The sequence below is a fragment of the Barbus barbus genome (assembly GCF_936440315.1).
Source record: "Barbus barbus genome assembly, chromosome: 44".
NCBI classification, from domain to species: domain Eukaryota; kingdom Metazoa; phylum Chordata; class Actinopteri; order Cypriniformes; family Cyprinidae; genus Barbus; species Barbus barbus.
This window is the reverse complement of record NC_136722.1, coordinates 17,107,701-17,179,789: the sequence shown is the minus strand read 5'-3', so window position 1 is coordinate 17,179,789 and position 72,089 is coordinate 17,107,701. Positions and strand designations below refer to the sequence as shown.

The 72,089-nt window shown below is 36.5% G+C and overlaps 4 protein-coding genes across 12 annotated transcripts; 2 read left to right on the top strand and 2 right to left on the bottom strand.

The window, feature by feature from the left end:
• Window positions 1-5,342: 5,342 nt before the first annotated feature.
• LOC306863064 (dnaJ homolog subfamily C member 5-like) lies at window positions 5,343-12,868 on the bottom strand. Of its 2 annotated transcripts, XM_079406225.1 has the most exons (5): window positions 12,511-12,868; window positions 11,543-11,665; window positions 8,330-8,543; window positions 7,256-7,430; window positions 5,344-5,627 (listed from the first exon to the last, which is right to left on the bottom strand). In XM_079406225.1, the coding sequence occupies exons 2-5, from the start codon at window positions 11,647-11,649 to the stop codon at window positions 5,542-5,544; spliced, it is 582 nt and encodes a 193-aa protein (XP_079262351.1). In that variant the 5' UTR covers window positions 11,650-11,665; window positions 12,511-12,868; the 3' UTR covers window positions 5,344-5,541. The 2 variants fall into 2 exon arrangements, with proteins under 2 accessions (XP_079262352.1, XP_079262351.1); XM_079406226.1 differs by lacking the exon at window positions 12,511-12,868 and having other exon boundaries at window positions 5,343-5,627; window positions 11,543-12,025.
• A 3,911-nt stretch (window positions 12,869-16,779) lies between these two features.
• On the top strand, window positions 16,780-46,303 carry pde7a (phosphodiesterase 7A). Of its 8 annotated transcripts, XM_079406646.1 has the most exons (15): window positions 16,780-17,736; window positions 36,206-36,266; window positions 37,922-37,966; window positions 38,431-38,463; window positions 38,999-39,088; window positions 40,338-40,489; window positions 40,627-40,690; window positions 40,913-41,008; window positions 42,066-42,166; window positions 42,255-42,386; window positions 42,519-42,610; window positions 43,080-43,224; window positions 43,466-43,562; window positions 43,658-43,738; window positions 44,571-46,303. In XM_079406646.1, exons 1-15 carry the CDS (start codon window positions 17,599-17,601, stop codon window positions 44,792-44,794), a joined length of 1,551 nt encoding a protein of 516 aa, XP_079262772.1. In that variant the 5' UTR covers window positions 16,780-17,598; the 3' UTR covers window positions 44,795-46,303. The 8 variants fall into 8 exon arrangements, with proteins under 8 accessions (XP_079262772.1, XP_079262774.1, XP_079262773.1 ...); XM_079406648.1 differs by lacking the exon at window positions 38,431-38,463 and having other exon boundaries at window positions 39,002-39,088; XM_079406647.1 differs by lacking the exon at window positions 38,431-38,463.
• A 101-nt stretch (window positions 46,304-46,404) lies between these two features.
• On the bottom strand, window positions 46,405-52,250 carry mtfr1 (mitochondrial fission regulator 1). Its single transcript, XM_079406654.1, has 8 exons — window positions 52,166-52,250; window positions 51,607-51,699; window positions 51,417-51,518; window positions 50,419-50,534; window positions 50,120-50,346; window positions 47,832-48,093; window positions 47,586-47,754; window positions 46,405-47,504 (listed from the first exon to the last, which is right to left on the bottom strand). Exons 2-8 carry the CDS (start codon window positions 51,640-51,642, stop codon window positions 47,457-47,459), a joined length of 960 nt encoding a protein of 319 aa, XP_079262780.1. The 5' UTR covers window positions 51,643-51,699; window positions 52,166-52,250; the 3' UTR covers window positions 46,405-47,456.
• A 976-nt stretch (window positions 52,251-53,226) lies between these two features.
• Window positions 53,227-69,317, top strand: LOC306863477 (armadillo repeat-containing protein 1-like). Its single transcript, XM_079406821.1, has 7 exons — window positions 53,227-53,454; window positions 59,205-59,413; window positions 60,786-60,877; window positions 63,577-63,766; window positions 63,873-63,989; window positions 64,845-64,919; window positions 66,326-69,317. Exons 2-7 carry the CDS (start codon window positions 59,252-59,254, stop codon window positions 66,515-66,517), a joined length of 828 nt encoding a protein of 275 aa, XP_079262947.1. The 5' UTR covers window positions 53,227-53,454; window positions 59,205-59,251; the 3' UTR covers window positions 66,518-69,317.
• Window positions 69,318-72,089: the final 2,772 nt, after the last annotated feature.

Below are 72,089 nucleotides of genomic sequence, written 5' to 3'. Positions count from 1 at the left end.
GCTACAGGTGTGCCCGTGGCTCTACATCCATGGAATCATTCCACCTCCACCTGAACCGTTTTATTCCAGGTATTGCATACATATGAATTGTATGGTATTAATGTAAAAAAATATAAGCACTGTAACTGCTTCCATTACTTTAAAGTAATGTCACATTAATAAATGCAGTTTATAAATTACAGTTATTTTACAGTAGTAGCTCTGATTATAATGACAATAATTTTTCATGTAACTACATTACTCTATTACATGTAACAAGTTACTTCATAGCACCTCATGTGTAGTACATATCTTGAACATATGTGACATATAAAAGCCTTTTTTGTTTATTTAACTTTTAGGAACCAGTACCAGTGATGCGCATTTTCAGGCCTATCTCCTTGAGGGCTTGATGCGTTGGAATGATGATCGGATGGAAGACGCCATAAAAGGAACGCTCTCCATGTGGTCATATGGCAGTGCCAGTCTTTAGGAAGCCCTGGGATGAGCGCTATCGCCCTCCTGGAGCATATACAGGCAAGAAATTCATTTGTTCTTTTGTAATATTCTACTAAGTTATGTATTTAGCCTTTAACCTGTTTAATCCCATTTTTTTCCAGACATAAAAATATCCAGATGATGTGTCATTAGTAACCCTTTGAAATAATCAATAATAATTTTTATTATTTTAAATTTTTTTGGGGAAAAGTGTGTGAAAAATTGTGTTTTATGGTCAGTCACAAGTAGCCCAGCTATTTTAAACTCTGTTTCATCACATTCTAGGGTTACTATTATGCATATTAACCGTTACACTTTATTTTGATAGTCTACTTTAGACATTCTACTAACTATAAGTAACTTTGTAACTACATGTCAACTAATTCTCATTAATTTCAAACTACATGTCTACTAACTCTCAGTAGGGTAGGTTTAGGGTTAGTAGAATAAGTTGACATATACTTGCAAAGTTTCTCATAGTCAGTATGTTGTATGTTGTGGACCCATCTAAATAAAGTGTTAGAAGATATTAAGCAGCCAGTCTACTAATACTCTAATGACTGCTAACTGACATGTAGTTGCAAAGTTACTTACTGTTAGTAGAATGTGTAAAGTGGACTATTGAAATAAAGTGTTACCATAAAAACCCTTGTACAACACTGATAGGAATACTGAGTTAAAATACAAAAAAAAAAATACAACCTTCAACGTATTTCAAATTTGTTACTTTTATTATATATATATATATAATATATATCATAAAATTGTTATATTAGTGCTACCCGTATTACAACATCAATATTGAAACTTATTTGTGACATTTGAACTTTTAATTTAGTGCAATATTTAGTAATTTTAGACATTTTAGTGCAGCTTTCACTAACAACTGCAATTGGATTTATATGTGTACCTAAATTCACTGTTATCCCACCGGAATGTTCTTTGACCACACTCAACAAAACTGACTAATTGTGAATTAATATATTAATACTAGACACCTTAAAGATAATGTGGACCAAAAACCTTTGTCGTATGTTAACACACTTTAACTGGTGTGTTTAGCTGGTGCACTTTTGTTTTGGAGCTTTGATGCAGTCATCATCTTCTCAAGGTGAAAACAGGAAATAAACTGCTCTGGTCATGTGACAATTTGCAGTAACCATGTGAAACTGCACATATTTAATTGAGACCCTTTATTTTTTCCATATTTGCAGGAAATGCACTAAAACTTCAGTCAGTAAGGTTTTTAGAGCTTTATAAGTGAAAACCTTTTTTACGTTCACTATTGTGACCGGTGGGATTAAATGTCTTAATGTACTAGACAAAATATTAAGAACACTTTCTTTTTTCCCCCCATTTTATTGTTGTAGGTGAATTGCTGGGAATGGAGTACCTTTACAGCCAGACTGGCAAAACACTGACTCCAGTGCTCCAGAACCCAGAGGAGGAAGACAGGCTGGTGGAGGAAGTTGATGACCAGGACCTGCAAAATGAGGGGTTTGAGGAAGAGATCATGGAGGACATCACAGTTCCAGTGCTGTATGAGGATGACCCCTGCTGTAGTCTCGAAAACAGCCCCTCATCTTTGCCTCTGCCTCAGTCCTCAGCGTCACTGGCTGAACCGTCCACATCATCTGGTGGAGAAGGACAGCATCTTGCCCCTGCCCCTTCAGTGCTGTCACAGCCATCCGACACTGGAAGCAGTCTCTCCAGGTAAGACATTTTAAGGGCTTTATTTAATTCCAATCTGATTTTATTCCACATATATTAACATTAATCTGCATTTACTAGGGAGCAGTCATTGGACCTGATGGCATCACTGGGTGGGACAAGGTCCAGGATCTGGCTGGTTACCTGGTGGGTCTTCCTTACCTCACTGACCTGCAGGTGACCGAGGCCATCCAGCTGTGGACAGCTCTCAATGAAACTGACAAACAGCGGGTCATCTATCCGCCTCGACATCAGCCTCAGCTCACACATGTGTAATTACATTATTGACACACTATTTTCCTTTTTTGATATTGTGCAGTTGCTTTGACACAATTTACATAGTTAAAAGCGCTATATAAATAAAGGTGACTTGACTTGACATGGGCGCTTTAAAGCACCGAAGCGGTCCGGAGTCACACCGGGTGTAGAAACAGTGTCTGATTGGACATCCTGGGGGTCCAGCGCAGTGGCCCAGCACCAGCCGCTTGGTTGAGGCCATTTGTATCCAGCTTTGTGCTTTACACAAGTCGCCGACCAAGAAGGCTGGAGTTTGCACCCCCAGGTGGTTTAAAATCCTCTCAGATTACCACCACATCCGGCTGTTTGAGCTAAACCAGAAGACACTCATTCAGTGGTAAGCAAGGCACATTATTTGCTTCAAACTGACTGAATACTTCTAAACATATATATATATAATACAAGTAATTTATTTTTCAGGTTTCAACGGTGGCAGAAGAATCAGGAAATGAGTGTCCTCGCTCGTCAGGAGGAGTTTGGCCTCGAAGACCTGGAGGACCACCATGGAGTGAAGCACCGAGGCCGCTTGTCCAGCCAACGAATTGCTGTGGCCGATATGCAGCTTCCTCCACCGAGGGAAAAATTGGATGAAGCGCCATCGACATCAAGCCCAAAACATCCATTTGTCCTTCCGCCAAATCGAGAAGGACAGGCTCCAATTCTGTGACCATGTCGACGGCCCGCTGCCACCACGGAGTGCCCCATTGCACCTGCCCCCACAGCACCAAGAGCTATGCAGCACATTTCAGCACCTGGGTCATTGTTAGGCACACTAGTCCTTAACCTGGACATGACTGTGTCAATGGTGATTCCCTCTTCTGCTGCTTCGACATCCGGTGCAGGCCCAGCTCCACCTGCTCCTGCGTCTGATGCTCCTGTGTCCCGTTACACCCAGAGGAACAGGCGCCGGCGGGCTCTGGAGGAGGAAAGCGGAGTCCATAAGAGGAAGTATGTGCGAGGGGTTATTTACACGTGCAGCAAATGTGGGCAGCCTAAAACGAAAGAGTTTGGCCATAGCCGATATGCTAATGCAACATTTTGCTCGCTTGCCTCAGATGGCAAATCTTTAGATGACTGGTTGGCAGAACAGCGGCAGCAAAATAAAGGCCAAACTCCACCACCTCAATAAATAATATCATTCCTGTATACATTTTGTATATATTACATGGGCCCACTCTTTCATTTGTCCTGTATCCTCCTCAATAACTAATTTATTTCCTGTATATATGTTGTATATATTACGTGTATTCGTTTTAATAAAACATTTTACATTTGAACATTTGAAGTGTCTTTTGATCAGATAAATTAAATCTGATAAATCATATCAAATTATATCCCACACACGAAAAACATCTTTGAAGAAACATTTTAATTCATTTTATTTAACCATAAACATAAACCTGTAATATGCTTTTTATATAATAATATACACAAAATAATAAATATCAATCAGCTACTGAAACATTTTTATTAATTTTATTTAACCCTAAACATAAGCATGTCATATACATTTTTTTAAATAATATACACAAAATAATAAATATAAATAAATATAAAGTGCAGGGCGTGATTAGTGGAAAAAGCAGGTGGGGATGGGGGGGGGATGTTTTTAATGCGACGCAAACTCAACGTGATGATTCTGACACTGTTTCGAAGCGCTCCAATCGGATCGCGAATCATTTGATTCAGAACGGGACTTCAAAAACGACTCAGTCGCGCAGACCCACGGGTTCGAATCCGGCCCGCGGAGGGTGACTTGTTTCATATTTAACTAAAACATATATATATATATATATATATATATATATTAACATATATATAAATACCTCAAGATCGATTATAAGAATATGGGTTCCTTCGATAGCTCAGTTGGTAGAGCGGAGGACTGTAGAGGACACACTGTAATCCTTAGGTCGCTGGTTCGAATCCGGCTCGAAGGAAACTTGTTTTTTGTTTCTTTACAGTAGCAATCTATTGTTTGTGTTTTATACTAACATTTAGTGGCGTTCAAGCATGAAATGTTCATTCAATTGCAAACAAAAAGTCTGAAAACCGCCCAAATGGCTGACTCTGTGCACTTTATGTTGCATTAAGATTTTGTGAAACAATGAATATCCCATCTATATTCATGTAGAGTACTGTCACAAAGCAAATAAAATGTGTTATTTAAATGATTTGGAGATCTACAGTTAAATACACAACATAAGATTGGCCCCTCTATATTAATTGTGGCCCCTTTTGTGCCCCCCAGTTGAAAAAATCCTAAAATCGCCTCTAGTTATTTAAAACCACCGTTAAATGTACAGAAATATCTGAATTTATATTTTGAAAACCTGTAAGATATGCACTCAAAAAATGGGCCTAAATTTAGAATTTATGATTTTGACTTGCACACAACACAACACACTTTTAACACAGACAAACTAATATACCTATTGTGTTACATATTTGTCAGTCATACATAAATGGAACCGGTAAGATTTCTGTAATAGTACTAATAAATGTTAATACTAGTAGATTTTAACTCTTTAGACTGTTTTAAATACGAACAGACCTATTTATAATCAATAAATCAAATTTCTTTCCATCTCATACATTTTAACTAATTGCAGTTAATTGAATATTCCACAGGTATATCTGAACCATGTTCATACTTTTTTACTGAATAAATCTAATTGTTTTCACAATGAATGACTGACTGACAAATATGTGTCACATTACATTTATTAGTTTATGTTAAAATGTCCAAATGGATGAAAATTTTATATGGAAAATTTAAACAAAAATCTTACATTTAGGCCCTGATATTTTTGGAGTGTACATAATATTATTTAAAGGAGAATCATTCATCAGTTTTTATCACATTATCAGTTTTAATTCCATATGAAGCATAAGAATAATATAATATCTGTTATTTACAGACAGCATGGCTAAACAAAGCTTAAGAAGTTGAGTATTTTTAGCTTTCTCAGTCCTAACATAAACAGTATATTGTAAAAGACACCAATATATTCAGAAAGAATTTTAAAATGAATATCTATCGTCACATTTTTTCATTTAGGTATATGTTCTGTGTCCATCACCGATCAGCTGGGTCTTCTCACTAGCATTGGTTGGCTGCATCACAATCGGAGTGTCGCCATCTGGAAAACCAAAATCACAGGTAAAAGAGGTCACATATGTTCAATATGGGATATACAAGAGGTTACAGCATCTAATGCCATGCCATTTCACACTCCTAATTGAACTTCCTGCTGAAATGAAAAGTGTTTTGTACGCTCCAAGGACGTCCCAGCAATCTGCCGTTAGCCTGCCCCTGCTGGCTGCGCTTTTCTGACCTCATTGAGCTGGCTCAGTATCACTGATTTGAAGGGCAGCCTACTGTCCACTGGCTTACCTAATGCTGAGAGTTTTCTGATTCTAAGACCACAGGGGTGGATTTTTAGAGACTTCAGCAGGATATGACTTTAAAAGGAGTCTATGAAACATTTTATTGATTTTTATGGATGCTACACTAATATAAATGCTATCAAACAGACAAAATACGCTGTAAAATATATTTTCAGGTAACCAAAAAAATAATCTAAATTAGCTGCAAAAGTATTATTTAATGACTAATAACATTATTTTTACAGAGAGTAGAGTAATATACAATTTAATATTACTTAATGTGTTATGTGGTGCTAGACTAATATAAATGCTTTGAAAGACAATAAAATACACAGTTAAAAAAGTATAACCTTAAAAAAAAAAACACCTATATTAGCTCAAATAAAATTTTAAATGACTAATACAATTATTTTATATGGTAGACTAATAATATAAATAATATTGTTCAATGTAGGGCATGACTTGGGTATCAGAAAATTTTATTTTAAATTTTTTCTCGTCCTACACAAATATAAATGCTATAAAACAGGTGCTTGCTATACTTCACTAGTATAAAAAAGCAGGATCTTGTGTGCTTTGTGTTCTCAGCTTGTCTAGGTGAATAGAAGTCAACTGAAATGGAAGCGCAAGTCAACTTTGATTTTGCCAGTGTATTTTTTACATAGCTTGAATCTAATAGAAGACAAAATAAGGCATTTTTATTTTTTGTCTGTACCATCTTGCATGCTGACTTTCAAATGCAGGGAAAGAAAACATTGTTTATTTTTATTGTGAGAATGCTATAAAAAACTAGTATGCAAACACACTTTGAGAAATGACTCAGAGTGTAATTATCACTTTTGTGAGGGACTGCAGCACAAGATGTAAAAAACCTCCTACAGCTCACTGGCAGAACAACAGCGTATTATATCCAAACATCTGGCTCAGAAGTAACTATTTATTTTTGTAAGTAGGATGAGTTATTACGTTAGTTGAACCTTCTTAAAAACACTTCCCTCAACTGATAAGCCATGATCCGCTACATCAAAGCTTGTTGGTCTTTTTAAGTATTTAATACATGCTTTTAATTAGAAAATTATCATATAAAGCTATTTCGAAATTAATTTTAGAACGATTCCGTTGCACAATATGTAATATTTAAGTCTTTATAAAGTCTTTCCGTTTTCCATAGAACAATCTGTTTTGAAGATTAACATTTAAGACATTTAGAAGATGCTGTTATCGAGAACAAAATGTGATGCAGTCATTTTGGGATGTGCTTCTTTTAACCATTTTCATCCATTTTTTTCTGGCTGTAGAGTGACTGAGGTGTGTTCTGTGCTCATATGCTATTTCAAAACTGAGTGTGACCACCTATAGAACCGTCAGCATGTCCTTTTACCTCTCTCGGTGTCCGTACGGATCTGCTCCTCCAGGTCTTCAGGAGACACATAGACCTCCGGGTCCTCTTCTCCAGGTGTGTGTGGTTTGCACTTCCCACAACAGCAGTTGAAACAGCAGCACAGACAACAACAGAAATAGCAACCTGTCAGCAAGCCACAGATGGCAAACAGACCCTATAAATGAGAATGAAAATCAGACACAGTGTCAGGGTTTAGTTTAGATAAAAATGCATTCAAAATATCGACATTACAGCATCTGTATTATATAATATTACATTAGAAAATTTACTTAGATATATTAAGTTCATGCATAATAATATAACGTAATTTATTATAACAGCAAAAACAATATTAGCAAAAGAAATAGCTAATTAAATAAATGTAGTTTAGTAGTATTACTCACATAAATACACTGTAACACAAATACTATAATGTAAATAGAAAATATGACTATTTAGTGAGTAGATGCATTTATATAAAATTAGTATAAAGCTTTATTGACTTGTTCATTTTGCAATAATATTCTATGATTTATCTTTAATATTACAATATTCAGTCTCATTCTGTCTTTTTTATACACATTTTTGGATAACATTTTACAATTAGGTTCCATTAGTTAATGCATTAACTGAAAATGAGCAATACATTTGTTATAGTATTTAATATTCTTTCTTAACATGACATTGTAATTGTTCACTGTTAGCTAAGGTTCATTAAAAATTATGAACAGATACAACTTTTCAAATTAATAATGTATAAGTGAATGTTGAATTGTTTTTAACAAAGATTAATAAAGGCTTTAGAAGTATTTTTTGTTATAATATAATAATATTTAAATATTTAAACAGTTTCAAGTACATGGGGAAAAATATCCAATAATTAGCTGCAAAAATATTATTTAAAATGACCAATAAAATTAGTTTTTAAATGGTAGACTAATATATAATGTCATTAATATTATTTAATGTGTAGGTTACACCAACCGGAGTGGATTTCAAGGGTCAGGTCAGGCAAAAATTGTTCCATAAAGTGCTAATTTTTAATGTAAACAACAAAAAAGGATGATACCGCACCTTTGCCCACCAGCTGGAGAGCATAAAGTATGTGTTCACATTCTCTTCCCCAAACTGCTGCGACACATACAGACCCAGGGAGCCGTACTTGTCATAAATGTTCCTCTTAGTGACGTCAGACAGCACCACATGAGCATTGTTGAGCTCTTTAAATTTGTCAGTGGCATCGGGGTTCTCTGGGTTCTTGTCAGGATGATATTTCAAAGCGAGCTTCCTAAAAAAACAAACAAACACGTGAAGACATTTAAAAATGAAAAATTTCTTCAAAAAACTGACTGCTAAGAGCTGCACCGATCTGAGGATCATATAGAAGTCTTAAGAATGAAAATGTAAAGAACAGAAGTTGTTGAAAGACCCTAAGATCAATATAAATGTCAGGAAGTATATTTAAATGACCTTAGAAATACCGAATCTTGGCGAGAATGCTCACTTTGACTTTTTTCTTTGTATTCCCCTAATGAGAGTGACATAAAACAACCATTAGCTTAAAAAAGGAAACACAAATACTTCTGGACTCGCGCACAGTAAGAGGAGACTCATTAACATGTGCCAGTTTAAAATGCTGTCTGTCTGTTTGATGATCTCAGCAGGGTGTGATCTTTTGTGGCTAGCTGTCTTGTGCGCACGCTGCTTGACCTGTCTATGTGTCGGCAAGACCGCAGACCCCATTAGTGCCTCCAAAAGCTCCTCGGCACATGAGGGGTGGTGAAGAGAGGAACGTCACCAAGTCTGACATTTTTCCCATTAGAACCAGCAGTGCATTGCAAATGTCTCTGTCTCTGACTCAGTTCAGGTCTGCTCTGAATGAATGTCAGCATGTTCAAACTCTGGGCAAACACTGCAGCAATAAAGAAGAGTTTGACATTTTATAATGCTGTGAAATGTAATATCCTTAAGCTCAAAATGGTTGTGGATGATCAGATAGCAAACCATCAATATTTATGATATTTGTAAAAGGCGTGGAGTAGTATAAATATATTAATACCAAAAAAAACAGCCAAGCATTTTAAACTTAAAATCGTTACATGAAAATAATCTCTATTTTTTATTTTTGCTTAACCAAAAAAAAAAAAAAAAAAAAAAAAAAACCATCTATAATTTATTATGCTCCGAGCACGCTTGCTTGTTAATTTTTGATTAAGCCAATGGCGTCTGCAAGAGTTGTGATGATTATATATTCATTAACAGCAAACAAGTGCTGTTAAAATGCTAACCATATAAATGCCTGCTTGAGCAACGTGTAAATTAGAACAATTAGACACTATAATTGTTGGAACATCAGTATGGTGTTAGAAATGAAGTTGTCTAATGAAGCTCTCTGACATCTTCGTGTTTTAGCATACAAGGCACAGAAACAGCACAGGTTGTGCATAAATTGCAGCCTTGGAAAATGTTATGCATGTATGCATGCATGCATGTATATATATATATATATATATATATATATATATATATATATATATATATATATATATATATATATATATATACACACACACTCACTGGCCACTTTTGCCTTCAGAACTGCCTTAATTCTTCGTGGCATGGATTCAACAAGATGTTGGAAACATTCCTCAGAGATTTTGGTCCATATTGACCTGATAGCATCAAGCAGTTGCTGCAGATTTGTTGGCTGCACATCCATGATGCTAATCTCCCGTTCCACCACATCCCAAAGGTGCTCTATTGGATTGAGATCTGGTGACTGTGGAGGCCATTTGAGTAAAGTGAACTCATTGTCATGTTCAAGAAACCAGTCTGAGATGATTTGAGCTTTGTGACATGGCTACTTCATATAATGCAGGATAATGCAACATCAGAAGATGGGTACACTGTAGTCATAAAGGGATGGACATAGTCAGCAACAATACTCAGGTAGGCTGTGGGGTTTAAACGATGCTCAATTGGTACTAAGGCGCCCAAAGTGTGCCAAGAAAATATCCTCCACAGCATTACACCACCACCACCAGCCTGAACCGTTGAGACAAGGCAGGATGGATCCATGCTTTCATGTTCTTTACGCTAAATTCTGACCCTGCCATCCGAATGTCGCAGCATAAATCGAGACTCATCAGACCAGGCAACGTTTTTCCAATCTTCTATTGTCCAGTTTTGGTGAGCCTGTGCGAATCGTAGCCTCCGTTTCCTGTTCTTATCTGACAGGAGCGGCACCCAGTGTGGTCTTCTGCTGCTGTAGCCCATCTGCTTCAGGGTTCGACGTGTTGTGCATTCAGAGATGGTATTCTGCATACCTTGATTGTAACAAGTGGTTATTTGAGTTACTGTTGCCTTTCTATCATCTCTAACCAGTCTGGCCATTCTCTTCTGACCTCTGACATCAACAAGGCATTTTCGTCCACACAACTACCGCTCACTGGATATTTTCTCTTTTTGGACCATTCTCTGTAAACCCTAGAGATGGTTGTGTGTGAAAATCCCAGTAGATCAGCAGTTTTTGAAATACTCAGACCAGCCCGTCTGGCACCAACAACCATTCCACGTTCAAAGTCACTTAAATCCCCTTTCTTCCCCATTCTGATGCTCGGTTTGAACTTCAGCAAGTCGTCTTCACCACATCTAGATGCCTAAATGCATTGAGTTGCTGCCATGTGATTGGCTGATTAGCAATTTGTGTTACCAAGCAATTGAACAGGTGTACCTAATAAAGTATATATATATATATATATAAATAAAGCATCCACAGAAAAGAAAAACTATTTACTGTCTTACATATACATTCTCCTATGTGCATGACAAAGAATGATGCTATGAATATTTTTCTCCAGGTCTTCCCAGGTTGCCCTGCTCTGCTGCAGCATAACGTTTTGTTAAACCAACTGACATGTGAAAACAACACGTTATGGTATAAGCGTCAAGATATTACCACCAAAGGCAAGGTTGGGACATTTCCATGGAGCTATGTAAATTATAGTGCAGAATCATTCATGCACACGTCGTGCACCAATGAACATGCTCTTGTATCTAAGATTCCTTCATCATTCCTGATCCCAGTAAAATAAGGGATGCCATCTGTTCAGCATAATGAATATTTTAGTTTTGTGGAAGTCATATTATATTCATGCAGCTCCACTGCAACTGAAGGCTGAGATTATAGAGGAACGAGTCGCAGTTTGGCACTTTCTCTATCCTTTGCTCCCTCGTTCACCCCAAGTAGAATCCAAACTTCATACAGTAAATGCAAGTAAATCTTACCTGTAGGACCTCTTGATGTCATCATGAGTGCAGTTCTTGTCAAGGCCAAGAACCTGGTACAGAGCCTCTCCCGATGTGGACAGGGCCCGTTGCCTTTGTTCAGCCATGATCTTAAACCATTTCCTGAACATCAAAAGAACAAAGCCACCGTTAATATATTGGATAAGACGGTAGATTAGGTACAGTTCTCCTGGGTGGTGAAGAAGATACAACCTATAGCTAGCAGTTATTGGTTCCCAGAATATTTTGTGAATGCTATAACAAAATAAAAATGGTATAAAAATTTAAAATATATATTTTTAAGACATAAAACCTAAAAGTAACTCTTTGTGATGTTCTGTGTAGGTTCTCAAGGTTGTCACAAAACAAAAAACTCCCTGCAACATTCGGGGAAGGTTAGCTCTTGGTTAAAAAAATAAAACCTAAAAATAACCATTAGGGAATGTTCTGTGTAGGTCCCCTTCAAGTTGTCACAAAAGGTGCAAGAAAAAAACAAAAGAAAACTGCCTACAATGTTCTGGGAAGGTTAGCTTTTGATTAAGAAGAAACAACAAAACATTCACAGAACATTCTTATTTTGTTCCCAAAAGGAAAACAAATGGGGAACATTCTGTGTTGGTTTGAGACTTACAACGTCACTCTTTCCACATCAACCCAGACCTGGCTGAATTTTTGTTTACATAAGTTCACAAGCAATCTCTCTGTTTATAAGAAAGGACATCCATTGGAAGGTTATTGCAGAGAATATATATAAATACCTGATTCTGTGATAACCTCCAACCCCCACCCCTGAATAATTCCATCTTTTGTAATGAGCCTTCATAGAATATTAACTAGTTCTAAAAATTATACAGCCTTCATATCTCTATTGAGCTTTACAATGGCTGACTGCAGAAGTAAGGAGCAAAAAATTGCTTCACTAGTGCAATACTGCACCAAATCCCACAGAGGATAATTCGTTTTCTTACCTGTTAACAGACTCCAAACTTAAGTCCTTCTCCAGGGCAGGTAAGACAGGCTAATGGAGTCAGATTCCTTCTCTGAAGGTGAGTAGATTACTGAGGAGATGAATTATACATGGAACTAGTCGTGAGCTCAGGTAACTTCAGGCCAGTTTAACATGGTTACCAACAAGGTTCATTAGGTTTCAGTGCCTGGTGCTTGAGCAGAGAGTGGAAGCTTTTGATGGAAGATGTTTGGTGGATGAAGGATAAACCCATGTTATCTGCTAAAACTGACTTTTAAACCTGCACGATGAGGACTGGAGAGGATAAAAGGTTAGCTCTTATGTCTATACAACTTTTTAGCTAGAGTCTTACATTGTGTGCCTTCATTTGATGCATTTTCTTTCTGATGCAAGATCGCCATCTTGTGGTGTTTTTCTGCACATGCTGTTTTCAATTCCATTGCGTGACAAACGTCTAAATGCATTTTCAACAAAACTACATTGCTTGTGCAAAAACGGCAAAATATAAAAGTCTTAAAATGAGTCGGATCTAAAATAATAAAAATGAATGTTTAAAATGAACAGCGTGACCTCCACAGTAATTCACTTCAGAGAATGTTGTCAGCAATATATTTCATTATGCTAATATGAACGATGCTATTCGTATTTTGCTACCGTATTTTGCAATAAACTAAAAACTGATACATTTTTCAAGATATTTGTGAACAAACTGAAGTGTTTGTGAACTAAACAAACGATAATTATTTTTGATGCCTTACTACATTTTAAATAAATACAAGACATTGCATAAAGTTAGAATACTAGTACAAAATTGGTACTAAAGTTATGTTTTTAACATTAATTATTTTGTAACTCTTAAGGGGTGCAATAGTAATGTAAATAGTAAGATGAAAAAGTGAAGAGACCAGAGATGCTGTCAAAAGTAATTTATTCAGTTAGCTACATAATGTTATCCACACATTTTTGTTTGTTTGTTTTCTCACAAATATATGTTCCAATTTAAATAATAGGTTTTCAATCTATTTGTTAGATGCCACAGACCACCATTTTATCATGTTTGTGCAAGTGACCCCCATCCTACAGTTTATAAGGCAGCTATATATTGTCTTTTTTAAACACCCAATTTATACTTTTAAAAAAATATTATAAATTTGTGTGAAATAAATTTGGAAAATAAATTTTCTACTCACAGTAGTACCTTTAGATGTAGTATTTATTAATTTAAGGCAAACGTATATTATTTTTATTTTAAAAAATATTCTTTTATTTTTATTTATTTTTTACTTTTCCCCAGACCCCACTTTAAAAACCCTTGATCTAAAAGCAGGGTAAAAAAACAAAAACAACCTAGCACTTACCTTGCATCACCACAAGATGGCAACTGAGCACAAATTTTATTCTACAAGCATTTAATGGAAAAACTTGCATACTTGTTCTATAGATAGTGTTTTAATCTACAACACTCTTTTCACTCACCATTTTTAAAATGTCAGTCAAGTGTAAAAAAAAGGAATATTTCTACATCTATTTAAATTATTCATAGAAATTGTATGGAAAAAAGACAGAACTGTCACATATTTTCTTCTTTTTTTTTCAAAACCACATGCAGCAGTCAAAACAACTGGGAAGTCACCAGTGGGCCGGTTGACGTCATGCAGCAGTATCAATTATGCCGGCGCTCCCCTTGTTTATGGTCTCCTGATGACTGCTGCATAGCACAGGATCGCATTGCAAGTGGATACATGGAGTCTCAAAGGGAATTAGCAGGTGTGCTGCTCGCCACCCCTCATCATTGTCTCCTCAGGAGGCTGTTCCTGCAAAGCACGTCTGCCTGGGGAATGGCATTTGTGGCAAACTAAGCCTCAGAAACAAGCCATTAATGAAATGATTGCCCCTCAGTCTGGAAATGTGAGACTCCCAAATGAGCAGCACGCATGGGCCAATGGTAGTGGACGGGAAGCAGTCCTTGACACTGATTAAACGGTATTGTAAAAGTAAATGAATAAATAGATCTGTTAATAACTACACCGGCAGATATAGGCATGATGCCAGACGTTTTATCTTTTTAAGTGTGTTGTGTTTGCTTTCTCTGTTTAGTCCCAGTGTTTAAGTCACACTAAAACTAGTAATATATTAACATAGATCAACAATGCATGTAAAAAATAATCTCAAAGCTTTTGTATAATATTTCCAAGAAGTTCTGGTGTGCACTGGGTAAAGCACTCTAGTAATCTGTGTAATTTGGCAGTGTATATTCAGGATGCCTAGAAACGGATTAGGATTGCATGGTCTGGGGTTTGGTTGTGCAGAATTGTATTGTGAGCAGTGGGGAGGGGGTGGGATGGAGCAATTATACTCACCACTGGCATATGGCCTCTGTTGCCATGGCACAGTTCACTATTGTCCCCTGGTCTCCAGCAACTCAAGTTAAAACATTTGCTAACATTGCAAAGCTTTACGACTTAAACCGACGAATTGAAATGACCCAAAGAGTGGGTCGAACTTGATTATTTTGCTTCTAGGTAAATGTCTGCTTAAGTGATTGCAAAAGAAAGGATAATGGTAAGAAAATGGCTCTATGCTTTTAAAAATTAAGGTTCCAAAAGGTTTTTTTTTTGCAGCAATGCCATAGATTAACCATTCTGGCTCCTCAAAGAACATTTCAGTGAAAAGTTAAAGAACTTTCTTTTTCTCAATGTGAAGAACATATAATAATCTGAAGAACATTTTCCACTATAAAGAACCTTTTGTGCAATAAAAAGGTTGTACAATCTTAAAAATAAAGGTTCTTTATTGGGATTGATGGATCCGTGAAGAATCTTTAATATCCATGGAACCTTTCCATTGCACAAAAGGTTCTTTATAGTGGAAAAAAGTCCAAAATTATTCAAATGCTCTTCAAACTATAAAAATGGTTCTTTTAAGAACTGTTCATTTAAATGTTATTTGGTGAACCCAAAAATGGTTCTCGATGTGAAAGGTTATTTATGGAGCCATAGAGAACTAATAAAGAACTTTTATTTTTAACAGTGTTAACTATTATTTGGCTTACACAATTACCTTGAGGATGAATTTCAGTTAGTAAACCTAAGTGTGTATTTTTTCACATTAATATTTTTGTTGAAACTGTAACAGACCATAAGCCTTAGTTCATGATTATGACTTGCGTTTCCATGCAAATTGTACCTCAGCACACAATGTGATACTTAGAGACTGCTATTGACTGTGTTGTCATGCAATTATCTGGTAATGCCTGACTACATGCTTATTGTTTAAACTTACAAAGTTCTCTGTGGTACGTTTACGTCTTAAGCAAACAAACACTCTAAAGGCAAAACTGGAAGAAAGAAACGAGCTTATGTGTATGTGTAATCACACACACAAAAGAAGAAAAAAAACATTTATTTTGAGCATTTCTCCTCTTAAACCTGGCATTTTATATTAAGAACATTGTTGCCTTTTTGACAAATTGCTTCTGTTCTTCTTTGAAAGTCTCTTTGTATAAAAGCGTCTGCTAAATGTTAATGTAAATCACACGGATCTGCCACGGGCCTACCACATACGATAACATGAACATTACATTTCACTGGATTATATATACATTTGATTGCCAGGTTTCTTTATACCCTGCTAAAAAAATCAGCTTAAACCAGTGTATGATGGTTTGGTGGTCTTTAGATGGTCTCTCAGCATGGTTTTAGAAGGGTTTAGGAAACCTAAGTCGGTAGGTCTGGTCAAACAGCTAACCAGATGAACAATTTAAGCGAGCTGAAGGTATGTTTTTCTGCAGGGTCCTTAAAAAATGAGAAAGGAAGAAACTATGAAGAGTGAAATGTTCTTTTTCAAAAATAAAAAAACACGTTTACTCATAGGTTTTATTATTGAGAGAAGTTAACAGTGGCCCACTGCTCACGAATAACTGGATGACTCATACTGAGAAAAGGTAATCACTGGCAATGATGTAGACCGGCTGCAAGGCAAACCCTGTTGTAGTGGAATACCCTTGTTGAGGTCCGTACAGTCAGTGAACGAGTGCATAAATCAGTCTTGAAAGCAGCGTCAATGAGATTCGCTGTTTCAAAATCGCTGTACGATGTAATCCAATGGGAATGGGCGTTGCATGAACTGCTGCGCGCCTATTGGCTCAGAGAGACGAGGACGTTTTGCGAACGCTTTCTGTACAACCCCATCTCTTTCGCAGGTGGTGCATGTTCGGAAACAGCTTGCAATGTTCAGGACTAACTGAGACTGTCGTACGTAATAAGCGTAATTTATTTCCCGTTTTGCGTTTTGTTTTTTGACACTGACCGAACAGCATGTGCCAACAACACACGCACGGCGTGGTCGCGGGGCGTGTTTTTATTTCACCAAGGCCACTTTCTTCTGGTTAATATACAGTGCTGCATTGAGTGTGTGCTATCTGTGTGTCTGCATTGAAAAAAATGAGAGAGGGAGAATAAATGTTCATGCAGCGCGGAGCTTGAATGAAATCCGTCGCTAAACGGAAACAAGTTCACGTATATTTCTTTATATATTCGCCGGATCTCTCCTCCAAGCATCGGGGTATGAAGTAGTCATGCCTTTTGTTTTAATTTGGGAGACGAGACTGCGGAGCCATTTGCAGGATGATGATGATTCACGACTGGACGGAGTTTAAAAAATGAGGAAGCATTTTTTTCTAAAGATACTAAAAAGATAGAGGAGAGGCCTCGTCGTCCCGCAGACCGTGGTCTTTGCATGGGAAAAGGGAGAAGAAAGGAAGAAAAACGAGCCTGATGAATAAAAATCGAGTGAAATGGAGCACGAGACACGCGCGTGGGGAAATATGGACCATATCAATAATGACGGCGGTGTGCGCGAGAACCAGATCGATCCGAACAAAATGAAGCACTTCGCCTCTTGAGCATTTAAACTGATATATTTTTATTTATTTGCAATTTAAAAAAGGCGATTCCCGTGCTTTTTGAGAGTTGCAAACAGCGCTCAAGTTCCATGCAAGTTCTCCTCTCCGCCTGCTTTTGATTCCTTTGATTATTTTATTATTTTTTGAATTATTTTTGATCCGGATCCATAGCGTTGATTTTATTCAATGGAATTATGTTATCAGTTACCGGTTTTGCCTCTAGACAGGCCGGTTCCCAAACATGTTCTCAGCCGGAGGGGAGCCATTAGTTTCAGCTCCAGTTCCTCTTTATTCGGAGCCCCCGACCCGAGGCAGCTGTCACAGGTAAAGAACAAAACATCCTGGCTGTGTGTCAAAACCTCTCGAGCTGCCTACCTAGAGAATCAGACGCGCGGTTCGAATCATGTCGGAGCATCTGAACTATTCGAATGTTCGGAACGCTCGAATGTTACGTTACTCTAAAATGTTGCCTGCTGTAGAAATGGAACAGTTTTGGTTCCGATTTACTAGGAGGATTTATCAATCTAGACTGTTCTATAGATTTAGTAGGCCTACTTTTGAAGAAATAGTTGGAGAAAGGAAATGTAGCCTAATTCAAGTTGCTTTTACTGCTGTTATAAAATGACTTTTTAATGAATGATAGCACATTTCATTCATTTGTTTATTTATTTTAAAGAACACCGCAACAAAATTCCTGATGTGTATGTTTAACTATTAGTTGCAAGTGATTAGCGAGTCTGTTTAATTCAGCAGCCATTCAGACTGATTAGTGCTTTTGGTTCACTAAAACGAACCGGATCGTAAGAGTCATTTTTTGGGGAATCGGATTACTGTATGTTTCTTAATGTAGATTCAGACTGTTTTAGCGAAGTATAACTACACATTCGTGAAACCGAACCTCTTACAATCTTCTAGTTCCGGTATCTTTTATTAATGAAACCGATTCTTTGTTCTCAGCCCTACTAGGTAGGCAGCTCACAAGGCTTTGAGACGAGGCCCAATTTCTGTTCATGCTCAATTATTCTTGTGCTTGTTCAGGGTCTTGATTTATTTACTCAGAAGTCCCCAAGTGTCAGGGCTTGACAAGAGACAGCGTTATTTTCCCTAATTGTCTGTTGTCGCTGTCATACTGTGGTGTTGGCAACACAAAATATGTTTTGTTGTCCCTTTGGGTCACATGCTGACAGTCTTTTCAGGCTGAAAGTGTGTCACTCTCCCCCCACACACACGATGTTTGAATTTGTTGGGGATTCTCTTGGACAGCCCTCTTGCAACTTGTTACTCAGTGTCCTTTGGGGAGATTTTAGGTGTTTCTGTGCTACTCTAACGAGCTGAATGATTCATCTGGTGCTTTTAACACTGTAAGCACTGTGAAATAGTAGTCAGAAAAGAATATACGTTTATTGAAGTTTGTATATGTGTATGTTTTGTATTACATTTGATGCATCAGGCTTTCATGGCTCATATAGTGAGAATATGGAGCTCACATTTGTGAAAGAAAAATACCTCAGAGATCCAAACTGAACAAAATTATGCAATTTGGTGCAGATGCTATTTATATGGACAAAAATAATGCATATAAATATGTCACTAGTTTTATGATTGAAACTCAAAACATATAATGCAGTGCAATACAATGATGATACAATGAAGTTCCTGAAATTAACGTTCCTGAAATGCCTGTTGTATCATGTTTCAACAACACATTTTAACATGATTTGTCAAAAAAAATGGATGGTCAAGTAAATATACTAAGTGATATGTAAGAAATGTGCATCTTTAAATAGTACTAACAATATTACGAAAGCTGTATGTTTACTTTAAAAATCATTAAAGATTTCACAACAAAAAAACATGACCTAAAGGGGGATAGTTTTAGAATTATACTAAAAGGTCTTTTACTTGCTAAGAAATTAATTCAGAAAATGTAGATGTGTGGGCAACAGGTTTTTCAGCAAAGTTTTGATCATGTTCATAATTGATAGGCTTTAGTAGTTCATATATGATATAGAAGGGGTTAAGTAGCATTGCATCTTTTTCAACCATGTTGAAATGGATATAAAGTGTTGCATGCTTTTTAAAATAAATATAAAGTGATGACGCAGTAAAACAGTTGCTTGCACTTTGATTAATATGCTTTCATGTGCTAGATATCGAGTATAAAGGCGGTGCATACGCTTTTAAGATGAACTGTAATCTATTGTCGGCCTGTACTGAACCTTTAATGAGAGATAACGCATATCTCCAGGTTAAAGGATTGTCACTCACTGTACTTGATAAAGCACATGATAAATTTACTAGTCTTGCAGCAAGCTCACACAGTGAGAGATAACATGCTTAGCTAGTGAAAGAAGCCCTGCAGGGCTTCGAGGCCCAGAATTTAAGATGTAGTCAGTCAATAATAAGGGTCATGTCACCAAGCAACCGCTTGTATTGGGAGTTAGATTAGATAACCCTTCTGTCCAGTGTATTGCCTCAACTGCCCCTGGTGCTCTCAGTCTACCAGATGCTATCAGCATCTCTTAAGTCATTCATATGCAAATGTATTTGGCAACTGCTTTTCTAGTCAAACTAGTGATTGCTGATTGGTTGGAATTGTTATAAATAACAACAATAACCGCATTAGCATTGCATCATAGGTTTTTTTTTGACTCGCTCTCCATCCTAACAGGTGTTCTGCCAGTGGAATAATAGTTTCCCTTGGTTTTTAATACAATTTTGAGGTCCATTGGGAGTTTGACCCAGAATGCATTGAGACCTATTTGCCTCTCTTAATGGCATTGCTTTGGCAAGCTTTGTGCAAAAAGCATTTGTCTCTTATCTCTGTCTGTTATGTTGCATGCATGAAAGCCCAGCAGCTACAACCGCCTTCTCTAAAAACACAATGCCTGACTAAGTGCCTCCCAGAGAGCTTGCTCTGAAACCAACCAAAGCTCTGCCTGGATTTTCGCTGGAATTTCATCTGTGGGTGGAATGTGGGATAGACCCAGAGCGGCTCTTCTTGGCCCTCGGTCGTCTTGACAAGTCCGGGCCTTTGTGCTCCCTCCGTATGGAAGGGCTGTGTATTTGGGATTTCTGTAGTTACGAATAAACTGTTCCCAGCCCAGCTTGCAGTGCAGCCACTATCTATGTAAAGATGAGATCAGCCAGGTCTTGGATTTGTATCTGTAGCCCAGCTTTCCACCAAGTTAAGGTCACTGTTTCTAGTCATGTCATATGTATATTCAGTTTAAATGATTCGATACCTTGTTAAATTACTTGAAATCTCAAGTGTAATTTCCTGCGTTGATGTAGGCTTTAGTAACGTCACATTCATAAACCATGCAAATTGCTATTCCTAGTTGTTGGCAGTTTGGTTTATTTGATTTGATAGTAGTGCAAGATGAGTCATCAATATTTTTGCTCTGCTCATCTGAAAGTGTTATAATTATATGTTATGTATAATAAATATTTATTAGCAGTAGAAGTAGGAGTAGAAGCATACATTTTATGCAATAAAAAATAATTATAATATAATCAATATGAATATTATATTAATGGAATATTTGCATACACATTTTATACACATTTAAATAAATACAAATATTTGTGTGTATATAATGTAAAAATATATATTTATATCTACAGCTATAATAAATGTTAATATTATAATTGTAAATCGACATATGTACATACTTAAAATATGTATTTTATGTATTATTATTGTATTTTAAAGGTGTATACAATTATACCATTTGCTGTGATAATATTAACATTTATAATAATACCACTGATGCCATTTACTATGATAACATTAACATATTGTTATTATTATTCCTATTAGAAATAGGATTTTTTATTATATTATTATTAGTAGTATATGCTTCATGCAAATAATAATATATACAATATTAATATTAACATTGTAAATGTATTTATGTACACATAATATATATTTAGTGTATTACTATTAATATTTTATGCAAACAACAGTAATACATTTTAATACTAATTGTAAATGTATTTAGTGTGTCCACATTTGTGCGTGTGTATGTATGTGTGTATGTATGTGTGTATATATATATATATATATATATATATAAAAAAAAAAAAAAAAAAAAAAAAAATATATATATATATATATATATATATATATATATATATACATATATATATGTATGTCTGCTAGAAGTTCTTTTTATAGAAGAATACCAGCATATAAATGGCTTCAGAGCCAACAGGCATAGACTAAAAGCTAGACAATTTTAGTCTCTAGGCAGTTTGCTATGTCGTGCCATTCAAACAGAATAACTTTGAACCACAGTTTTTACAGTTTTTGCTAAAATTAAGAATGGTTTCTGCACAGTTAGTGATAAGAGAAAGTGTTTTAACATCTCCATGCATCAGCTATAAAGCACACCATTCAACAGATTGCTGTATGTCACAAACAGCTCCTCAGAGTTGGAGCAGTAGCGTTTAGACGGTTATACACACACTTTGCAGGCTCATAGAGGCAGGGCAATTATCTTTTTGTAAACACTGAATTTTTGTGTTTGTGCAGTCATAAAACATAAGTGACTGTTTCAACGCTTGTGTGTAGGTGCCCCTCGCTGCTGTGTTTGTTTGGCTACCATTGCAGAGGGAGGTAGTTAAGCATGTGCCTGGACTCTGGGGGCAGTGGTTTGGGCTGCAGCCAACATCACAGATGGCCAGGATCTCTCGCTCTCTATCGTCATACTTCTCTTCACTCTTTTTCCCCTCTCAACTTCTCCCACACTTGTTTTTCTCAAACATGCTTTTTGTAAACCAACGAATGGCTTCCCAAAAACAAGGGTGTTGCGATATCTGTCACAGTCTATGATTTTAGCAGCGTTACACATACATGCGGACCAAACACACTTGAAAAAACAAAGACCAGGGAATGGAAAAACGCCACTTGCATTGTGTTTAGTAATTGCAGTGTGTTTTCAAGAATCCCAGTAACATGTCAGATTATGCCGTGCTTTCTAGCAGGTTAAGGCAGTTGCCGTGTCTCTGATGTGCCTGTGCTCGTGATTCACACACTTATTCATGTGCTGCATTACTTTACTGCGTCAATGACTTATCAGCAGCTCGACAGCATGTTTTTGCCATTTAGGCAGAGCAGCCCGTTCCCGAGCGGCATGTGAAGCATTGCGGTCCTCCGGTGTGTCCGCCATATCTGTGGGCTCTCACTGACACCGTTGGCAGCTAGTTTGCAAGTGGAGAGCCAAAGGTATATCACATCATTGTGTGTGTGTGTGTGTGTGGATGGAAGGCCAGCATGCTTGCTTGAATTGCATTTGTTGGAGGTCATATCAGCCGTGTTTGGTGGTGCAGACAGGGCGAGGAGGAGTTTGTTTATCTCACTCATGCGATAAAGTTTTTTTTGTGCTGTGCTGTTAGACTGACGTAGTTTCAGGATGTGGTAAGAATGTAGAGGGAGCTGTTCGGTTTTCAGTATTTCACAACCTGCTGCTGATGTGTGTAAATGTGTGAGTAACCCTTGCACTGCCAAGACTGCTTTCACATTCAGCATTAACTTTCAGTTGAGTTTGCTGTGTTGATTGTTTCTGGGGTTTTTTTGTTGTTCAGGTCAATCTTGTGCATTAAAGTTTTGCGTTCGTTTGGAAATGACGCAAATCTCCACCCTTGTTGACAGGCATTCAGTATCTCGCTTGAAAGATTTTCTTGCTCCATCCTGATGTCATTTTCCTTACATATGGGCCTCTGAGATATTTTGTTTGCGTGGCATTTTTGCACATTAAACACATTGTAGCCTACTTTTTTGTGTAATTCTTATTCATGATGCTACTCCAAAAATATGTAGTGATTTTTATTTTTTTATTTTTTTTGTCTAGATATACTTTGATTTTATCATTTAAATTTAAGTTTGTTTATATCTGTATAAAGTATTTAAATTACATGAATAATACATAGAATTACATACAATAAGGTTGATATTAATTGATTAATTTATAAAAAAAAATATTATTTGATTTGGGTGGATGTTCGGGTGGCATTTCTGTAAAAACAATCCCTTGCATTGAGCTCTCTTTGGCTTGTCGACTCTGTTGTTGGCTCAGCGAAGTGACCATTGAATGTTAATCCTTGTTGCACTACAAAACGGCCATCAGCAAATTGTTTTGCCGTCTCGCAGTAAGGCCACCTCATTTGCCATTGAGAACGCTGTGTTGTTACACAATGTGTTGAGAAGTTGAACAGTAGGAGCAACCACAGCTTTGACACAGTTTACTGGTATTGCTTAATAGTTCATGCAAAAATGTCAGCATTGACTCACCTTCGTGTTTTTCCAAACCTCTATGACTAGAGTCAAACAGGTTTGGAACAATCTCAAGAAATTGAATATAGTGCAGTGTACTTAATAAGTTGCACACAAGAAGATATCTTGAACAATGTTTTAGCTGTTTTTGTCTACACAATGAATGTCATTGGGTCCAAAACAACTTTTGATCCCATAGACATTCATTGTATGCACAAAAAATAAATAAATGAGGAAGAAAGTCATACAGGTTTGGAACCACATGAAGAAAGAAAAGAAAGTGCAGGTGTACTTAACTAATAAGTTAGTTTATATTGCGACCTGACCGACTCTATAACCTGTGCAGTAAAAACAGCGTTTATGGCTTGGCACTTACAGGAATGTGCACTACCGTTATCCAGCATCTCACAGCATGGTGCTATAACTCATGAGGACGCTTTGAATTTATGAGCCGTCTCCGAGGCCTGTTCCTTTAATCTGAGTGAGTTTAAAAGCACAGCGTTGGATAAGGTTTAATGGGAATCTGTCTGGCTTCCTCTTTTGTTTGCTTGTTCTGTCATGAACCCACTCCCTTTTTTTTCTTGCCTGCAATTAGACAAGAGGAATAAATAAGTTGGAGCTTGACTATAAACTGACCGTTATCGCTTTCAAGCAAAAAAAAAATGCAGATACGTGCTTAGAGGAATGAATGCTGCAACCCTGTGGCACACCCGACCTGAGATGACCTTATTGTGCTGGCCTTTGTTGCATTTGATACTAAGTCAAGTTGGATCAATATGAAATAAAACGCCTAATTTTTAAACATATATCAGCAAGAAAAAAAGGATTCCATAAGACTTTTAGGGACTCCTTTTAGGGAACTTGGAAATGCTTTATGGCCAAAACATTGACTAAAGTATAAATCAAATGTGACCCTGGACCACAAAACCAATCTGAAGTCGCTGGGGTATATTTGTAGCGATAGCCAAAAAAACATAGTATGGGACAAAATTATAGATTTTTCTTTTATGCCAAAAATCATTAGGATATTAAGTAAAGATCATGTTCCATGAAGATATTTAGTACATTTCTTACTGTAAATATATCAACTTCATTTTTGAGTAGTAATATGCATTGGTAAGAACTTCATTTGGACAACTTTAAAGGCGATTATCTCAATATTTTGACTTTTTTTGCACCCTCAGATTCCAGTTTTTCAAATATTGTAACTCGGCCAAATATTGTCCTATCCTAACAAACCATACATCAATGAAAAATGTACACTTAAGACTTAAGGTTTTGTGGTCCAGGGTCACAAATATTTATAGATGCAAAAAAATAATTGTATCAGCTTAGGGGTGTGCGATATGTCGATTTTTGATCATGGTCGATACAAATGTCTCCACGATCTGCTTTTGAAGAAATATCGTAGTATCGTGCTATAGCGCACATTCTATCAGCTGCAGTTCTGGTGCCTCCGTCTCAATACACTGTACGCCACATACATTCACATCAGTGTTAACTCAGCCATAGAGTTACACTCATGAGACACTGAACTTATTCGCAGTCATAAAAGTACATTATTTGCATGTGCTTTAAAGCCTTGCCGGTTAAATATTGAAGCACACGCACTAAAAAGCCTGTCAAACAGCACCTGATTACTGAACTAAGTTATCTTTTGCGCTAATACTGTCAAAACGCACAAGGTTTACATATGGACTATTGATGATGTCTAGAATGAAAGTAAACAGTTAAGAGAAAAACAGCCTGTATATTAGATGCGTTCAGGTCTTAAAGGGATAGTACTAAACATTCTGCCGACTGTTATTAAAGGGATAGTTCACCCAAAGATTTTATTTCTGTCATTATTTACTCACATGTTGTCCCAAACCTGTATTAATTTCTTCTTGTCCTGAACACAAAAGAAGATATTTTGAAGAACGTGGGAAACCAAACAGTTGCTGGTCCACATTAAATTTGGTAGTAGGAAAAATACTATGGAAGTCACTGTGGACCAGCAACTGTTTGGTTTCCCACGTTCTTCAAAATAGCATTTATGTTCAGCAGAAAAAAGAAACTTGTTCAGGTTTAAAACAACTTTTGAGTGAATAAATGGTGGTATAAAAAATAAACACTGACAGAATTGACAGATAGATGACAGAATTTTTATTTTTGAGTGAACTATTCCTTGAACGATAATAAAACAACAAAGCGCAAAGAGAAAAATCACTTACTATTCTTGACTGAAGAACTATATAGTGTTTTATTTTTATATTTGTTCATTCAATTTCTTGAATGGTCCTGCTAAATACACCTATTGTACACCTATATGTGACCCTGGATCTCAAAACCATTCTTAAGTTGCACGGGTATATTTGTAGCAATAGCCAAAAAAACATAGTATGGGACAAAATTATAGATTTTTCTTTTATGACAAAAATCATTAGGATATTAAGCAAAGATCATGTTCCATGAAGATATTTTGTAAATTTCCTACCGTAAATATATCAAAACTTAATTTTTGATTGGTAATATGCAATTGCTAAGGACTTAATTTGGACCATTTTAAAGGTGATTTTCTAAATATTTCGATATTTATTTGCACCCTCAGATTCCATATATTGAAATAGTTGTATCTCGGCCAAATATTGTCCTATCCTAACAAACAATACATCAATGGAAAGCTTTATTTAATTAAATTAATTTTTTTTTATAATATTATTTTTCTTATTTTTTTATAACAAAGATAAATTACAAAGATTTTTTAATGTAAAATATATATTTTTTCTTACAAAAAAAAAAGTGACTCAGGCAATATTTTGAGATTCATTCTATGCGATTTCACAAATTGGCCACCCAAAAAGCTTCTCAGACTGCAAAGTTGTAAATGTGGTGCTGATAAGAGCTGATTCTGGTTTTTGGTCCAAACCCTAATCTGTAACCACTGTAATCAGTTTTAATGTTGGCAGACCTTGGACTAGTATCAAACAGATCACTCAGAAATGTTGAATGTGTTTTTTCTGTCCGAACAGGCTATATTACATTCACGAAATGAGGCTACGAGAGCACGGGGTCAGGAACAGGAGCCTCATGAGGACCACGTCATGCTCTCCATCATTACACTTCCTGTGTTTGACTCAGGAATCCACAGCTGTGATGGCCCCTCTCTCAGCCGTTAAGCTCTCGACTGCAAATACGCAGATCGTCAGCTGTGCTGTTTATTAGACATGTGACCTAGCGTGCAACTCCCATGTCATTGATCTCACATTTACATGAGTGCCAGTAAGTCTGTACTGGGAGAAACATTTAAAGCAGAGAGGATGTTGGGTTTTGGACGTAGCGGTGGGGTTTTCCCGGACTGTAAGCGAAGATGTTTAAATAGGAATGATATGTGATTGTGACGCTCATTCCACACATGCTATTGGCAGGTTCGAATGTGGCTCGCTTCTGCGAAACGGGGCCGTTAGTGTCTTTGAGTTGTGATAAAAGTCTGTTTTCTGTGACTGTGGTTTGCGGGGGTTCGGCTCATCCAACTTGCCGTTCTGCTATTTATGGAAATGCTTCTCCACAGATAGATGCGGTGATGTCACTGCAAAGACAGGCCAACTTTGGTCTGAGAGAGGGAGCTTGTTACACCTGTTCCTAAAATGAGTCCAAGCCACGCTTAAAACCTGAAAACAAATCATTATGTTTTTGGCTTGTGCTGAACAATAGATTCACTTCATTTTGTTGAAAAGTTTACTATTTTTTATTAAAGTCCAAATGAAATGGTGTTTGCAACATTTTATTTGTGTAAAGTGAATATTGTGCTAAAAAAGTTGGTTTTGCATTTTTATTTTTGAGGCAAGGGGTTGAAAAATAGACCTGAAAAATCATTTTAGAGTTGGAGCATGTTCGTTTATTTTGATGAAAGATTTTTTTAGAATAATTTGTTTGTAATTATTCTTATTAAACCATGAACATTTGTTAAAGTTATGATTTAATGCTAATTTTAATCATTACAGTTAATTAAATTAATGCAAAAATAAATGTACGCATAACAATGCAGCCTGTTATTTGATGCACTGTGACTTAATATTGTGTAAAATAGCAAGTTTGCATTGTCATAGTGGTGAATATGATCAAGTATTATAAAATATACATATTTATAATATATAAAGATATTCATCATAATAGTTTTAATTTTATACAGTGATAAATATTTTAACACATTTATAGACTGTATATGGAGTTTATATATTGACTGAATATGTAAAAAAAAAAAAAAAAAGTAAAAAATAAATCTTGCTCCAAATAGATCCTTGAACCAGATTCTTATGAGAAGTGAGTCCTTGAGGTCACAAAAACACAAATGAAAAATAAATATGCTCCATGATAGCAAGCACACATCTTTGATTACAAGGCGGCAGAGAAGCTGACAGTGTTTTATTCAGAAAATAAAGCATACAGTCTGCTTTCTGCACTGCTGATGAGGAGACTCTAACATGCTCTCCTCCTGCCAACCCCTCCCATCATGTGCGTCAGTGGCACTGCTGGTCTGGTTGGCTGTTGCTAGGTGGCTGTGTGTGAGTGTGTATGAGAGAGAGAGAAAGAGAGAGAGACATTTAGGTCTAACACGGGCAGCTCGTTTAAGTGTGTGCGTTTGTGTGTACAACTAAGACAGCTGCACTAAGCTCAGCACGCATTCTGTCTGGGCCTTGAGCTGGTCTCCGGCCATCTACAGTCGCGCACACACGCAAACCCACGTACGGAAATCCATACACCCACATACTGACATACACTGTAACACCTGCACACAAACTGACACAGAGACTATGATCCACAGTTTTCACAAGGTCAAATGGGAATAGCTCTGATTTGGTCTATAATCATGATTCTTGTCAGATGGATTTTTTCTAAGGTAGGTTTCGGTGGATTTCCTAGTTGGCTCGGCGTTTATTACGCGATAACCCTTAACAACTGTTCTCCGTATGTTTTGGAGCGAAAACTAACTCTGTTAATAGGCCGAATGCTTTGTTTTGTGGATCTAGATCAGATACAGATCGTGACTTACAGATAACTTCACTTGGAAAGTTGCTCGCATGGGGTTTGCTAATCAAGTAGAGATTATGAGTCAGTGAGGAAACCCCACCGAACCGCATACAGACCCGCTCGCCATGGCTCCAACCATAGCAGTCACCTTGGAAGAGTGAACGAATTTTCCATTCGGTTATGTTCAGTATTTGAGTTGTAAAACGTGTTACACTTGCTTTCATCTTTGTGAACATCTGGCATGGACTAATCAAACAGTTTATGGTTTAATTCTGATATGGTAAAATGCATTATTTTGTTTCAGAGATAAACACAGAAGAGACCATATACATTTTATATAGATTTATTAAAGTTATAAACTTTAATGTTGTGATGCAACCGAAGTACCGACAGATCTTTTCTTCTGTATTGTGATTTATTAATGAAACAGATTATCGGAAAAGAGAAAAAAATGTGGTTTTGTATGTCGGTTTTTGAGTGGATGGAGGCAGACCTGAATGCAAGATTGGGGTTTGTTGTTTTGACTTTGGGATAAAATGATTGCTTGAGTAATTGGATTAAATTCGCCATTAAACGGAAGTTGCGACAGATCTTTTTTCCTATATTGTGGTCCAACTTTAACAGATTATTGAAAAAGAAAAAACTGTAGGATGGGGGCTCAGTTTTATCCATTGATTGCAGATTGATTTATTCTGTTAAAAAAATTAATCAAACGCATTAATCATTTAAAATAAGATCAATAGCCACCCCCCCCACCCCTCCAATAAATTTACCAAATAAATTCCTTGATGTACACCAAAAAAGTCTTGAGACTTTGCCTCAACGAACCATGAGATTGGATAATGGAATTAAGCAGTGAACCGATCTCATCACACGCCATCTCAAATGTTATTTTTATTTTATTTATTTATTTTTTAAGATTTATTTTTGGCTGATTTTTGACTTTATTACGACAGGACAGTATGTAGACAGGAAGTGAAGTGGGAGAGAGAGAGCGAGAGCGAAATGGCCACAAGCCAGGACTCGAACTTGGGACACCCAAAGCGCAACAACGCTATATGTCGCTACGCTGCCCACGAGGCTATTGGCGCCATCCTCAAATGTTATTTTGAATGATTTTTTGTTATTTTGAAATGCCTCGGCCAAGGTCTGTTTTCAAAAAGATTTGGTAAAATCTCCTTCCATGTTTTGCATGTTTGCGCACCCAAACCTCAAATCGTCTGAAAGCAAGATAATATGACAGCGTTTGTTATTGAGCTTCATCTGTACGCTCTGAGGTACAAGTCATTTGTTATGTAGGAAAAAAATATACTTGCTTTCCTGATTGCAGCAACTTCTATTGTAGTATTGATACTTTGGGCCAGTTTTCCAGGAAGTGACGATTTTATCCTTGAACATATGGGTTGGAAACAGTGCTTTATTTGCAGATGATGAATGAATTTGAACCTCTTTCAGTTTTTGCAGTCAAGTCTCATGTAGTTACATCTCAATTTATAGACATTCACCAATGTTGTTCTGGTCCCAATGATTATCCAAATAAATAATTTTTTTTTATCTTGAAATGTTGTTTTTGTCAGGCAGTCCATGTGGTAAACGAAGAGGAACAAAGTGCTGAATAATTTTCCAACTGCCTTTTCCTGGATTAGTTTAAAGGAAGTGGTGATGGTGTTTTCTCCTGTTTGAAGGCCTCAGTCGAACCTCCAGCAGGAGACGGCGGTGTGGAATGGAGTCCGCTGTGGTTGTGGCGTGTTACTGTGAAGTCTTTTGGTGAATTGATTGGGCTCCGTCCCTCTTCACACAAGCCCTTAACTTGTTTCGCATCCAAACGCTGTGTCAATAATTGGCTTGTAGGCCTGCTAACCTGTTCAAATAGACCCCTCAAAGCATTGCTAAAATTCCTCAAGAGCTTCATAAAAGGTGGTAATCATGCCTTTTACCACCATCAAAGCAGTTATGTTTGCTGTAGCAAGAAATGCATACATTTAATCAGCATTTGGACATATTGAGTTGATAAATTGTGGTAATCAGTTGGAGTCAGTGGCATGAAGGTTGTATGAAAACTTCCAAGGAATAGGAATCACTAAACTTGTCTTGGTTATCATAGTTCCTCTGAGCAAGGCACTTTACATCAGGTTTTCCCAGTGGAGCTGTTCCTGAAGTTGGTGTACTGTGCAGGTAGGCTTTGGGATTGAACCTTGAGGATTTGGGATTCTCCTTGAGTAATTTGACTGAAGTCACGATTAAATAGAAGTTGCAACAGATCCTTTCTTCTGTATTTTGATGTACATCTGAGTTTAAAGGGGTTATTGAGAAATTTTATCCATTGGTTGTTGATTGGATTTTGAGATGTTTGTGTAGCACTCTAAAATGAATGAGAGGTTGCAGATGATATAAAAAATAGGGGTGGGTTTTAAACAGCCTAATGAAAATATGGCATAAATCACCAGAAAGAAGTCTGATGTTTCACCAGAAATCAAAAGAAAGTCAATACTATAAAGTTGATTTATAATATAAATGTTTAATTCATTATATTTATTTATGATTATCTAATTATATTGATATCTATTAAATTACATATATTATTAGCTAATACCAATAAATTAAAAAATGTCTGATAACTGATACGGTCCATTATAAATCTTCACAGTGACAGTGAGTCAAACAATGCTGAAAGTGTAGATGGAGCGCCCCTAAAAAATGGCATATGTCAAACATTTGACCGCTACATATTAAAACTACGTAAATGGTGACCGCAGTTGTTGTCCACATTGTGAAACCTAACGTATCACAATGGTCCATCTTGTAAACAGAGTTAACACGCCTAGGATTCATTCTAGAGATAAAATATGGAATGTTTTGCATTTATGTCATTGTAGATAGATGTTCTCACATTTAATTTTTTTGACTGCTTGTCCAGTCACGAGCATGTGCTGTTTTATTATGATACGATGAAGCAATTAATTTGCATTGCAAATGCCTGGTATCATGGTGAAGTAGGCGTGACTACATGCATTTTTGAGATGTTGATCGTCTAAATACTTTAGTTGAATGCTAGGTCTCAATGAGGCATTTAACAAACATCAGTGAACGACACATAAAAGAATGAATTGTTGAACAAACTAGCTGGATGGGTTTGAGTTTCAGGTTCACCTGAGGCTTTGAGTCAGACAGACGCAACAGTGTTTAGACAACTAAGAAACTTTTGACCAACTTTTGACATTATCTGGTTAGATTTTTGTGGCTAAAACGTGTTCTTAAATACATATTTTAGAGAAACTGTACAAATAAACAGTAACTGTAATAGTAACCTGCTACTTCTACTATCTGTAGTGCTTTGGATTGTTCAATTTGACTTATACATTTTTTTAGCACATTCTTTAAATTTCTACTTTAAACTAAGTCTAGCACTTTCTGCTCCATTTAACGCCATTTAAAAAAAAATTCCACTGTATTTCGAAGCAAAAGTTAGTCTGGGTTTGGTTTGGCTTGGTGACAAGGATGAGTCGAAACTTTTTCAGTTTATTTTAAGTGTCATGTAGTTAAAGTAAGTCTTGAATAATACACATCCACCCATGTTGGTCTGGTCTTACTACTTGTACTACTAGACCTTGTACCTTTTAACCCTTTACAGAGGAATAAAATGTAGACCTATGGTATTTTTATGCTTCTTCGCAGTTAATTGTCAAAAATACTTGTTTTCGAGTATATATTTTTGCCCGAAAATCAAGACTGAGGTACACTGTAAGCTGCAATATCTACACCTGAATATTATTAATAAGGTATACTTAAACTTTTTAATGCACTCATTTTTGCTAAGTATTTAGAACCATTTTATTAGCTTTTATTTAGTTTTATCTAATTATCCCGTTTTCATTGTTTATTATTTGTCATTATTTATTAATGATGGTATACTTTACAATTATTCTGGTATTCTGATGTAACTGTTATTTTAAATGTGGTGGTGGTGGATTTTTTTTCTTCTATTTTTTTAAACTGAGTTAGTTATTAAACTGCTCTCAAAAAATTATTTGCAGTTTGTTGTGGATAAAAGTTTCCATGAAAGGCTGAGTAAAGACTGATGTTTGTTTTTGTCTGTTGCGAGCTCAATTCAGGGAACTGTTTTGCTATAAATTTAAAATCCGCTTACTTTAAATATTTTTTGATCATTTCTGCTGAACTCCCAATTTATAATTATTATTTTTTGTTTGGGCCTCTAGCCACCTCTCTGAAAGTCAGCAAAACAGCACAGACCGTCACGCCTCGCTGGCGCAAAGCGACGTTGGTCTCTCCAAGAAATTAAACTCCTCCGTTCATGCTCCATGTCCGGCTGTGCTGATGCCGCTCGTGTGCTGAGCCCATATGGGCACGGCTGGGTGGTTTGTCATGCCCCGCTCAGCCCCCTGGTAGAAATTACTCACACGCAAAAACACCAAGCAATGTGTGTAAACACTGAGTTTGCTGATAATAAAATACTGCCGCAGCAATAGCGGATGACTCGTCTCATTTTTCACCGGCTTGATGGTAGTTATTACAGATAGGGGATGTCAAAATGTCATATGAGGGTTACTGCAAGGCGCAGTTGTTTTTGTAGCCTGTATATTCACTTCTGTTCCACTGGTTAATAACTTAACACAAAGCACTGCCATCAGTTAAGACCTGTTTACAAGGCCTGTTCTCAAACTGCAGACTGGCCTATAATGACCGAATAATGACCACCTGCAGATTACCAAACCCTCTGTCTTTCATTTTTAATGAATGCACTTGCCACAGGATTACATGAGCGACGAGCGTATTGTACAGAAATCATCTTTGTAGTTGTTTCTCACAGTCGTGTTTAGGGATTTTAATAGTAATGGCTAGATGAAATTGGTGTGATTTGGTTACTATTTATTATAATATTTAACTTTTGAAATGCAGTCAAATGTCCATTAGCATATCATTTTTTGCTGTGGTGATGGATAGATAGATAGTGTGAAATGACATGAAGAAACTCATTGCAGGTAGGTTTTTTGAAGCATCTTCGAGATGTTGCCACAGTTCTTCTGGATTTAGTCTGTCTCAGTTTGTTCTGTTTCTTCATGTCATTTCAGAGACAGACAGATATAAATTCAGATGTAAATTAAATAAATATTGTATAGAGATGTATTGATTTTTTGGGTATTTTTATATATATATATATATATATATATATATATATATATATATATATATATATATATATATATATATATATATATATATTTAAAAATAAAAAATAAAGTGTTTTTATAAAATACTTGCATTAAATATGGCAACAGTTTCTGTATGAAATAGTTGGACCGAAAACCAGAACGTAAATGCAGAGATATTGTCACAAGGCTGAGATGTTCTTTGGCTATTATTACCCATCTTTAGTGACAGCCTTAGTTTTGTGCATTTGCAGTTTTATTGGGCAGAGGCTCGAGAGGGCTGTTAATGGATAAAAATCAAGTATGCAAATTGGTTCAGTCCATTGACGTCAGAGACTGAATTGTATGCCATCTGGGGACACCCTGACCAGCCATCTAAAAGCTGCGCTCAAGTGCTTCTCTTTGTCTGTGTATACACAGGTTCTTTTTGGGTATATGACGGCACAAGACGTGCCAGGTCTTGTGTATTCACACCAAACCTTTCTCCGCATCATCTTCTCCAAAGGATCCCCTTGTGATTTTAAGTTCACATGGATGAGTACTTGCCAGAAACAAAGAAAGGTGGATGTTCATCAAGTCCTATTACAAAGCAGCCTTTATGCTGTCATCTAGTTGAGTTTTGTGCTAGCAGTTTCTGTAACATCTTAAAAAATAAGCCTGTGCTACCTTTAAGAAACAATGAGTACGGAAACTACGTGTTTGGCACACAAAGGCCTCTTTCGAGTGCTGTGGTCATAGAAAGCTCCGCCCACTGTTCTGGGACAGCCAGTCACACTTGCATCTGCATAATGAGCAGCGGTGCGAGTGTCTATTCTTGAATTAATCTCTGAATGGCCCAGTGTGGAAGCGTAATGGACAGGAGAGCAGATTACACTGGACAAATGATGCAGGTTTAATTCAGTGAAGCAGGCTTCTGCTCCAGCTTCCTCCTGCTGCTGGGAATTGTTTCTCTCACGTGATTATAGTAAGATTGAGTTTTTAAGTCACGGATTGACCAGTCACTCAAATAAGTGGCGTTTGGAGATATAGGACAACTTGCACACTCTTTTCATTGCATGACTACTTGAATAGTTAAATAAACTTGAAAAGGAGGCCTAATGATCTGATATTTGTATCAATATTTTTTATATATTTTCAAAAAAAATCAAATGTTTAAATAAAGGAGTGTGTTTAGGGATGCATTGTTTATGTATTAGATAATTAGTTGTGCATGATCATTTACCATATTTATACAGTGATATTATCTTTGCTGTCATCTAACATTTCTTAAAAGTTCATCTTTGAAAAAACTGTTAAATGTAAATATGAGCAAATAAAATATTAGCAGATATCAAAATGAATATCTTTTTAATACTGCATGCTTTAATGTTGTGATTCAACATTACACCCTGAGGGATTTAAATGATTACATTTAATTTATACTGTTTATTTTTTTATTTATTTAGAGAAAATAATACTAGTATTTTAATATCTGCCATTTGTCAGTTTTTATCAAATAGTATAAAAATCAAATAATTATGGGATTATCAGTAATGGTCAGACTTTTAATATCTGTGCATCCCTAAATATGTTTATTATCATATTTATAGATATGTATTAATGTTGGTGTTTTTTCATACTGTACTTTTTAATATTGTGGTGCGTATTCCTTATTTTATGTGAATGAATTTAATTTATGCTGTTTTTTATTTTTTTATTTATTTACACAAAATAATGCAGCATTTCAATATCAGTAATTTCAGGTTTTTATAAAATAATATAAATATAAAATAATTAATATCGGACAGACTTGATATCTCTTCATTCCTAAGAGTGTGAAAAAAGGCATATTTATAGATTTGTAATCATTGTATGCTGGTGTTGTACCAAATGTTACAAAATGCTAATAAATAATTACTAATTACTATGATATTTGTATTGTACTCCAAGCTACTTCAATGAATGCTTTCTCTTCTCACAAGTTGTCTTTAAGATTTTACGTTCATCTTTGGATTGTTTATCTTTGTACTTGAAAGACACTTCTATTTGTCAAGGCCCTTTAAAAGCACATTTTTCCCTCTTAAAATCCCATTGACTCAGTTAAATAATATTTAGTATAAAAGCAATTTACAATTATTGGTTTTTGATCAGAAGGTTCCAAAGAACAGAGCAAAATATGAAAAACATTTATAAAAGAAAATACACAATAGAGAACTATTATGAGCTGATTTGCATTCTTGAATTTTTTAGCCTTATTTGAATATACACTGCTGAGCATTTGGCTTGTATATGAGTTTTTCGCACGTGTTTGTGTAAATGCAAATACTGACGTTTGTCTGCATCTCTTCCCCCGCAGAGACGCGGAGCAATCTCCTATGACAGCTCTGATCAAACCGCTCTGTATATTCGCATGCTAGGTAAGCATCATCTTCCCTGCCTAATGCACGCACACACACACACTCAACCTGTAAACAAATTCAGACACGCGGTAGATGTACCGCTCTGCACTGGAAGTTACCAAGTGCAGCATATTATACAACAGATTGTGTAACCGAGAGGATGGAGAGCCTCAACCATCAGTCAAAAAGCCTCTGATAATCTCTTCATTACATCCACAGCTTAAGTCATTCCTCAACTGGGAATGGCTTAGCGTTTCTGTGAATTTTCCTTTGATTTAATACTTATCAAGCCTCGACTCTGCCTTATTGCTGACCCCAGGGACCTCCAAGAGTTTTATCTGTGCCCCTTTTGACTTCATAGGACAGCACTGAAAGATCTGACTGGGCCTGATGTTTAAACGTTGCGTATGAACAAAATGCACATCGAAAAGCGCTTATTCAATCCCATGTTGGATTAACCTAGGAATCAGTTTAGGTTTATACTTAGTCATTGTTTTGCGTTAGGAAATTTTGATTTCAGGTGAAGTACATGTTACGGGAAACTAGAGCGAGTTTTATTGCAGTTTATAATCTCTCTTATCCGCACAATTGAAATTTACAGCCTGTGTCAGTTTTTTATTTCTAGTATTGTGAAACGCAATAGTGTCACGTGTATAGATGGCAAAATGCAATAAAACCTTTTTTATTACTATAAAATATGCATGAATGAATGAAGTAAAAACTTCATTAATTTTTTTCCATAGGGGCATACATTTTTTTTTACGTAAACTTACAAACCTTTAAAGACAGAGCTGTTGTTAGTTGTGAGGTTTTTAAAATAATCATGTACCAATGGAATATTTAGTGTAAACCACATTACCCATGATGCTGTGCAGGAAAATTGCTCCAATCAGAGACCAGCAAATCATGCCAGAAGGTAATCTTAAAGATTTGTGTATAAATGCATTTTTTCTTTAAAAATAATATTGTTTCTATAGATGTAATTAAAAACTTAAAATTAGTAGTTTTGTTTCACCATAATTTTTGTCATTCGTAATGCTTCATGGGATTGTAGCTCTAATCCTGTATCTTTGTCTTTTTGCCTGATTTTCAAACACTTTTTTTTTTTTTTTTGCTACAAAATAAAAGTTTTTAATGTTTCAGCTGGTTGGCTTGGTTCATGGCTCATGAGGCTTTAACAAAAACTTTTAAATAAATCCTTATGGGAAAAATACTTTCAGAACCTGTGCTGCTAAAAACGTTGGCAGACACTATTGCACTACAGTTTACAGTTTATATAGTTTATGGCTAAAATGTAAAATAGTTATCAGTATATCATATTGGGCAGAATTGCAGTATCTGTGCATGAAACCTACGTAAATTTTATTCATGAGGCCCATGATTTGTGCTGTCAGAGATTTTACACAACAGTGTACTTAGAACGTGGTGGTTCCACATGTTCCACATTAAATCGGTTTGACTGACATTTACCACAATTAATCACTTCCGAATCACACTGACTGCTTTGCTTTCTGTAACTGTACCATGAGTTAGAAAAATGCTAAACATCATAACAACCTGGAGTCTCTACACCTTCAGTAACATCACCTCCTCAAGCATGTAGCCAAAAACCTAGTAAAGCTAACCCTGACCTAATATTTGATCGTAATTTCTTTTTTTGTTTTGTTTTTAAGCTGTGACAAACAAAACAATCAAACCCTCATTCGTGTTTACACCAGGTATGAACCAACACATCTCACCAGGAGAGACAAACCCGCTCACTCGCTTTCACAGCCTTTCCCTTTAATAACTTTTCCACACCATTCCTCCTCAAAGACCTGCGTCAGTGGGCACAGTCTAATCAGTGGCATTTCTCACGTTAAAATGTCTTCTAATGATATTTGTGGGTCAGGAGATGCGTACGAGAGGTTTGGCGCTAAAACAGAAGACGAGAGCACTTTTGGTTTCCATAATGTGGTCTTGCTTCCTCGACCTCTGCGGCTTTTCTTCTGCATGTCAGATTACCTTCCGTCTGTTGTTTTTTTGTCTGATTCGCTTGTTGCATGTGTGACTTTGTGCTATACTCTTCTACGGTTGTTTTTGTTGTTGTGTTGTTTCGTTTGAAACTCATGTCTGTCTTTTTTGATTAATTTGAATCGTGTTTTTTATGTAATTGTAATTCACAGTTTTGGTATTTTGATAGGAGCTTGTGTAATATTCAAACAGCTGTTTTCAAGTAAGTAAATATACTGGTGGGAGGCTGTTTTATTATTTGTTTGACTTATTTACACGTTGACTACTTTTTTACTGCACATGAACTCCAATCAGTAGTGACTGACATGTTGGAGGCTGCCATTACTCAGTAAAAGTTTATGCGTCCCCCTCCTTCTCCCTCTCCATGCAAATACACGCGCACACACAGCCAGAGTTTGATGAAAAGGCCTATTCAATGACTTTTTAACAGATGTGACTTTAGAATTTTGGCCAGCCTCGTTGAAGTCCCTCTGATTTCCTCTCCATTCTGTCCTGGGCTGAAGCACAAGCTTGTCTTTCTTCCTTGCGTCCTCCTTTGCGCCTAGCCATCTGAATACTAATGCATAACTCCCTCTGGCATGGCGACGCATGGTCTGTTCCCTGTCCTCCCCTTTCCTCCATCCATCGGTGGTGTGTGTCTGTCTGTCTCTCTGTCCCCCTGTATACAGGCCTGTAACCTGCTGTATGTTGTGTTTGCTAACAAATCTCTTGAGGACTTGTGTGTTGATGCCTTCTAGGAGATGTGAGAGTGAGAAGTCAAGTAGGCTTTGAACCTGAACGAAGAGGCTCGCACCCGTACCTGGGCGTCGATTTCCGCACTTTGCACTGTAAGTACCCAAATTAGCGCTCACGCACATTCCTACCTCTGTGTAGCGCAACAGGGAGATCCAAATCAACCAACTCTGAAATGAATTCTTGGAGTATTTGATTCAACTTTTGAAAAATCAAAAATTCGACAATTTCAGGATGAGCTACTATACTCTGAGGAAAGCGAATCGGTTTGGGTCATTTTAATGTATTTACTTTTTTGAAAACATCACTACTGTCTTTTATGCTGTAAATGTGCGGTCACAGTAGCTGCGAAATTTCGACAAACTTTAGTTGCCATTGTTAATATTGTTGTGGTGCACAAAGCTTTCATACCTGTCAAAGTGGCAAATTCACTTAAACACAAGCGAAATGTGCACAAGGACATTTTCTACAGTTACTCAAAGCTCCCACTTTTGCTGATTTCCTATTGAAGTTAAATCGATTTTGAAAATTTGACCGCAACCTTAAAGGGGTCAATAACCCAAAAATTACAATCGTTATAATTTACTCCCCACCACCAAGTTGTTTCAAACCTGTATAGGTTTCTGTCTTCTCTTGAACACAGTATAAGATATTTTGAAGAATGTTGGTAATCAAACATTTGACGTTAGCCGTTGACTTCCATAGTAGTAGTTATTTTTTCAATACAGTGGCTACCGTCAACTAGGCTAGTTTGCGAGAACTTTAAGATGAATAAAAACATTTTAGGTAGTTATGTTTTAAAAGCTTTTAACTACACAAACATGAATTAAACCTTTATTTATTTGTCAGTTTGAAAGTAATGCCTATTTGCATTTTTATTATTTAAAAAAATCATAAAGTTTCTAATTAACCTTTATCAAGTTAATATATTCTAACCTGTTTATCTTAAAGACGTTCTCTCCAATTCTCATAGTCTCTCTGTTTGTGTTTATCTGAATACATGAGAACGTACATTTAGCACATGAGAAGATTTATTGCTCTTTTGTTTTGGTGAAATGAAACTCTGTTTTAAAGACTCTCCAGACTGGTTTTGTCTTTTGTGCTTCAGTCAGGCGTGACCTCTCGTAGGCTGCCTGAGCACCACAATCGCAACGATAGCAACCGAAGTTTTAAACAGCAGGGGGTCCAGTCAGTGGGGCTGGGGGTGGATTTGGACAAGAACGAAAGCCAAAGACACAAATTTGAAAGCAATTTCAGCTTAATTGTTGAGGATACTAATTTTAAATGGCATTTTGCATCATGGAATTTCCATGTACTCTTTCTCATGTGTGTGTTTTTGTTCAGCCCGTGCTGAGTCAGCAGGGTCGATTCCAGCTCGGAGGATCCGGAGGCTCTTTAGTTTCCAGCGACACCTGCTTTCGTCCCGTCTGCTGCGAGGAGCACCACACCTCAACCCTCTCCACATCCTGGACGAGGACTACTGCGGCCAGGCCAAGGTATGGCACCACAAACACACATTGTGTTAAAACCTTGGTCACTTTAGTTTGTATTGAATATTCAACATTTGCAGTATGAATACATAACATATGCAGTTATTGATTTTTCACCTGTTCTCACTGCCATTTTTTCACAGTGTATGCTTGAAAAGGTTGGAAGCTGGAATTTTGATATATTCCTCTTTGACAGACTTACAAATGGTAAATATTTTAATTCTGACGAACCCTGTTATTTCTGTGTGTGAATGTGAGATTTGTTGTACTTTACCTTCACTATATCAAGCCACATTGTATATGTACACGTCACATTCAGTTGTGGTCAACTCTGCCATCTGCTGGTTGAATCGCAGCTGTGCAATATTGAGGATGAAGCTTTGACTTGCCAAATTCATCATTCCTCTTATATTCTTTGTTGTTTTGAAGGAAACAGTCTTGTCTTCTTGACATTTCATTTGCTGAACCAGTATGGCCTCATCGAGCTCTTCCAGTTAGACATGGTTAAAGTGCGTCGATTTCTAGGTAAGTGTTTTTCATTTTTATGGCTGAAACTAACAATGAATTTTTCTTTTATTAATATTATTTTAAAAGCATATATTATTTTAAGTTTTTTATTAAAAGTTTTATTTGATTAAAATTTGATTAAAACAATGCGACGTATGAAATATAAATGTATGAATGTATATGAACTTAATATAAGTTTGAAAATGATTTCACATTCACACTATTGTAATTACTAGTTACTTTTACAAAAAAATGTCTTGTAACATTTGTGAAATTTCATTCATTTCAAACCTCAAATATTTAACAACAAAAGAAAATATTCAAAATAGATTAGCATTTTTTTATTAGTCCAGATTTACTAACATTATCATAATATTTAATAATAATAATTATTATTTGTATTATAATATACTAATTATTATTATTATTATTATTTATTGTCTTGCTTTTAGGATGTATTTAGCTTTTCTTTTTTCTTTTTTTACAAAAATTAAAAATTTTTATTTACAATAAATTGTTCTTCCCTTCTTTTTTTCTTTTATTATTATTATTTTTTTATTAATTGATCAACAACCAGTGGGTAGCACACAAAACATCTTAAAAATCATGATCACGACAAAAAAGCCAACAATAATGATAATTAATAAATAAATAAAAAATAAAAAAAGTAACAAAAACATACAAAAGAAAAAAAAAAGGATTTTTAAAATTTACAAGAAGTATACATTTCATCATGAACATAGTAATAAGATGTAAAATTTGCATGGAAAGCCATCTGAACTACCTTAAACAGCAAACATTAAAATGACTTAATGCCCTCAAGAAACATCTGATCAACTCATCTGATTTATTTTTATTATTATTAAAATATATGTATTGTAATTAAAAATGTATTTTTCAGTTCTGTAATTATCACTGATGGAGGTTCTGCATGCCACAGTGCACTGATCCAACTAACTGCTAATGAAATTAGTTGTTGATTGTCATCATATATTTAAATGATTATCTGCAGCCCTAATATACTGACTGTACTAATCTTCCTGAATTACTTTAAATGTTGTACTTTTGGTTTCAGTTCTGGTTCAAGAAGACTACCACAATCACAACCCTTACCATAATGCAGTCCATGCTGCTGATGTCACCCAGGCCATGCACTGTTACCTGAGAGAACCCAAGGTGATTCTCCTTGTATTAAATGTACTGTAATTGACTTTTAATGATTACATGTAGACTTACAGTCATTCTTTTGTGTGTGTATCCACAGCTCGCCCAGTCCCTCACATCATTTGACATCCTCTTAGGGTTGCTGGCTGCGGCCACACACGATCTGGACCACCCTGGAGTCAACCAGCCTTTCCTCATCAAAACCAACCATTACCTTGCAGCTTTGTACCGGGTTAGAGCACCATCCAATGGGATTTAAGCACATCATTAGCTCCACAATCCTCTTTATGTTCTAAGTAAATTACTGTATTTGTAAACATGTCGAAGTCAATTGGCACTGACGTGTGTTTGTGTCACTGTGTAGAATACCTCGGTTCTGGAGAACCATCACTGGAGGTCTGCAGTGGGTCTGCTCAGAGAGACCGAACTCTTTTCCCATCTTCCTGCAGAAGACAGGTCAGTCTCTCCACTTCTTTTTAGCCTAAAGTTCTTTGTTAGTATTAGTTATGGCTTATTACTCTACAAGCAAGTCATTTAAAAAAATTATAAAACAATTTAATTCTTATTTATTTTAATTATAATATTTTTTATGTATTATTGTTGTTATTATATTGTTTATTGACAGTATGGACTTGATGGACCAAATGGAAACACTTATTTATACATTATTAGAATTTTACATTTGATTTATTACAATTATTAATTATCTATAATAGTTATTATAATGTTTTTCAACTCACTTTTGCTGTGAACTTTTTTGCAAAATGGAAATACTTGCAAGAATTTATTACACTTACAAGAATTATAAATCTTATCAATTTCTAAAAAGTAAAATAAAAGTGAGAAGTCTTAAAGAGAGTAGGAAAAAAGCAATGTAAATGACCTCTGTTATGATTGGCTGACTTTAATTGGTGTCTCTTAACAGTCTGAGTATAGAGAGGCAGCTGGGATCGCTCATTCTGGCCACAGATATCAGCCGACAGAATGAGTACCTGTCCCGGTTCAGGACACATCTGGATGAGAACGACTTGTGTTTAGGACACGCTTCTCATCGACATTTCGTTCTGCAGGTGGGAATTTCACTAAAAACAAACATCATGCAGTTTTATATATAGTTTTATATACAGATTGTATGCCAGCTTTGGCTTTGAGAAGTAACAAATTAAATGTATTCAAATATATATATATATATATATATTTTTTTTTTTGGTCATTATAATGCTGTGATTTTGCTGTCGTTTGTGATGTCCCGTTTTTAAGTGGAAGGGCTGCATACCATATTTTCAAAAACCAAATTGCTGTGTGTTCCAGATGGCCCTGAAGTGTGCAGATATCTGTAACCCGTGTAGACCGTGGGAGCTCAGCAAACAGTGGAGTGAGAAGGTCACAGAGGAGTTCTTCCACCAAGGTAGCCAGTTCTCACGATGATCATGCTCTCACTGTGTGCTGTTAGTTCACTGTGTTCAGAAGCTAATCTTTGTGCTTTGTTGTCGTCTTGTTCAGGTGACATTGAAAAGAAGCATAAACTTGAAATCAGTCCACTGTGTGATAGTGAAGCCAACACCATAGCCAGTGTTCAAATCGGTAAGAATCAGAACATTCTCATTTATGATTGATTGATTTTAACATTTCATTCCTAAAAATGTGGTGAATTTTCTGGCTGTTGACAGTATTTTCTCATTTATAGAGTAAAAAAAAAAATAAAAAAATTTGGAATTCAATATTAAATTCAGTAAACAAATTCCCTTCTGTAAAAATCTTCAACTTTAATGTGTCAACAAAAGGTATTCAAATGAGTGCATATTTCATTATATTATAAAATATTTGACAAGAAAACTTGTAATATAAAACAGTCCACTATATATGTATATACATACATACATATACAGTGTTTGTCTTTTTTGTTGTTATATGTGCGTATAAAATATATGTAATAATTATTATATTTATCTTTTAAAGTACATTTTATTTTTGATTTACATCTTAAATTCAATAAAATCCTTTCTGTAAAACCCATCAGCTCTAATATGTCAACAAAATGAACTTTGAACCTGGCTTTATCCAGTGTTCAGATTTCTGTTCTGGAAATGCATGCAAATGAGTGCAATTTAAGTCGCTTGTAATACTGTACTGTAATTGTACTGTGATTAATTACTGTGATTAAATGTAGTGTCTTGCCTTTTTATAAAATAATACAAATATATAATTATGATATCAAATATATAAAGTGTATATAATACAGTAATATATTATTACAATATAAATATCATATTTAAATAGTGTTTTTTTAATATCTATACTTTTTGTATTTATTATATATAATAATGTAATATGTAATAATGATATTATAATAATTTTTTATACGGTGTGGCTGATGTAGTGATACCTGCCTCTAATTCTCTTTCTCTGCCACCAGGTTTCATGACTTATGTGGTGGAGCCTCTGTTTGCCGAGTGGGCGCGCTTTTCAGACACACGGCTCTCTCAGACCATGCTCGGCCATTTGGGCCTGAACAAGGCCAGTTGGAGAGCCATGGAGCCCGAGGCGTCAGGGAGCTCCGAGGAGGGGGAATCCGAACCAGGCCGAGCCACAGAAGAGCCCAGTTCCAGAGCCTTATCTCAGGGAAGCCAAAAGTCATGACACCCCAGCGCTCGCAGAACACCTCTACTGCCCTCAGCCAAACATCTTGCGTCACGTTTGAGTTGCTCGCCACCCATCTCCAACCAACCACTGATGATTTAATCGATTTAATTTTAAGCGCTCATTTACCCTTCAACATAGAGCAATACATAGATACCTCATTTGGCTACTGCTGCAATTTTGGTTTCTTTTAATTATTGTGATATTTATTTAACCTTTTTTGTTTAGTTTTTTTTCTCTTTTGGGCGTTACTAATTCAACTCCGATGCTTTGATTAAAGACTGTAAGGGAATGTGGGGTAGAAAGGAACTCCCTCCTATGGCTTTAAAGTGCCATTTTGAAACATTGTATTGCTCTGAAAGTCATTTGAAACACCTTGAGTATTTAAAGGAGAGGTTTTTACAACCGCACCAAGACAATGTGTGTGAAACCGAATGCGTGCGAACGCGTGTGTGTGCGAGTGTATGCCAGTGCTTCTGCAAATCAATCTTCCTCCTTGTGTACAAAAATACAAATGTGAAGAGCCCAGTCCTTTTGCTGCCTCTGAAGACTGTTTACACATGTTGTTCCTAACTGAATCATATCAGTTCTGTGATTACTGCCTTTTAAGCACAGATGTGAAGAACCACTTGTACATTTATTTTATTTTAAACCTACTGCTGATGATCAACAAGATCTGTTGGACTGCAACCCTGTCGGTGTGACACATCAGATGCCATACGAATGCCATTTGTGCTCCATTGCATCTTTCTCTCCCCTGTATTTCAGACAATGTGTTGAAGAAACGTCGCTCCGTGAAAGGTGGCAGAGATGAACCCTTTCGACCATGGAAGAAGGATCTTGTCACGGGACATGTAGCTGAATGGACTCTCCATAGATTTTGCTCAGGGTTTCACCGACCTGCTTATTTTGGAGAAACAAGGAAGTAAAGGTGCCTTTTGTAGGTAGCCAGTACCCCTCCATTTCTTTCTCTCCTCTGTATTTTGTAAAGAAAGATAAGTCCTTCTCAGAATGTCTCGAAGCCACTCGTCTCTTCGGAAGACTGCTACACAATGCCTTAAAACTATGCACAAAGCTAAGTGACCAAACCAGCTTTAGTTTTCATTTTAAACTCATCACATTGTCCATTTAGTGCACTGTCTGACCCTTTGCTTTTCTGTTGTGGAGAAACCTTTATATATATATATATATATAAGGAGAATTGGTTTAATGATTTTGATTTTTAACATTGAACATTCCATTATTGTGTATTGTTTTGAATTCTGTACAGAACGGACAGTTGTTTTTTGTGCTTCTTTTGATACTTGGAAAGAGAAGAGGTGCTTTATTTTAGGTGATTTGTGTATTTGTTGTAAGTGCTGTAAGACTGTTGATTTAAGAAAAAAAAAACTGTTTACAGTTTGTTTTAACAGCCATTTTGGGGAGACGACCTATGTGTCAAGCCATTTTGTAAAGGCTTTGCCGTATAACCTTTTGATACATACTTGTTGCAGTTGCATTTTTGACGAATAAAACTTCACAAAATGTTTCTCTACCAGATGGCATGAGCTCATGCTGTTATATGTGTCCAAATGTAACCAAGTAGAAACCTCATTACAAAGACACAGATTGACAGTTTTGGGTTTATTCAAGAAATTAAAGTCCATTCAAAACTGTTCTGTAGTGTGCAAAAAAATCTACTTATTTAGATAAAATATCACAATCCATCATAAAAACCAGAAATACATCTCCGCCAGGAGATTCCCTTCAATTCTGAGGTTATGTGCTGGCCATTAAATCCAGTTAGAAATCTTTGAAATGAGAAATTTAGTTTAGTCAGCAGACATTTTAGTTATATGTGCAAAAATACAAACCTTTTAAGGTACACTGTCAGAAAATTCTGCTGATAGACTGAAGTCGGCACTGGACTACAGATGGCAAGCTTGATGTCACAGACAAACAAAACTACATTATTCAAGTGATTTATTAAATTGGTTAAATAATAAATGACTTCCAGACCAATATCATGGAAATGTTCCAAAATAATAAATTAGAACCTAAAAAGGATTTTAAATTAGCTCTCATTAAATTAGTGAGCAAATACTACTGACAGCGCCATCTAAGCCCCATTTATGATGATCACAAAAGTGTGGTTCATAATTGTTAGTGGTCACATGACGGAAAAACCTGAAACTAAAGTTACTAGCAACTATGAATTATACATTTTGAAGCAGACACAACTTCTGTGCAAACAGGTGTTAAAATACAAAACCACTGATAAAGAACAATCTATACGCTTTAGTGTTTTTGTTCAATATTATCCCTTCAAATGAGAGGAATCCAACAAGGTTGAATATTTGCACTGTTGACATTCAACAGATCCAAATAAATCCACACATAAAATCATACATAAAACCCAACAAAAATAACTAATTTCTTAGGTAACTGGCATTAATGATGGAACTGGCTATGGTACAAGAGGCACTGATAGAGATGAACTTTTCAAAGTGCAAATTACATACATATTCAACTGGGAAACCAGACTGACCATGGTGTTTGGCATTTCCATGCTCACCTAAAAGAACACAACATTTTGAGGGCTAACAAGAAAAATTAGCTGGTTTTTGAAAATTAAGGGTCATCAGGTTAACTACATTAACCTGATCAGGCGAGTAGCTCCATCCTAGCACAGTTTCCTCCTTCCAGTTGACTTTAACATATGCTGTCCAAACTGCAAAAGAAATTGCACATAATGACGATGGCACTGAAACAAAACAAGTCAGAGATCATTTTTTCGAGTGATTTCTCTTACCAGTGGTGTTTCTACGTGGGACTTATTCTCAGGAGCTGGCAAGCTGAAGTTGCCATCACATTCACTGTCGCTCCGGTAACGGTGAGCGAACTTGCGTTTCAGGGCCTCTGCGATTAAAGCTGCAGCATCTGTGGGCTCAACTGGTTTTGGTTTCGTGTCCTCTTGAAGACTGGGAACAAAAGGATAATTGAACGTTACTGGTAAGTGTTTATGATGAGATTTGGATGTCATCACTATAACATTTACCTCTTAACTGAGCGCAGCTTCACTTTCCCCATGTCTTTCAGTACGTCTAGCATGTTGGGAAGCTCTGGCTTTTTAGGTGCTGAGTCCAGTTCTGTCTTCTGCTCTGCCTTTTTCCCACGCCGCTCTCGAATGAGATCAATGGCAGAATAGCATCTCTGCATGCCAGGGGCGGGACACGGAGGAGGAGGTGGTGGAGGCGGCGGAGGTGGAACTGGAGCTATTGGTGGAGTTTGGGGTACAGGGGGACCACCTGGCGCTGGAGCTGAAACAACACAAAAATAGCTACTTTAAATGGGTAAAACCGACCAATACCAAAGTATTTAATAGCAGAGTGCGATTTTGTCTTTTGCAAGAATGCCAGCACTTTGCAAGCAAACATGTTGTACATGCCTAACGTTAACATCACTGTGGCATATATTTGGGGCATAAAGAACTAACTAGTGTTGTTAAATATAACTAATTAATCAATGTTGTGAAGAAATGTATTTTTGATACGTTTGCATGTACTAAAAGTGTGTGGGATTCATTCAATTTTGCTGTTAAATATTAAAGGGAAAATTTATAAAGGGAAATTAAGAGAAAGTTATTTTATTTTTCTTACCCACTGATAGACATTTGTTCTTGTTTCAAGTATAAACCCACTTAATTTTGGTAAATGTGACCCTGGACCACAAAACCAGTCTTAAGTCGCTGGGGTATATTTGTAGCAATAGCCAAAAATACATTGCATGGGTCAAAATTATTGATTTTTCTTTTATTCCAAAAATCATTAGGACATAAAGTAAAGATCATGTTCCATGAAGATATTTAGTAAATTTCCTACTGTAAATATATGGACGAAAACTATTTAATTGTTTGTGGATCATCATAAAACGCAATAAAAAGCAAACCTTTAATCATCCCTTTTCTGGTAAAACTTAAGATTCGAGGAATGATTTCTTGTAAAACAACCAACGTTATTTATATGTTGCGTTGTCCTTGTGGACTGGGCTCAAAACTCGTATTGCTGGACATAGATGTGCAATTAGGCACCATGACCCTAGAAGTCCAGTAGCACAATGTTTTTCCAAGTTTAAACATTCGGTTTCGACTCTCCAATATATTGGCATCAAAGCAGTTAAATTACCTCGAAGAGGGGGTGATATTAGCAATCTACTCTTAAAACGTGAAGCATATTGGATATATATTTTGAATACTTTATCTCCTAATGGTCTCAATGAAGATTTTGATATTCGCTCTTTTATTTAATTATTATAAAGATTTAGATGGTAAGATTGACCACGTTATATTATATTTTCAATGTTTTGTCTTGGATGTATTTTTTTTGCATTTTTTCTTTGGTTTAATTTTGAATGTTTTGCAGTGAGTTATTTAGTGAAATGTATTTGGTGTTTGTAATTTATTCATGTAATTTATTGCTGTTTTCACCTTTATGTGATTTGCTTTTTGCCCTTTTCTTATATGATTTGTTGATTGCCCTATTTATTTTTTTGTGTGGTCATGTGGGCAATCATGTGATTTAGTGTTGTGTATATAAGGGCGCTGTCATGCATGTTCATTGTCTGATGAAGAGCGTTTAAGCTCGAAACGTCACCTGTGGTGAGAACATAATTAAATACTTCTATATCTCTGGAGCTGTGGTGTGCCTACTTTGATGTTTTCGTCCCAATTCTTGTGTGGTGGAGCACCCACATTGAGCCTTTTTGGCCTAATTGATGTGCACTCTTGGACTGTTTTTTGTTCTACTGTAAATATATCAAAACTTAATTTTTGATATGTAATATGCATTGCTAAGAACTTCATTTGGACAACTTTAAAGGCGATTTTCTCAATTATTTTTAATTTTTTTGCACCCCCAGATTCCAGATTTTCAAATAGTTGTATCTCAGCCAAATATTGTCCTGTATTGTCCTATCCTAACAAACCATACATCAATGTAAAGCTTATTTATTCAGCTTTCAGATGATGTATAAATCTCAATTTCGAAAAAATTGACCCTTATGACTGGTTTTGTGGTCCGGGGTCACAAATTTCTCAGAAAACAAGACTTTTATCTCTTCGTTTTGCATCTTAAGTAAATGTATCTTGATTCAAGGAAGATAAGATTTTCATATTGGAAAACAAAACAAAAATACTGAGTATTTGCAATGCATGCAACATTTAATAAGACTTTCAGCCTTGATTTTAGAACTTTGAAAACTAGAAAATGTAAACAACAAATATCAAAACAAAAGCTACTTCAAAATACTAAAATATACACATAATACTAAAGTAGCACTGCAACTAACCTGTGGATTGAGCACTTTTCTCCTGTGCCTGAACGATTTGTGCAATTTGTACTCTAAGTTTGGCCAGCTCAGTCTCCAGAGCACTGATTTTCTGAATGGCTTCATCGTTGATGATCGTCTGACTCTGTGGTGCAGGTTCAGCTTGGTGCAAGCTGGGTAATGACCGCCGACGTCTCAGGGGTCTGCACTGCTGGGTGCGGAAAAACAACCCAGAATCCGACTCAAACCTGCAGAACACACATATGATAATTACGATATTCAAATTTCTGTTTTCTAAATCAATTTAGAAATATTTTTACCTATTTCTGCCAGCACCATCGCTCTCTTCTCTGTCCATCCAGCCCACATCAGCAAGTGTGGCCACAAGTCCATTTGAATTGTTGAGGAAACTCGCTCCTGCAGCGAACGGATGCAGCTACATGACCCAAAGACAGTTTAAAGGACAGTTAATAATTACAACACCTGCTCAGGGCACTTTACACGTCTCACAACAATGGCAAACCCTCACAGACACTCAAGCTCTCAATGTCAGAACTACAAAAGCAGAGCAAGCACCAAATGTTTTCACAGCCATAGCAAAGAAAACAGCACCAGGGAAACCAGTTTAAACATTGCCTTACATCACAACAGCATTCAGCTCCTTTATCAAGAGGACATCAATAATAATGCCAGTATTTTTTTTTTTTTTTAAATAAGCACTTTTTAAGCAAAACTTTTTTTGGGGGGGGCCTAGATTTTATCAATGAACCAGAGAACTGACCTATTGCAGACATGCTGCATTCCTGACATACAGGACAGCTGGAAGGAAGGGCAGAGAAGAGAGAAACAGAGACAGTAATAAAAGTTTCAAGGTGAATTTAATGTCATCATACTTTTGTTTTAAAGATTAGACAGTAGGAAAGGGCTAGATTAGATATTGTGAGCTGACACCTGTCCCTGTGATTCATGATTGTTTATTGTCAGCACAATGATGGAATCAAAACAGAACAGGACAGAAACAGAAATATGATGATATGGGAGAACTGAATAATGACAGGCCCAAGATGGAGAATGTTGGAGGTTTTGAGGCAAAAATGCAACAAAAGTGGAAAACACTATGATGATTATGGAATGAACATGAATGAAGATTACTTGAAAATACTAAAATAGAAAAACACTGCAAATATTTTAAAACACAACAGGCACTCAAAATCATTTGTAAAGATCATTTGAATTGTCTGTTGAAATATCTACAAAAAGTTTGAGATATTGTTTTATGTTTTTGATGCAATTGAATGAACAAAGACTGACATATTACCTGAAAATGGACACGAGGGCAGGGTGCTAAGGGAAGATTTGCGGCAATTCTTCTGACAATACTCCTGGATGACCCATAAGGCTTTGATGATGATCCTACAGCCTAAGAGAGATATAAAGACAATCATTCTTCTAATCACAGGATGAGTGAATAGCAAGAACTGTACATATAATTCTGTGTATGAACTTGCCAGGTCCATTTCTATCCGCCTATGATTTCCACTCATCTTGTAACTTCACTTACAGATCTGTCTCATCATCATCAAGGATCTGGGCTTGGTCATCTTCAGATCAAAACCAAAAAGAAAAAACCTTGTTAGAATCACTTTTACACTCATATATATACTTGTAACATTACATTAGAGTACCCTGGTTTTCCACATGAAAAACATGATGATATCTGAAGCTGTCATTCTCACATAGCAGAAGAGCATCTTGTACAAACGTGTCTCCTCCACTCCTTCTTTCATAAACAGTTAACTTACAGCCATTGTTCAACGTGATGTTCACCTTGACATTTACCAGAAAACACTGAGGTACTAGACACTTTCAAGTCGTTTCTTCGTAAGCCACCTGAGTGTTTGTCACCAACAGATACCGCAAACAGAGGACTAGTGAACTGTCTAACTTGCACTTTATGACAAAGGTTAAAGGCGCTAAAACCGAAGCGTTATTGTTTCAGTGTTTAGTAGTTTACAAAAGTTGTCGCGATTTCTAATAGAACAAAACAAGAAAATAAAGATGTCTTACCGTGTCAAATGCAGTGTAGTAGGATCCTGGCTGTGCTACGCTAATGCTATCCAGCGGTTACCTGTGTTTTCCACAGTGCGGGAGCAGACGTTTGGGAAGAAGGGCGGGACTTAACAATATTGGCCAATGAGGTTTGAGAATATTCCAACAATGGGTGGGTTCTATGAGTACGGAGTCAACCATTGGTTTAGAGTAGTTGATTGACAATACAACTGTCCAGTCATAGTGAGTTATGACTCACATACACGAGGAAGGCAGGAATGCATCCATGGAATGGATTAGCTGAATTTCGGAAGTGAGTGGTGGTTGGATGACTACGACCGGTTTAAAAAGAAGACAATTTTATGTTATTAATTTAATTTTGTTTAGTTTCATATTCAGAAATAAAAAAATCCATCTGTTTATATAGGTTTTATAAAGGACAATACTGAATACTACTACTTAATTATAGGTTATCAAACAGCAAAAAAAAAAAAAAAGATTGGAAAACAAAAGTACTTTATTACTACTACTACTACTACTACTACTACTACTACTACTACTACTACTACTACTATTATTATTATCATTATTATTATTGTTTTGTTTCGCCCTTCTGTTGTTTTATGTATTGTACTGGCTGAAGATAAAAATGCACAATGAGAAATTTTAATTCACGTTTCTCCTGAACTAGACTATTTTTATCTGTTAGTCTACATTAGATGAAATACAGTTGTTTTTATGTTTCTTTTCTGCCCGTATCAATTACATTTGTTTTGCATTCAATTACATTGTTTTTTATTGATAATTGATAATACATGTATTGTCATGTATTTTAGTAGGGACCCAATAAATAAAATAGCATTTTTACTTGCTTCCTTGGCTGATGCTTTGTATGTATTTTCGCAATACAATAAAAAAAACAATAACAATAGCCAAATACTTTTTGGTTCAGATTTGAAATAATTCCATAATTTGCTTTCATATTTAAATATCACATCTGTTGTGAGAAATTATTGTTGTCTCTTAGTAAAACTCTTTCTGATTGGTCAAGAACGCATGGCGTCATAGTCCACATCTTCCAATCAGTCTGTCTAAATCCAGGAAGTGCTGTAAAGGGTGCTAAAAGCTCCGCAGATAATGGCCAAATATACCTGACCAGGACAGCTGTCATAGAGACTTTTAACCATATTCACTGTCGTCGTTATTACACCAGTTGTGTATCCATCATCAGTTCATCTGTCGGCGGGTTTGAGTCTTTGACTGGACAGGATCATCGGAAGCGAGGAGTCGTCCTGGGCGTGTTTGCTGTAAGGTTATCCGTGGACAACAGTGCCACAACACACACAAGGTTAACAAGACAGATACCACGCGGATAAGAATAAAAAACCCTGATTACACATTTATTTCTATTATTTGGCTTCATACAGGTGTATATTTATATGCGTCCTGATAGAAATAGATTCTGCCTTTCTCTTTTTGCGTGCTGGCATTGTTTTGTTCATAGAAAGACATTCAGATCCACACATATTGATGTCTGTAGACTAAATATTAATGAGAAATAAGCTCCAAATGTTTGCTTTTACATGCAGTTTTATGATTCATATGAGAATTCAGTTTGTCATTGTCTTCTGATGCCGGTTAATGCACAGGCCCCATTTAAAGGCCTTGTAATGCTATGTTGTGCTATGTGAATCAGACATGGCCATCATGGGTCATTCAGTTCACGATGAAAGCCAAAAATAAGGCACGTGTATTGAGATTATCTGTAAATCAATGCGAAACGACGCACGCGCGACAGCAATGCATATTGACTAAGTGACGTCAGTCAAATAAACCTCACTTTTTTTTTTCTTTTTTTTTTTATAGTTTTTTGGTTTAAATAATTTATTTACAAAAAAAATCAACGTATATTTGGGAAAAAAATCAAATACTAGAGGTTGAGCAGACCATTAAAAATTTTGCAGCCTTTCTCCTAAAACAGTTTATACTACTGTTTCGGCTAATAAAATAGTTCAGTTTTGTGTGTAATGGCAAAAATATTATATTTCGTTTTGTTTTTTTATTAAGTTAATTTAGAAAAACGTTTGGAGCATTTTTGTTCGTTAAATAGCCTATAAGTTTTTTTTTTTTTTTTTTAAAGTAACGACCAAGCGGCCAGCTGCATGAGCTGATCATAGCCTATGTTTGATCAATTTAGCCTTCTCATATCATCACGACTTGCCTAAAATAAAATATATAGATATACTAAAACAGTTCAAGTATATAACAATGTTTAAACGTTAAACTTGCGCTATAATAATAATGTGCGCTAGCCTATATCTCAGTTTGTGCGGAGAGTGGAAGCTAAAGCGCGCTCTGCAGGACATGGAGGCACCAGCGCAAACACTTGGATTGTTTTCAGTGGAAACAAATTAAATTAGCCTACGCCGTCTTTTTTTCTTTTTTTTTTTTGATAGAGGTAAGAGTAATACATCATTCAGACCTGTAAAGGGTCTACTTGTATTTGTGTGCACTCACAATACCAACAAAAGGTAGTTCTTTTATAAAACAAAGAAAACAAACATGATGTGCTTTCTGCCGTCTTGAACAGGAGCGCTTCACAAAAATGAACCGAAGCTGAGCGAATACATGCCTCACAGACATGATAAATATAGGTAGAAAGCTTTAAATGATCACTTAACGAAATAAAAAAACTGAAAACAAAAACTCTTATTATAATCTTAATCATAATCAATAAAGATGCATTTCTCTCTAAAGGCGCGTCTAATGAGGAGACAGCGAGTCAGGATCAGCAACTTCATCCTTGCGACACGGACTCAGAAAACATTAGTTTATTAGTAAATAATTCAAATATCTCCTTACTATTTCCCGCAGACACATTCATGGTTATGTTTGCTGGGGTTTTGCAGCAAGCTTTAGCCTATTGCGTGCATTTGAACGCAGAACTATTCAGCCGCTGCGGGACACTAAACACCATGGAGCTGCTCTCAGTCGCGGCACGGTCTGGTGTTCTTTCCACCAGCGCGGCAATTTTTTTAATCACTAATCGATGGATGTCTACAATATAAAAATAAGGAGAAACCCAAAACAGGCCAGAGGCCTGGCCCGCTTCTGAACTATGATGTGGAAATTGGCCCGAAGCCCGGCCCTAGAGGCGTAAAAAAGTCTCTAAACTGCATGTATAGCACGGTGAATGTTTATATGATTGTCGACCAATGGGATGCTACTTTTTATTCTTTCTGACATTAAAGCACTTGAATTCGACAAGCTCGTAATCACGACTTCATAAGTGGGAAAGAGGAAATTTCCGATAGCACATGAAGGCAAGTAGGGCTCGAGGAGATCTCGGAAAATGCTAACTTTAGCCTGAAAGCGAAAGCCCCACCTTCCCTGCAATCGCTGTCCAAAGCCACACCCCCTGAACGCACATACGCTCAAAGAGAAGAATACCATAATAGCAGTAAGAAATTGCTAGTCATCCAGTTTTTTAATATCAACTAGACATTCCTTACCGTTTTGCAAATTGGTAAGTTTCATCAGGTCGCGAAGAATATAGAGCTGGGTATCATCAGCATTACAGTGAAAGCTAACACCATGTTTTCCAATGATTTCTCCCAAGGGTAACATGTAAAGCGTGAAAAGTAAGGGGCCAAGTACTGAGCCTTGAGGTACTCCATACAGCACTTGTTATTGGTATGATACCTCTTCATTTACTGCCACAAATTGATGGCGGTCAGATAAGTACGATTTGAACCATGCCAGTGCACTTCCTCTAATATACACTTCCGCCAACATAATTTTCTAGTCTATTTAAAAGAATGTTGTGGTTGATAGTGTCAAATGCGTCACTAAGATCCAGTAGCACTAATAGAGAGATACAACCACGATCAGATGATAAAAGCAGGTCGTTTGTAACTCTAATGAGAGCAGTCTCAGTACTATGATATGGTCTAAAACCTGACTGGAAATCCTCACATAATTGTTCTCAAAGAAGGAATATAGTTGGGATGATACTACCTTTTCTAATATCTTTGACAGAAAAGGGAGATTCGAGATCGGTCTGTAATTAATGAATTCTTTGGGGTCAAGTTGTTTTTTTTAATGAAAGGCTTAATAACAGCCAGTTTGAAGGTTTTTGGGACATATCCTAATGACAATGATAAGTTAATAATATTCAGAAAGCGGATCTATTACTTCTGGAAGCAACTCTTTTAGGAGCTTAGATGGAAGAGGGTCTAAAATACCGGTTGTTGGTTTAGATGATTTAACAAGTTTATACAATTCTTCATTTCCAATAGAAGAGAATGAGTGGAATTGTACCTCGGGGGATCTATAGTGCACTTTCTGATGTGATACTGTGGCTGACAGCTGAACGGTTACAATTTTATCTCTAATAGTTTCGATCTTGGAAGTAAAGTAGTTCATAAAGTCATAATTACTGTGCTGCTGGGTAATGTCTGCAACTGCTGATGTTATATTTTATAAATAATCCACAACAACGCCGTGCTATGGGCACAGCCATTGTTAGAGGCTGCAGCGGAAGTTCTTTTATGCTACTATTTGAATCTTCTGCTTTTCGGACACGGAAGTATGATAAAGGCCTATAGGCTACATCAACGGTTCCCAATTCACGCCCTCCCCACTCTGCACATTTCATATGTATATCTTGTCACGTCCGAAATTTGAATATCGTGAAAAATGTCAATATTTTTTGTCACTCATTTCAGAAAGGGAAACCCATATATTATATAGATTCATTACACATAGAGTGAAATATTTCAAGCCTTTATTTCTTGAAATTTTGCTGATTATGGCTTACAGATAATGAAAACCCAAAATTCAGTGTCTCAGAAAATTAGAATATTACATAAGATCAATAATAAAAGGATATTTTAAACAGAAATGTCAGGCTTCTGAAAAGTATGTTCATTTCTATGCACTCAATACTCCTTTTGCATGAATTACTGCATCAATGCGGCGTGGCGTGGAGGCAATCAGCCTGTGGCACTGCTGAGGTGTAATGGAAGCCCAGGTTGCTTTGATAGCGGCCTTCAGGTCATCTGCATTGTTGGGTCTGGTGTCTCTCATCTTCCTCTTGACAATACCCCATAGATTCTCTATGGGGTTCAGGTCAGCACAGTAACACCATGGTCATTGAACCAGCTTTTGGTACCTTTGGCAGTATGGGCAGGTGCCAAGTCCTGCTGGAAAATGAAATCAGCATCTCCATAAAGCAGAAGGAAGCATGAAGTGCTCTAAAATTTCCCGGTAGATGGCTGCGTGGACTGTGGACTTCAGAAAACACAGTGGACCAAAACCAGCAGATGACATGGCAGCCCAAATCATCACTGACTGTGGAAACTTCACACTGGACTTCAAGTAGCATGGATTCTGTGCCTCTCCAGTCTTCCTCCAGACTCTGGGACCTTGATTTCCAAATGAAATGCAAAATTTACTTTCATCTGAAAAGAGGACTTTGGACCACTGAACAGTCCAGTTCTTTTTCTCCACAGCCCAGGTAAGATGCTTCTGACGTTGTCTCTGGTTCAGAAGTGGCTTGGTAGCCCTATTCTGATGCCTGAGCTGGTGACTCTTGATGCACTGACTCCAGCTTCAGTTCACGCCTTGTGAAGCTCTCCCAAGTGTTTGAATCAGCTTTGCTTGACAGTATTCTCAAGCTTGCAGTCATCCCTGTTGCTTTTGCACTTTTTCCTACCCAAATTCTTCCTTCCAGTCAACTTTGAATTTAATATGCTTTGATACAGCACTCTGTAAACAGCCACACCTTTCAGTAATGACCCTCTGTGACTTACCCTCTTTGTGGAGGGCTTCAATGTTCGTGTTCTGGATCATTGCCAAGTCAACAGTCTTCCCCATTATTGCGGTTTCAAAGAACAAGAGATACTCTGAATTTATACTGTAGGGATGGTCATTAATTGAAACTCAAATGTAAATATTCTAATATTTTGAGATACAGATTTTTGACTTTCATGAGCTGTAAGCTCTAATTATCAAAATTAAAACAAAAAAAACTTTTTAAATGTTTTACTTTACATGTAATGAATCTAAAACATATGGAAGTTTCACTTTTTGAAATAAGTTACAAGAAAAAATGAACTTTCACGATATTCAAATTTTTTGAGATGTACCTGTAAGTTATAAGTGCCCTGCGACGTGGACATTACCAGATATTTTGCCATGATTCCAATTCAAAGCGTATTCCATACAAAGGGCATTAAAGTGTGCAAGACATGATTTTAAATTGTATTTATTTGCAGAGGTATATTGGTAAATTGGTATATTGTGTGTGAAGACGCTGCGCATCGCAAATCCGTGAGTGAATGTTCTGAAGTGAAATAAACTTCAACGGATTTCCCCTTCTCAGGAAGTAGGGAGCAATGAACACTGTGTAGGGAGCATGTCAATCGGATAACAATTCATGCACGTAGTTCTCTTCTAACGAGCTGGTTATCTGAATCAGGTGTGTTAACTAAGAGAGACATGCAGAATATGCAAAGGGTGGGCGCGAGGACTCGAATTGGGAACTGCTGGGCTACATCATGTGTCATTCACCTGTGAGAAAACTTAATTGCACAGTTCGTAAAAGTACTACAATACCAGGAAGGAAGATTGGGTTGTTAATGTGTGCCTGCCATTCTCGCTCTGTCTGCACAGCGTGCGTGAACGCGCTGATGACGTATCGTGTCTGCGCGAACAGGGTGCGCAGAGGTATGCAAATACATACGTTGACAGGAAGGTAGGAAAGCCAATTAAAACACTCGGACCAAGCATTTTGATTGGACTCACATTTCTTGGTCCTACACCTTCCACAGAATATATAAATACAGATAAATACAGTTAGACCACTTAACTTAATGATTGCTATAGGGATGTGAAGAGACTTTAAACCAGAATAACAAAAAATGTTTCTGATGACAAGCACCTATGCTTAAACCAGTTTGTTGTTTTTATGATAAACCTTAGTGTGTTTTCTGTCATTGACAACATGTTCTGTGATATCAGAAGTAATCCAGTTCCTATTTTTATTCCCCCTCAGCTAAGATCTGTGTATTTCATGTGCATGGCCCTTGGTGTGGGAGCACCATGAGTGGGGAGCCTGATGCCTTGGCTGTGGTGAATCAGCTGAGGGACTTAGCTGCTGACCCCCTCAACAGACGAGCTATTGTTGAAGATCAAGGCTGCTTGTCAGGCCTCATTCTCTTCTTCGACCATCCCAATCCACAAGTAGTCTACTCTGCGCTATTGGTGAGATTCTGTTTGTGAGACATCTGCAGTCAAGACTTGTGCAGACGGTTTTTCTGTAGTGACCTGCAAGGTGTTTACTACCATGTTAGCATAGTGGTGGTTAAGGGTTCAAATTAGGAGCCTTCATGAACTCAAAAATAGAAGATGATGATAGGATTCCAGTAAGGACATTTATGCAGTAATAATCATGCATATTTTTGGTGTATGTTGATATTCTCAAACAAACAATGTTTTGATGGCTACTATTAATTTGATAATTTTTCTGGGAACTTTTATTAGTGGTTTACTCCTAGTTTACTATAAGCGATTTTAGCTTTAATTTCAATTCAGATAACCCAACATAAAGCATAATAGACAGCATTTACTATTTTAGAATTTTTCTTCTTTAATATCAAGTTAACTCATTATACCCCCAGACATTTTTTACATTTCCAAGTACTTTTATATGAAAGTATTCGAGTATAAACCAACCAGATCACTCAAAGCCTAACCCAGCCACTATATTTGTAATAAATAATTATCATTTTGTGGTTAATTTATATATTAATTATTCACTCAAATAGATTAGTTTTCAATGATAATATATAATAATAATAATAATAATAATAATAATAATGATAATAATAAAATAATAGTGATAATAATAAATGATAATAAGAAAATAATATTTATTATTATTGTTGTTAAACTCGTAGTTTGATACCAAGGTATTCATATCAAACAATTAGATTATGCAAAGCCCACCCAGCTGTCCATAGACACATCACATGACTGCCACCTGCTCTCAAGTATTGTTACAATGCTTAGCCTAACTTCTTCAGGAATGTCCAGACCGGAAAGTGTTTTCTCTTCCTCTGTAAGATGGACAGAGACGTCTCTGTCCATGTTCCCTAGTATGATTTGAGAATGTTCCAGGGCATCTTGTTCTTCAGTGGAAGCAAGAACATCTGGCATTCTGTGTAAAGAAGCTGATATGGTAAATGTCACAAATGTCCTTATTTGATTGGTGAGAAATAGTGCACAACCTATAATAATGTCAATGTTTTTAATTCCTAAAACACTAATCCCAGTTTAAAATTAGATTTTGAGCCCCAAAATTTTCATGTTTTGGAACCCACTTTGTTTTACCTCTTTCAGAAGGACATCACACCTGTGGAGATATCTGGACCATGTTGGAATAACACTTTTTCACACACACACACACACACACACACACACACACACACACACACACACACACACACACACACAGACAGTAACTCTGACCCAAGTAGTTCTTGGTGTTCTGTTAACGGATTTGTTATCACAGCGGTGCCTGGCGGTTTGCCTCTGTAATGGCCGTGTGACCCTTAATGGCTTTGTGTCCTTCCAGGCGGTGCGCTACCTGGCGGAATGCCGTGCCAATAGGGAGAAGATGAAGGACGAGCTGGGAATGATGCTGAGCCTGCAGAACATCATGCAGAAGTAAGTCACTCCCGTCACGCTGCCACAAAACATGAAGGCAACACAAGCTCGCTTTGCACTTTCCTGTAGAAAAACACATCCTGCTGCTTTAGTTGAAGTGAATGTGTGTGGTGGGCAGATTTTAAGCGCACGAGAAAGGTCGTCCTGTCATAAGCAGATTTGTCTGTTTTGAAGCTAAATGGGAGTGATGATGCAAGCTTGCTGTTGAAGCGTAATGTGAACTGTCAAGCAACCTGATGTAGTGCACGATCACCATGGGTTAATGTCCAGCAGAGGTCAGCCTAAGACGCCAGAGAGAATATCATACCACTACAGACATGTAGTTCATATTCAGTGCCCATATTTAGAATTCTTCAGAATTAAAGTAACTTATTTTATTAATTAACTGCATCTAGTGGGGAAGTTGCATGCGTAATATCGGTACAAAGAAGGTTGTACGCATATACAATGACAATAAAGAAATTCAATTCAATATTGTTCAATCAATATGATCGATTTTTATTTATTTTTATTTTTTTTAAAGATTTGTTTCAAAGAAACATTGTTTCTTTAAACTTTCTATTTATCAAATATTCCACAAAAGTAACAGTTTTCAACATTAATAATAATAACGATAGTTTCTTGCCTACCAAATCAGCATATTAGAGTGAATATTAAAATTCAGCTTTCCATCACAGGATTAAATAATAAAAAAGTAGTAATATGCAAAATAATCTTGTATGTATGTATGTTATTTTTTTTATTTTATTTATGTATTATATTATATATTTTTTTATACTATATTACTGTCAATGAAAATGCAAACTTGGTGAACAACTTTTTTTACTGACCACAAACTTTTGAATGATATTGTAAATATCACAAAATATGATGTTATTTAGCTGGCTAATGTAGATTTTGTAGAAATTTAGGATAAGCCACCATTTTCTAGCAAAATTGTTTATAAAGTTATAGATGTCTTATATCTACATTAGTGCTGTTTGAAAAAAAACCTGTCAAATTATTTGTTAATAAATGTAATATTCTATAATAATAATAATTTTAATAACAACAGTTTGTTATATAACAATATTAATAAAAAATTGTATTATTATATAATAAACCAATAATAATTCTAATCATTTTTATTGTTATTTAACTCCTTATGACAGATTTTTTGTTTGTGATGGAGCAAATAGTGCCAACGCAAAACTGATTTACTGCAGAAAAAAAATATTGTTGAGCCCTCTTTTTGTGCTTTTAGAAAACATGAAACTCAGGGTTTCTTTTCCCTTATGTCAAACAGCACTATAGTTGCCAACTGATTCTTTAAATATCCATACAACTGCATGTTTTTGCATGTTAAGTATGGAGGCGCAGGAATCAAGGATCCACGTATGTGTGTATATTCGCTGCATTTCAGGCTTATTTTGAGTGCGAAAGTCTGCAGGCTTTTAGACAGCGAGTGCCTTCTGTTTACATGGAGCCTCACCGACAGAAGTGCCAATGGTTGGCAGAGAGCTGCGTATCCTTCTCTCAGGGCGACTCCCTGCCCGCCCCCTTCGACTCAACAGTCACTTCAGTTAGCACAGACGCCATCAAGGAGTGCCCTGCAGTTCCACAAGCTGGCCGTCACTATTTCCGGCACGACGACTTTGGGTAGAGGTCATGTATCGCCCCAGTCTGTAAAATTTTATGGCTAGAGGAAGTGAAGGAATCCTTCATCCCTGATGAGACCGCAGAACTTGGAAATAAGCAATGCTAATGCTCGAAATTGTGTTTTGATGAATTGTCAGTGTTTTCTCGCATTGTGTCTTTAATACTAGCTATTGACTGCATGTTGATATACATCTTTCTTTTGACGGAGGTCGGGATATAGATGCCGATAGATCAGCATTCCCTCAGGTGTACATGGGAAGCTCGGACGTCTGGCAGCTCAGATATGCCAGCGAGCAGATGTCCGCTCCTGTAACTCTGCATGAGTGATGGCAGCGTTGCATCTCTCCCATTAGCGCCTGTAGGGCATATCAAGATCCTGATGTCACGCCTGACCTCAAATGCTGATATCAATGAACTGCTGTCTTTTTTAACCCTATTAAACGAACAGGCCACTTGACTATAGTTGGTGACCAAATAACTGATTATACATTTTTACTAACTTATGATTAGTTATTTGAATTCCCATTAGAAGGGGAGAGTGGGTTGATATGTGCCATTGGGTAACCTGTGTGCATAATTTTTGTCATGTGATCATATATTTATGATCTTAGTCTTCAAAACTTTAACAGTATATTATGTCTCTTCTTACTATGATGCATCAATCTCTTCATTTTTAAACTTAATTTAGTTAAGTTCAATATGCATTTATGCTTACTTGTGATATTAAACTGTATGGAATGCATCACACTTAATGAATCACAATATTGTATGTGCTAAAGGTTAGTTGGTTCAAGCTCCATCAGACTGACTTTTCTCCAGCTCTCATGCCAGCAGATTTCCCCCCCCTGCGCAGATCTATGTTGTCTCCCCTTATCTGCTGGAGTGATGACCTTTTCAAATATCAGCACCGACAAATACTGAAATGTACAATACACGATCTTTTAACCAGACTAGACTAGCATATTTGCTCAATTATTTCTTTGTTCATCAACAGTGGCTGTTATTGTTCTTTTTTGTCATCTGTTGTGAATCCTACAGTGATCTGTGATGTGTTTCACTAGGGGCACGTCGCCAGGCGAGACCAAGCTGCTAGCATCTGAGATCTACGAGATCCTGCAGAACTCCAGCAGCGCAGAGGCCGAACAGGCAGAAGCGGGCGCCTCTTGCAGAAGAAAAGCCCAGTTTTTCCTGGGCGCCACGAACAAACGGGCCAAAACGGTGGTGCTTCAGATCGACGGGCTTGATGATTCGGTAACTGCAGTCAAACTGCTTGTAATGGAACCTGTTTAATCAGAGCGCATGGAGATTCAGATGTTTGGTTCTGCACAATTTCACACTCTGTCTCTATGTATGTCAGGCTCGGAGGAGTCTTTGTGAAGAAGCCCTGCTAAAGATCAAAGGTGTCATCAGCTTTACTTTCCAGATGGCTGTGAAGAGATGTGTGGTGAGGATCCGTTCAGACTTGAAGGCTGAGGTGAGTTTACAGTCCAGCACAATCCATATGACCATCTACAGAGTTAACATTAGCTAATGTTGCATTGATTGAATGTATAGTGTGTATATATAGTTTTTAATAAAATAAATTAAAAAGTGTCTTGCTTTTAGTATTTTTAATAAAAAAAAAAAAAAAAAAAAAAAAAAAAAACCTTTCATAAAGTAATAGACTTTTTTTTTTTAATTAATACTTTTTCAGCAAGGATGCATTCAGGTGACTAAAAGGGACATTAGCAGCATTTATAGTACTATTAAAGATTTCAAATAAATGCAGTTCTTAGAATCCTGAAAAATATGTATCTCAGTTTTCACAAAAATATTAGCAGCACAACTGGTTTCAACATTGATACTAAGAAATGATTCTTGAGCACCAAATCAGCATATTAAAATGATTTCTGAAGGATCATGTGACACTAAAGACTGGAATAATGTCTGCTGAAAATTCAGCTTTGCATCACAGGAATAAATAGCATTTTAAAATCTGTTAAAATTAAAAACAGGTATTTTAAATTTCAATATAATTTCACATTATTACTGTAATTTGTGATAAAAAAAAATGCAGCTTTGGTGAGCATAGGAGACTTCTTTTAAAAACATTGAAATAACCTTACCAATCCCATACTTTTGAAGAGTAGTGTATTTAAAAAAAAATAATAATAAATGTAAAATGTTAGGTTTGGACGTCTGTGAACATTTTTGAGTAGTGATATAAAAAAAAAATAATTGATATCAGTTTGAAGGAAGTGATTCTTTAGAAATGAATCGCACCTAATAGCTCAGAGATGGTATTAGAGAGTCTATTTCATTATTTTCATACTGTTTCTTCATTCTTCAGGCCTTGGGAACTGCTATAGCTTCAACCAATGTCATGAAGGCACAGCATGTAGTGAAGGGGGAAGATGGATCGGAGGTGAGTAAATCAAATGAACAGAATGCACACAGTAAACAGACAGTTGAACCTAGCATGAAAATGGTCTTCTACTCCCCTTCATGTCACTATTTGAAGCTAGACCGCTTTCCAAGTTTGGCTGGGAAATGTATCTCTTTTTGCATTCAATGTAAAATCTTATGAGTTTCAAATGACAGTTTTCGGGCAGGTGAGCTATTCTTTCAAATTAGGTGCTGCATCTAATTTTGTTGCCAATTGATGCTGAGAGTAATGCAGTTCCACATGATCTCTCAGGATGTCCCTCTGCCTTGACACCTTGTGTCAGAGGACCCTGGAGACACACACATATACACACACTCTTGCATGCAGTGCAAATAGGCACTGTGTGGTAATTAAAGAAAGATGTGTCCTCTCTGGTTGAATTGGAAGGGCAATCTCTACCTGCAGCGGCACAGTCATGACCTCCAGTGGCCGTCATCCCGGAGGTCTTGGATGCTGCTTCACTATGCACTTCCTTCTTCAGCCAGCAGGTGGCACAATTGCTTGAGTAATGGTCTTATCCGCTGTTTTGCATTGAACAGACACAAATGAAGAGCTCTGTATTAAGAAAAACAGCAATATAGTTAGTAGGGTTGGACTAATACAAGTAAAAAATATTATGTCTTTATAAATTTTGATGATGCATTTGCTTTAAAATAGTTTAAAAAAATTAGTGAAGAAACAATTTTCACCCTGAAATTGCTAGTAAATTTCACAGTTACAAAGAAAAGCAAGTAATACATTGAAGTAAACATGTACAACATATTCCAATAATCTTTATTTAATTTCGGACAGTAATGTTTTTGCAGTGTACTATTAGCACCAATAATGACAATAATAATAAAATGTTATTTTATTTATTTATTTTGGCCATGTGCACCAATATTTTTGTTCCAAAAAATATAATTCTTAAATGCCACATGAGGGCTTCCTTAACCATTTTCGAGTCATGATGCAAAATAAGTAATTAAATCATTTTTATGAACCAGTTTACTGAAATAGACAAAGTTCAAAGAACTGACTCTCATTTTAACAGTGGTTAAAGACCCAATTTAATCACTTTTTTTTCTGCTTCTGTGGATTCAACCCCTTTTTGATACAGGAAGTTGGGGCAGAATATATCTTTCTGTTTTTGTATGTCTTATTTTACCTAAAAAATCATTCAGCATATCAAGTATAAATAAGTGTGTAAGTATAAGTAAGCAATTTATATGTATCTGATATATTGCTCTAACAGTTCCTTCATGGTGTATCATAAAGATGGTTGGGTTGTTGTTTGGGCTGCAAATTTATGTATTTTTTATTTTAAATAATATATATAACATAAATAATTGAATTCTGCTTGCAAGCTTAGAAATAACAAAATGGGTCAATTCCCTCCCATCCAGATTGTAATCCCATTCCAAGAGGACTCGGATGTGGTGGTCGAGCAGAACATACATTTGCCGGATTATTTGCCTGAGGACGAGAGCCCGTCTCAGGAGCAGCACAAGGCTGTGACACGACTGGGCTCCATTCAGGATGGCGTGAGCTGGCTGAACACGGCCGCCAACTTTCTGTCCCGCTCATTTTACTGGTGACTCCCCGCATGCCCTGCACCTTTACAACTCCACGTGCCAGACTGCCGAGCGCTTCCGCAATAAACTTATAACCTTGTTCCAACTTTAAAAAAGGCCACAACCGGCAGCTGTAAATGGTACGCGATCCAACCTGTTCCTGAAACTTACATTAGCGCTGCATACGCACCACACAAGACACTAAAACCTGAGAGCAACTGGGAGAAGTTCACAGAAAGCATTTTGTGTGTATCTGCTCTCTCTTATTCACCTTTTTTGTTTGGTTGGGGGAAGGTTTTCAAACGATTCGCCACAGATTCTTCTTGCAGGTGTGTTTCTGTTGAGACAAAACAACACCTTGGGGGGTTTCACCATGCGGGTCGTACATTTAAGGTTTTCTAAATTTCTACAAATTTGGGTGCTTTCTGATGTTCTAACCCTTCATCTCAGCTTTCTTGTACATTTTAAACAACTTATTGTTTTTCAATTATTTGATAATCCTAATACCACTTTATTCATCAGCACTTTTCAAACCATGCCGTATTTTTAATGCCTTTTTTTTTTTTTTTGAACACGTTCCTTCTGTGTGTTCCTTTGCTATGTAGCTTGTTGATTCATTTTCTCGTTTTTAAATCCTCTTTATTTGCTTCGTCTGAACTTCTAAAGCCTTCTGAAGACATGAATGTTAGGCTTGAAACATGTAGCGATGGTCCACTCTTCCTCACAGAGCTGATTTCACATAAAACACAATTAAAACACCAGCACTAGTTGGTGTGCGGTGGTAATAATTAACGGATAAAGCATCCAATAAAGGGAAGCCGCAAGGAAATAGCTGTTACTATGTGTGTAATGCTAACCTTTTATTTTACAGCATGTGCCAAACACCAGATAACCTTCTTTACACAAAATATGTTGTAAAATAGCTCTGACCCTATAGGAATTGATATTATAAACTTTTTTTTCAACATTTCACTTTCTTCAACATCAATGCCGTTTTTCCTTTATTCCATGCTGACTATTTATAAAATGATTTTTGTGTCCGTGTGTGTTCCTAAATACCATAAATCTGAATGTTTTGTTCAGGGCCTTTCATAAACATGGTCATTTTTAATGTGGGGTTCATTTGCTAGCCAAAAGCATGATCCGGTCAGTTTTGACCGCTTATGTGCCCGCCACCTCTGCATGACCATCACCCCTTGCCTCTTTTTCTGAGTTTTCCCTGACCGACGGTGTCTTTTAACAGTTTAGATAATCGACTGACCTCACATATCGCATTCAGGACGTTCAGGGATGTGTGTACGTTCTCCCGCAACTGATGGTCTCATGTATGTGCGTTCCCAGAAGGAGACCTGCACACATTGATATCAGAATGAGTTAAACCAGTATGTGTCCCTGTCGTTTTATTTTTTGCCTTGTTATGCTGGAAAACTTGGGTTGTCGTGAAGTATCCGTGTTTGCACCCTTTAATATTTTTCCTCATCAGCAATGCTCTAAGACTGTTTTTTGTTTTTGTTTTTTTTAAGTCGCATCATGTCGGTTCACGATCAGAATTTGTTACAAAGACAGCATTAGTGTATAGAATGGTATCACACAGTGGTGTGCTTTTAGTTGGGTTTAAGATGAGATCGAGGCCATCAGTGTTATATTTATGAACAAAATCCAAATTGAATCAAGTTTTGCATTTTCTGTATTTTTATTTCCCTCATCTTGTACTGTATACCATCTTTCCTTGAAGCTTTTTAAGCTGCTGTTCACTGTTATTCCAAGAACACAGAACCAGAGCCCATGGCAGATGGTAGATTTTAGTAGCTTCTCCTGTACAGTGCATATTCGCTGTTATATACAAAGAGTTTTAGGACACACAATTCTTGGCTGTTCACAGTAATGACAAGGATTATTAAATAGATAAAATAAATTTGGCTTGAGTTTTGTTTTTACTGGAAATTGTTTTATTAGCCTCAGTGGCACCAATTTGTTACTGTAACATTCTTCTTTTTTTCTTTCTGATTTGAGCTGAATGCTCATGCCCACGAATCTGATGATTACGTCAGTTAACATGCTTCAAACATGTTGAAACCTACCACAGCAAATAATTCTGGCTCATCCCTCAGTTTGGGAAAAAAAAAGATTTTTTCCAAATACAAATGACGTGACCGACTGATATATGTTGACCAAGCTTATCAATCGGCTGCTATTTAGCCATTTCAAGATTCTAATATGTCCATTTGGCCGATTAACGGTGGTGTTTATCTCCATACTTTGTCTGTACCAAATTTACTGACAGCATTGTGCATTTTGATTTAATGTTGTGTAAAATAAGACTTCATTTTATCAATTTTATGCATTGTACCTCATTAACGGTTAACTGAGTTCTATTAATTAAAATTATTAATAAATACAATTAATTATCAACATCAGTTACATTACTTTCAAAAAATTTGGGTATTTGAGATTTTAATGGGTTTTTTAATGCTCACCAAGGCTGCATTTATTTGATAATATTCTGAAATGGTATTAAAATGTAAAATAAATAATTTTCCATTTGAATATATTTTTATTCCTCTGATGACAAAGCTGAATTTTCAGCATCATTACTCCAGTCTTCAGTGTCACATGATCCTTCAGAAATTATTCTAATATGCTGATTTGGTTCTCAAGAAACATTTCTTATTATTATCAGTGTTGAAAATGGTTATGCTGCTTAATATTTTTGCAGTAACTGTGATTCTTTGATAAACAAAAAGAACCAAATTTATTTTAAATGGAATTGTTTTGTGATGGTGTAAAAGTGTTAGCTGTCTTTTTTATCAAATACATCCTCGCTAATATTGTTATTATTATTATTATTATTATAAAAAAAAAAAAAAATCTTACTGACTCCAAACATTTGAATGCTAGTCTATATATAATATTTAATTATATTACGGCACATAAAAAACATATTGTCAGCCACCACTAAAATGTGTTATTTGAGCTGTAAAGCGGTCTAAATTCTCCTTTGCAACTTTTATAAAGCATTCCCGATGTAACATTACACAACTCTCCTCTTTTTTATATCTATACACTTCAAAACTGTATATGAATATTTTAATGTTTCTCCTGGTACAGTGCCTTGCCCCATAGACATCCATTGTAATTGCATTGCTGTAAATGCAGCTTTTGCTTATTTAAAACCAGGGTCCAACCTCCAGTCCGGGGGGCCACTACCAGCATCACCATGACAGCTGAAATGCTGAGGCCTGCAGCAGTAGAAGAAGAAAAAGAGAGTCTGTTATGTTCGATGATGGGTGTAAACAGCCGAAAGGGATGCCCACTTTCTCCAGCCCTGCTTAAGACAGCAGAGAAGTGCATGGCCAACTATGATCTATACCGGCGATGGTGTTAGATCATCAAGCTTAAATTGGTAAATCAACACTTTCCTAGTCTAGATTCCTTAATATTAGTGTAGCAGCATTAGTAAGGTAGTCCATGCTCTCTGAGATATCAGGATGAAGTCATTCTGCTTTGTGCCTCTGTGAAGGCCGTGCAGAGAGAAAGCTGCAGGAAACCTCATCAATCATCACAGCACACCTTATTCAACATACACACCTTCATCTCTCTGTCTGAAAGACCCTAATGCCACTATCACAATGTGAAGTGGGTCAGATACTTCAACTGGGCCACAGGCCTGGAAGACGCGCATATGGCGACCATACTGTGCTCGTATGGCAGGTTTAGCTGGGGGTAATTGTGTTAGTATTATGTGACTCTTTAGGTTTTGGCTTTCAAAAGCCAGAGCTGCCGAGGGAGCCCTCTGCAAGCCTCTGGTGAAATGTCTTTTATTATAGTAACTGTGTCAGTTCTGACACTAGGGGACGCTGGTTGGCTGTGCTTTACTTGCATTTTCATTGCAGCGTACTAAATGGTCACATTTAAGGACAAAGTGCATGTTTTGCCTTGACGTGCTTAAGTGTTTGATGACAGCTTTGTGAGGGCCGTGTGCAAGTGTTTATTGAGACTCAATGAGACTAAGACTGATTTAAGACCCATTCTGCCAACCGCTTTACATGTCGACTTCTTCCCGTACCTTATGAACAGCAGTGAGAAGTCAAAAAACGCCAAGGAATGTGCAGAATTTGTGATACATTTACTGTCATACTTTGGAATCAACAACCCTAAAGGATTCAAATGGGGTCAAAAAGAGAGAATTTGCAAGGAAGTGTTTTTTCAGGTAATTAAAAAAGGTCACTTTATTTTACTGGTGTTCTAGTCAAAAATGTCATTTAGTCTGACTAAATCAACCTGACAAATCAGGTTACACCAGTGTGTGTACATAAATGAAAATGTATTTTTACATAAGCTAGAAGTGTGTTTTTTTTATGTTTTTATCATTTATGAAAATATGTTTACATAACACCTGGTCCTATGACGCAAAATTTGATTCCTTTATATGTCTCTACACACAGCGGAAAGACAATAAAGCTCTCTTGACTTGAAAGTCATTTTTATGAGTTAGATCAATTAAAAATTAAGTTTCGAGGAAACCACGTTTTACCATGTAAATGGAAATATCTACTTTTTGTTGTAGCTTATTTTTTGATCATTTTAGTTTATCCATTATGATCTTCTGCAGAATTTCCCTGATTCAGTTAGGACCTGTGTGGATTGGTTCCAAATTATGAAAGAATTTTAATTATCATTCCTTTAATGTTAGATTTGTAGATTTGGAGTTTTATAAAAAATAAATAAATACATTTTATATATATATATATATATATATATATATATATACACACACACACACATCACTTGTGCGGTCTTCGGTCACTTTTGATCGAAACATTTTACAATTTGAACATTTAAAAATCGTAGCTTCATCGGAATGTGCGAAACTTGGTGACTTTTATGGCACTTGGTGAACACACAAAAAAATTGAGGGCATGATTCGAAAAAGCTAAGTGCTCGTAAAAAAAAAAATAGTCACACTTATGGTCTTTGGTCAAAAATGACTGACCATAGGAAATGAATGTGAAATGGCAAAAAAACAATTGAAAATACAAAACATTGTGGTGTGTACAATCTACAAATCCCCCACGATGCAGAAAGAAATTGCACAGCAATGAAGGGGTGAAACTCTAAAACATCTAGAGTGCAAAATCAACTCACATACGCGCACACACACACACACACACATACCCCTATGAACTGGTGTGCCTGTAACACAGCAAATATATGTAAAGTAAAATCAATAATTCAACTACAATTTAGTAAAAAAAGTGGACAGCAAGGAAGGGGTTACACTATAAAACATCAAGGCCCGGTTTCACAGACAGGGTTTAGACTAAGCCAGGATTAAGCCATAGTTCAATTAGGACATTTAAGTAATTTTTATAAACATGCCTTAGAAAAAAGCATTACTGGTGTTCATCTTGAGACAAAATAAAGGCACTGATATGTTTTAATATCATCAGTGCAAGTTTATTTCAGTTGAAACAGCTCAGATTTACATTTTAGTCTAGGACTAGGCTTAAGCCTTGTCTGTGAAACCAGGGGCAAGAGTGCAAAACAGACACATCCACTCTCTCTCTCTCACACACACACACACACACACACACAC

Excerpts from the sequence above, each read along its gene's own strand:
- LOC306863064 (XM_079406226.1), bottom strand. The coding sequence starts at position 11,673 with ATGTTCAGGAAATGGTTTAAGATCATGGCTGAACAAAGGCAACGGGCC. Across the intron at positions 8,544-11,542 it reads GACATCAAGAGGTCCTACAG|GAAGCTCGCTTTGAAATATC; the intron begins GTAAGATTTACT and ends TTGTTTTTTTAG. Across the intron at positions 7,431-8,329 it reads TCTCCAGCTGGTGGGCAAAG|GGTCTGTTTGCCATCTGTGG; the intron begins GTGCGGTATCAT and ends TCTCATTTATAG.
- pde7a (XM_079406646.1), top strand. The coding sequence starts at position 17,599 with ATGGAATTATGTTATCAGTTACCGGTTTTGCCTCTAGACAGGCCGGTT. Across the intron at positions 42,167-42,254 it reads GTTACCTGAGAGAACCCAAG|CTCGCCCAGTCCCTCACATC; the intron begins GTGATTCTCCTT and ends GTGTATCCACAG. Across the intron at positions 42,387-42,518 it reads ACCTTGCAGCTTTGTACCGG|AATACCTCGGTTCTGGAGAA; the intron begins GTTAGAGCACCA and ends GTCACTGTGTAG.
- mtfr1 (XM_079406654.1), bottom strand. The coding sequence starts at position 51,642 with ATGAGTGGAAATCATAGGCGGATAGAAATGGACCTG. Across the intron at positions 51,519-51,606 it reads GGCGGATAGAAATGGACCTG|GCTGTAGGATCATCATCAAA; the intron begins GCAAGTTCATAC and ends TATCTCTCTTAG. Across the intron at positions 48,094-50,119 it reads GAAAAGTGCTCAATCCACAG|CTCCAGCGCCAGGTGGTCCC; the intron begins GTTAGTTGCAGT and ends GTGTTGTTTCAG.
- LOC306863477 (XM_079406821.1), top strand. The coding sequence starts at position 59,252 with ATGAGTGGGGAGCCTGATGCCTTGGCTGTGGTGAATCAGCTGAGGGAC. Across the intron at positions 60,878-63,576 it reads CTGCAGAACATCATGCAGAA|GGGCACGTCGCCAGGCGAGA; the intron begins GTAAGTCACTCC and ends GTGTTTCACTAG. Across the intron at positions 63,990-64,844 it reads GTTCAGACTTGAAGGCTGAG|GCCTTGGGAACTGCTATAGC; the intron begins GTGAGTTTACAG and ends TTCATTCTTCAG.